Source organism: Eublepharis macularius, chromosome 5, assembly GCF_028583425.1.
Source record: "Eublepharis macularius isolate TG4126 chromosome 5, MPM_Emac_v1.0, whole genome shotgun sequence".
NCBI classification, from domain to species: Eukaryota; Metazoa; Chordata; class Lepidosauria; order Squamata; family Eublepharidae; genus Eublepharis; species Eublepharis macularius.
The window spans coordinates 126564548-126625495 of record NC_072794.1 but is presented as its reverse complement, the minus strand read 5'-3'; the positions used below and the strand labels follow the sequence as shown (position 1 = coordinate 126625495).

Here is a 60948-nt window from a genome sequence, read left to right as displayed (position 1 = left end):
CCTCCCTCACACACACAAGGGTTAGCTAACATATAAAAGTGATGGGACAGACAGCCCTATATGCAATTTAAGACTGATGACATAATTATAAATTCAATATTTAGACCATATAATATTGTATGGGTATAAATAAAAATAATATTTGAGGTGGTATATAGGGCAAAAAGTCATGTGGTTGGTGGTAATTGTGAAAATGGCTCTCCATGAGCTACAGAGTTAGCCACTTCTCTTGGTATTCTAGCAATTTTCTGTAAGGCAGTAAAAGGGTAAGTTTTAAAATATCTGAGGATTAATAATTCTGAGCAATATCTCCTCACCTCCGCTTTCTGCATTCTCCAGCCATCGCATTTGTCCTGCTTGAATTCATTGTTGATGTCCTTATCCTAGTCTTCCTTCTTTCATTGCTGAATATTTGGATGTTGTGAAAATCTCCAGCTCATTATGTGTTTAGGAAATTAGAAAAACAAAGTGTGCATCCTCAAGTGAGTCACTAGCTGAATTGGCTCAAGCTGCTCTTATTTTACATGTGCAAGGACTGGTTACGGGAACAGGTTTATATTAGGCTGATGGTCCAAGCCCTGTATAAGGAGCAGGCCCTGTTCTACCATATACAAAGTAAAACTTTGGTTCAGGCTTCATGCCTGCAAGAGATCTTTCTAGGCCTGTTTGCTGAGAGAGGCACAGCCACTGTTAAATTAGCTGCACCTGCATTCCTTTCGTTTCCTGAGAAAGTGGCCTTGAGAAGCCCAGTGCCTAGCACTGCTCTCAGCTCTAGCCATACTCCCTAAACCTTTTCACTGAGGGAATGTCCAATTAAGTGATGAGCCCTGATTGGTTCCTTTCAGTGGGCTGATTCCCACCCCTACCCCCACCCCTCACCCCCCACTTTGAAGAAGCCTCACTGTTTCTTCGCAGTTTCTCTCTTTACACCATTGTACACTTGACCAGCTATGCTACCTTGTAATCACTGCCAACTACTAGCTATGGGAGAACTTCTAGCTCCATGCCATCTCCAGGATGCCTAGAGTGAGCTGGCATGGATGGACTTTGGTAAGAACAACCTGCCTTGGAACCAACTCAGAGAATGTTTAGACGGCTAGCCAGCGAGTAGTATTTTAGCTAGATAGAACATAGATAGAATAGCAAGCTGTTATTTGTTTTTTGCTTTGCCTGAATGCTTTTATCAGCGGTTTCTGCCTAGCAAATGCTCCTATGTTCTTCTAATGAATTACTTTATATTTAACAGCCTGTCTCCAGTGTTGCTTGCTAAGGAGGTACACACAAAAAAGAACCCAGAAGCAAGGGTGCTTTGAAATAATGACCAGAGCTCTTAGAGGCTCCTAGGGGTCCTGTGTGGTCTGGAGAACCAGCAGGGATGGGGGTTGAGAGGCTCTGGGTCAATACACCCTGAAAGTCCTAGGTATTCCATACACACATTACTGTGATAAGTTTCACATTAGCAAGGCCCTCAAAAACTAGCTGCAGTTGGGAGGTTCTTCCTATGCTTTAACATATTCAACTTAATTAGAAACCAGGCTCAGGATTTTGGAAGTTATGTATGAACATGTTCTATATGGAGTCAGACTATTGGCCCTGTACAATCTGGGACTGGTGTGGCCTTCTAAGTCCTCAGGTAAATGAGACTCTTTGTTTAAGCTTGCAGAGCATGCTGTACTTGAGTGACAGGTCTTCTACTTTGTGTGTCAGATTTGCACAAGTTACACTGCCACCATTAAGCAAGCAGAGCCAGTTTGGTGTAGTGGTTAGGAGTGCAGGACTCTAATCTGGAGAATCAGATTTGATTCCCCACTCTTCCACTTAAAGCCAGCTGGGTGACCTTGGTCAGTCCCAGCTTCTAGGAGCTCTCTCAGCCCCACCCACCTCACAGGGTGTTTTGTTGTGGGGATAATAATGACATACTTTGTAAACCACTCTGAGTGGGTGTTAAGTTGTCCTGAAGGGTGGTATGTAAATCGAATGTTACTGTTATGTTTTGTTATTATTTTAACACAATTTATGGTCAAGTCACAAAATTGCTTTCAAGATTGAGGTGAGTGGGAAGAGAAAGCTGGTACAACAGTCAATTGTGTGTTTCACAATAAGATGTTGAGTATCACCACATCACGAATGTTTAGAGTGGCATTATATGTTGGGATCTGGATATAGTGGAGCACTTTTCTATATAATTATTCAATCTTAAATTACAAGGGTGTCTATCTCTATTTTTCCTAGTTAGGTTTCAGAGCTTCCAATGAAATATCAAGTTTGAATCCAACATGAAAGTGTTACCTATCACAAAGGTGGAGTAAGGCAGAATTTCACCTGTGTGGGGTATGGGACAGCACTGTAAATAGTGTTACTGTACCGGTTTCTCTGCTCTAGAGTTCTGGAGGCAGCTTACAGCAATTTTTTAAAAAAATGGTATAAAAGAGCTAAATAACTAAAAACAAAAACTATCAGACCAACTCACACATAGGCCTGGATCCTGAAAAAGTGTTTCTATGGGCACAAGCATTTCTACTCACGGAGTGCCATTTTTCCACTTCCCCTCTCCAGCAGCAGTCTTAAATGCCCCCTGAAATCCTGTTCCCTGGTGTCCCCTCTCCCCCAGGAACAGGATTCTGCTCCAAGAGCATAAATGCTTGTGCCCATGGAATTTTTTGTCAGGGTCCAATGATAAGAGTGCAGTGGAGAAAAACAAGCTATGTGCTATCAAAAATCTGGTTAAACCAGTTTCCCCCGGCATTAAATCACAGTAATGTAAGCACAAGCCAAATGGGATGGGATTAAGTGCTTGCCCCAAATAGGCACTTCTCTCACTGCTTTCAAAGGAATGCACACACAGCAAGGCCTCCTAAGACCATGGCAAGCAGTTTTTCACATATCCTGTTCTCATGCCATCTATGGTTTTAATTTAAATATAGAAACCTAGCATATTGAATTGTGTCCTGAAATAGTTTGGTATCCAGTGGAGCTTTTTAAGCTTGCAAGGGTTGTACCCTCAGAAGCCTTTAGGGCCCTAACACACACGCATGCACACACGTATTGATGAAGTTTGCACCTACATGTGTTCTCTATGCAGGTGCACTTTTTGAATAGGGCAAACTGGTCTCTGTGTTCTTCTGTTGCCTCTCTGTTGCTATTTTACTGTTTGAAGAGAAGAGGTGGAAAATAAATGTAGTTTCACATATATTACATTATTATAGTAATCTCTACAAGAATATTATGGAGTAAATCAGCATTATTGCCACTGTAATGAAGAGCTGAGATTAGGAAATAGTTGTGTAGGTGTTAGAACACCAGACTAAGATTGGGGAGACCCAGATTCAAATTCTACCTCAGCCATGAAGCTGATTTGAGGCCACTATGTCAGCCCAACCTACTTCACAGTGTTGTGGGGTAATCAGAGAGAAGATCATGTGTGCAGCACTGAGTATCTCAAAAGAAGGCTAACACATACATCTAATAAAAGAATAATGGCTTCCATAACCCTATCTAGTGAATGCATAGCTAAGTTAAGAACTGAAGCAGAAGTTTCCCAGCTGACTGTTAACTCAGTATTATATACCAGCTACTATGCAGCATGTTTTGTAGGAATGGCTTAAAGAAACAGCAGCTGGCTCCAAAGGGGCAACCTTCACAACTAGGGGGGGAAAGACAGCATATTTTGGAAGCATAGACTGAAAATAAGGCCCAAGCATTGTGCAAATTGATCCTCACACCAGACTGTCCTGATATTCTGCCAGGCCCAGGCAACCACCACCATTGTTTTGTCTTACAGTGGGCTCAGCTTTGAAAGATACTCGCGGGACTATTCCTTTTTAAAAACATACCTTCAGCCATTCTCAAATGCTCCTTTTGAAATAAAAGGTGGTCTGTTTGTTATCAGTTCAGCCATCACATCAATAGAATAGAAATTTAAGGGCAAGAAGCAGCCAGCTTCAAAGCAGTTTCCTGCACCCCGTTAAGAGTTTCTTCTTGGGGAATGAGGGTCTCTCCCCCCCCCCCGCCCCGGCGGAGAGTACTTACAGAAGTTAAGGCTTTGTAGGTGGATGGGATTAGGAAATTAATATTAATCACACAGATCCTGTTAACATGAGAGCGAAAATTAGGTGAACTGAACTTAGGGTTGGTACTTTTCCCTTCTACCAGCACCCTCTCCCTTTAAGTGCAGTGTGTGTGGCAGTTACTCAACAGGTGCAACTGTAAAGATGGGAAAGTTTCCCTGTTAAACAAATAAATGTCTGCTTCCTGTGCAGGGAATTAAAAGGCCCACAAGCCGTGGCAAAAATAAAGGCAGCCATTTTAGACCAGTACAGTTTATATGAGAATTTTACGACCAAGAAAGTGAGCAACGCGTAAGGCGTCGTACTACTCCTTGCGGATCCAAAGCGCGCGTGCGTGGAGCGCGCACATTCAGCCGAACCCCCTCAAGTGCTTATTGTCCTAGCCTCGCTGTGTGGCTTTTCTGCGCACGCGTGATTCCACCGCCCCCCCCCCGTCGTGCTCGCGAGTCTCGCGAGAAGCCGGGATTTATTCCTACGTGCTGTGCCGTGCTGCTCATGGCGGCGCTGGAGCGGGGGCGCTGAGCTGTTGGGGTAAGTGGGGTCTCTGAGAGAACACCGCAGCCTCCTGTGTCCGCCGTCTGCGGCTCTGAGGACGTTAGATAAAGGGGTTGTGGTGGCTTGGGTTGTCTCCTGTCAGTGTGCTAGTGGCCAACGGTCTAGTGCGGGTAGGACCCCTCCCCCACTCGCACGCACGCCGCGTCCCTGCTCTTGACAGACGGGCATGAAAAAGAACGGGGGAGAACATTGCTGCGTACGGAGGACTGTGTCGAGTTTCTCGTTCTTTACCTCTCGCTTGCCCTTAGTATGGAGAGAGCGCGAGCGCACTGGTGGGCCTGAACCCCCGCAGCACTACGTTTCCCAGTGTGCACTGCGCGAGTCGCCTTTGCGCAGGGGCCGCTGGGGAATTGAGTGTAGGGGTGCGGCTCTTTCGATGGGAGCAGAGGGGGAAAGCACTACAGTTCCCGATGCGCCGCTTGCAACGTGTTGTGCCCTTGGGGCTTTGGGGGGATGGAGTCTTGATGTCTCATCCGGCGTGTGAGTAAAGGCAGTGATGTAACTACCTCTCCCAGCATGCAATGTGAGTGTGTGGGGAGGGGAAGAGGAGGTCAGTCTTCCTTTGTGTGAGGGGGAGCAGCCGCCATTTTCCTTCTTCTCTCCCCCCCAGCTTGGGGAGGGGGGCAAACAGTGGACACGCCCCAGGCGCCAGAGGGTGGTAACTCCCCGTTTGCGCAACCGGCAATAGGGACGCCTAATGCTGGATGTCTCTCCCTCCGTCAGCAGCTTTAGGGCCAGGAACTGAGTTTCCACATCTTTTTTTATACAGATGGGGACCCCTAGCCTTGTCGCCCCTCCATAGCAAGAGCCACCATCTTGCAGCCTAGGGACCATGTGCTGTGCCTGCCCTCCACTCTGTTGAGTCTGATGCTGCGGTATGGGGTGGGACAGCCAGCCATGTTTCCTTTCTCTTGTCTTTTGGTGAAAACGACAATACAGTCCATTCTCGTGACACGACTCTGAAAGCTAACCTTGCAATAGGTTTCTTCTAATCACTTGCTGAGATCTGGAAGTTGAAAAACAATTGTATCTGCATTTTTGAATTGCAGCGCAAATGCTTTAGCTTCTTTAAAAAAACATTTAAACAATTTAAAGCGACTATTTTTGTAAAACATTTTTCTTACATTAGTTAATAATGTCTGAATACAATCTGGGCCTTAAATAGTTATAAGAATAAAGCACTATTCACTCTGTTGTTTATGAGTTTATGGTTCTGGCTTGGTCCAAGCTTATGACTGTACTCACTTGTTTACTAACCATTCAATCCTAAGAAGAGTTACTCCAGTCCAAGACCATTGACTCCTATGGGCTTAGACTGAAGTAAATCTGCTTAGAATTGCACTGTAAAGAGCTACTGCTATATTTTCAAACCAGGATTTAAGTATTTGTTACCATCCTGTTTCCATAGTGTGGTGTTCATAATTATTATTTTGAGGTTGCATGTAGATTGTTATAATTTGGAGGGTAAAGTTTACCTGGTACCAAATATCATGTGTGGAAGTGTTTCTTAAATGCTTGCCTACAAAGTTGTTCTGAAATTTTAGTCAGTGACTCTGAAACATAGTTGCAAAAAATCTTGTTAAAGTTATAGTGCTATACAACTGCAGCATATTAAATTAGCTTTGCAGAGCTGTAACTCGAGAAAGCTTATATATACCCTACCGCAAATTTTGTTAGTTTTATAGGTGCTACTGGACTCTTGCTCTGTTCTGCTACAGGCATACTAACACAGCTACTCATCTTGATATAAAAAACAATTATTTGCATGTGAGGAGAAAATAGGAAAAAATAAGTTGTTAAATCTCTTCTTACTGTCGTTGACTTGAGATAATCCTTTGTGAATTCATGTATTATAGCAGAGACTGCTGCATTGAAGGTTTGGCAGCTGCACTGGGTGTTTACCATTGGTTAGGAGTATTTATAGCAGCTGAGCTGAAAAGTAAGGAATCTGAAGCACAGACATACACACTGATTTCATTGAAGTTCTAGCTAAGACTTCTGGTGAAACAAATTACTTTTCACAATAAGATATATAAAATATTTAATTTAATTTAGGCTGCAATCTTGTGTTCATTTTTTAGGAATATTTGAATTTTGGAATATTTTCACAGTAAACGTATATAGGATTGGGTTGTTAGTCCCTTTTGGATTCAGTAGAGCAGGTACTTTTTGTTGAAAAACTGCATGTTTCATTTGTGCTATATTTACACAAGGATGTTTACAAACAAAGAATAAATGCATTTAAGACATGTCTTGATCAAACTGCTAGGGTGTGTTCTTACAGAAATACTCAAGCAGTGTTTTTCTCTAGATTTTATTAACTAGAAGGGAAATTGGGCAGCCTTCATTTTTCTTAATTAAATAATTTGGGTGGTTCTTAAAGCATTTAACTATATTATGCCATTGCCATTTTTTGCCAACAATAATATAAGGAAATAATATAAGGAAACCTTTTCCCAAATAAAAGACTTATGAAGAGTTGTGAGCTTAGGTAGACTATAATAGTATAACAGTTACCTTACAAAAACTAAAATAATTCTTCCTCATTCATTCCTGTTTCCCAGCTCTCACTACTGGTCAGCCCATCCTCTTCATCCCAGCTGTAAGGTGCCCACCTTTCCTTGTGATTTAGCTATTGCTTAACACAGTCATTTCTATACTATGCGTCCACTGAGGATTAGATGTTGTAAGAACTCTTGGAGTCAGGATCCTCTGTGTTTTATTACATTCTAACCTTGCATGCCTTAAAAAAAGGATGCAACTCATTAATTAATGAGAAAGTGTCAAGAAAAGAGATGAATTTAATGCCATTGAAAACCCAAATCAACCACCACCACCCCTGGCCTATGGAATACAGTGCCTTTTTGAAGTTTTGGAGTACATAGGGTTTGAGGGGAAACAATCAAATATTAAAAATGTAAATCATATATTTCACTCCTGCACTGTCAGGTTGGAAAATTTATGGAAACTAAAATACTCATGTATCACCTCTTAAATCTTTGAGCAGTGGTATTTAGTTTTAGTTTGCAAATTGTAGGAATTGCCATGGAGGAGCCAGTTGTGGCCAGTTTGTTACTTTGTGTATCCTGCATAATTATGTTGATTATTCATATTATGCAATGAATTTTATTTATTTATTTAGAACATTTTTATTCTTCTCTCCAGGAAGGTGCCTGAGGGGGCTGGTAAAATAAAAATAATGAAATTAAAACATTAAATGTTATTAATTAAAATCCAGCAATAAGGAATCCAGCCCAATATAAAAACACAGGTCATAAAAACAGACCACCGAGAACTTAAAGTAACAGCGTCCAGACCAAAATAGTGTTAAAAATCATCCCCTTAATTAAAAGCCTGGGTGAACAGAAATGCTTTGCTCTGGTACCTAAAAGAAAGCAATGTAGGTGCCAGGCAAGCCTCAAGGGGAAAGGCATTTCTCAAGCAAGGTGCCACTACTGAAAAAGCATTGTCTTGGTCTGTAACCTGTCTCATCTCTGAAGGTGGAGGCATGGAGAGCAGGACTTGTGAGGCAGATCTTAACTGATGGGCTGGACAATATGGGAGGAGGTGATCTTTTATAACCCTGGCTGCAAGCCATTTAGGGCTTTAAAGGTTAAGAACCAGCATTTTGAATTGTGCCTGGAAACAAATGAGTAACCAGTACATATCTTTCAGCACTGGAATGATAACGATCCCTATATCTTGCTCCTGACAATAGTCTGGCTGCAGCATTTTGTACAAGCTGAATTATAGCTTGTCACTATCAAAATGTTGAGATCAGCTGCTTTTCAGGAAAGCATCATTGATAGGAAATTTCTTTTGGGATGGAATAAATATGCTTTTGAATATCCATAGTGGTAGTTGTGATCTTACTTGGAACACGTTCACGAATCATTTGAAATTAGGCAGAGTACTGACCATTAGTTAACTGTTGCTGTTGGTTTTGATAAATTAGCTAGATCTTACACTGAGTATAACAATTTAAATTTGCAGCGGTAGAGACTGAGCACTGATGTTTGTTTAGTGACTATGGAATATACTGCTTCTAATTGGCATGTATTCAATGAACAGCTAGAAAGAATTTTTTAAAGCATTAGTAATGTCTCTACAGCCTGTTGTGAGAGGTTAATGCTTCTGCTCAGAATTGGATTGAGGATTTCCTCTGTAAAATGTCCATAGTACACCTGTAAACTTGTGGCATAGTAAACTTACCTTGTTTCTCTTTCTCCAGTATGAAGTGTAACAGAACAGAATTTACCACCTGAAACTGCTGCTTCAAGTTCAGATCAGGAAAGGAACATACCACATCGTAACAACAAAACAAGACCAAAGAAGAGCAAACTTTACACTGAAGACACAACACTTGATCTGAAACAAGAAGTTTGTGCCTACTCAACAGCTTCAAAAGAGCACGTCCCAACGCTGCTAGTAGTCTTTGTTTTCTTCAGTGCTGTGCTGAAACTGCCCAGCACCAGTTATTCCTTATTAGCTTGATAGATCACTTTTCTCTTGCTATCTCTTTTTTTAACAATAGCAATCTTCAAACTTTGAAACGTGTGCTGAAACGAAGAATCGGCGAATACTACTGAAAGTGCAATATTAGAATATCACTGCGAGGTTGGTGCATGTACTCTGTTTAATAACAACATATTGTCTTTAATCATCCTGTTTGATGCAACAGTTAATTATTTTGTTCAAATCACAACTACTGTTGGTCAGAATGTCAAAATAGATCTAACATATGGTTGTGGTGCTCCTCTTAAATTATTTCAGCATTACTGTTGGTTATATTTGTTGAACTAACAGAATGCAATCTTGTAGCTGTTCTTCAAAGCTTTCTGCTGCTATTTTCCAGTTTCTCACTTTTGAAACCAATTTACTCTAATTCTGTAAATCTGATCTCCAACTTTCTTCATATCCTTCTCCCAATTACTGATATCCGTCAGTGAGTCTCCATTTCATATGCTGGTAGGTTAAATGGAAATTACCTGATGTTGTAAGGATAGCAAAATTGATAGTAACCATGGGTTCCATTAGCAGCCAGCTTCTTTCTCCATTTCAGAACCCCTCTGAAGTTTATAAAGCTAATAAATGCTTCCTTAACTAGCACATCAATCCCTTCTTGTCTAAAATATTAGGAGGCTGCCAGCATGGCAGCTTTTTTGATGACGCTGGATAAGTGGCAGATTTACATTGACAAGGTTGTCTTGTTTGATTTTGTTATATGCAGCATTATAAAATTAAGTTGAAACAGGCGTAAAAATATGGCAAGCACCTGGAAAGAATTTGTTGAATTTTCCATGCCGTCTTCTCCCCCTACTGCATACGTTAGTGCCAACCTGGGCAATGCATCTCCAGTCGGACTGAATTTATCACCTTATGGCCAATCAGTAAGTTCTTTTGCCATACTAGCAATATTCTTAAGGGTAAAGCCAAACTAGCTCAGATGGTGTGATGCAACAACCTCCTTTGAGCAAAAAATATGTGGCCAGTTTGCCAATTACTAGCAGAAATACCTGCTCATTTGGGGGCCTCTTATCACCTGAGGCATCTGGAAACCTTACCAGAGTGTGGTGAGGAAGCTAAAACTCTAATATTGATAGTTTCAGTTTGAAAGTCATTTCACACTCTTCCCCCTCATTCCCAATCATTCTCTTCATTGGTCATTGTACCAGGCCTAGTTCTTATACCAGGGCAATTGGTTACCTCTCCAGCTGTTTTAAAAATAAAACCCAATACATAGAGAATTTTGAAATTCTGCAGTCTCTCTATAGAAAACATGCTCTCATAATTTGAGTTGTCTGCCTTTGAGAGTATTTTAAGATAATCTCCTGTTTAAAAGAGGCAGAGTGCATGTCTGCCAACCTTTTTTGTTTTTTTGTGTGTGGAAACTCCACTGTTAGCTAGGAAATATAATTAATAAGTAGTTAATTGAGACTTTATCACCACTGTGCTTTAGTATCATAGAAATGGTCCAGATAGTACAGTTCAGAAAATTAACTATGATTACTAGTTTAATACTATGTTAAACTGATACAGAATTCTTTCACTTTAATAGTGTGTTTGTTCTCATGCTTGGTGTATTTGAGTAGGGAATGACTTAAAATTTTCTGAAGCCTTGTCTAAATAAATAACAAATGAATACTGTAGTCATGATCATATAAAAAATGAGTCAGGTTTCTAAAGATCATATTTGAGCATAGTTGAGGATGTCTGAAACAGGAATTTTAAGTGTAGCCTGGGGAGGAGCTGCCCCTGTGTTCTAGAGTACATACTCTACATGCACAGGTTCCCAGGTTTAATCCCTAGTATAGTCAGTTAAAGATGCTGGGTAGCAGGATTTTGTCTCCCAACCTTGGAAAACCACTGCCACTACAAATTAACTACAGTGTAAATGAACCAATAGTTTGACTCCATAAAAGGCAGTGTCCCATGTTTAAAATTAGTAACATTCTAGGGTTTAAGACTTTAAAAACTCATCTTCCTTGCCGTAAAAAACTGAAAATTGCACATGAACAGGAACTGTTTCCTGCGTTATGGATTTGGCATGGGACAATAGTTAACCAGCAACTGTCTGTAAATATAAGAGTGACATAATATGTTCTATAGAACTTGCACATTAAATGGTCAGCCTGCAATATTTTTCTGTTAAGTTATACTCTGTGCAGTAGCATTTGCATAATATATTTAACAAAGCTGTGGTAGAGCTGAGGCCTTCTGTAAACTTGCTGAAGTGATACTAAATTGAATTTACGGACCAAATTTTGAAGCGGTCATGCGTTGAATTAAGGTGGAATGCTGTGTTCTCCAAGTCATGGGAAGGAGAAGGTAGGACTTGCTATCTTACAAAGTCTTTAAATGTTGTGAAAGATAGGTTAGCTATCTTAACATCCAACTCATGAAACATTGTATGAATGTGCTCTATAGAGGATTTGTTGAATATGCCATGAGCATAAATCCTTGAGCCTCTTACTCAAAGCCTGAGCTATGCAAAACAGAACCTGTATAACATGTAGTAGTTTTTCTGGCTCTCATTTAAGTACCAATTATTGTTCCCTTCAAACATAAGGGTTCTATTCTCCCTTTAAAGTGCGAAAGGAGAGAGATATATTTGGGCATGTTCTTTGTTCTAGTACAAGAACATGAATAATGTGATAACAATTGGCATTGTCTACTGTGTGTATTTTTCTCCAGTGACACATCTTCCTTATGATTACTTTTGTGCAAGAGCTGGTTCAGGTTCTGGTATTATGAGCTACCTGAAGCATTGTTGGAGAGAAATTAATGGCTTAGAAATAGTGTTTATTCATAAAATTTATGCTGTAATCTTATGAAGCTCAAAATTTGGATTGACTACTTTTGACTTCCAGCTAAGTCTCTTGAAACATGGCATTTGATAGTTAACTTGGATGTACTTTTAAAGATGTGCTAACTATTGACTAGTTATACTGTGTACTATGTTATCACAGCTGTATGAGATGGAGAACCATTATACTGTGTCATCAGATCCTCTCCCCCCTCCTGCAGCTCCCCTTCCTTCTCATCCTTTACCTTTCTCTTCATCTTCTACTTCATCTGGGTCTAAAAAACAGAAGAGGACCCCCCTTTATCAAAGATCTGTAAGTCAGGGTGGCAGTTAACAGACATGTCATCACAGCATGGTGATCTTAGCTGTTAACTCTTGTATGCTTATGTTCTCACTTTTAATGTCACTGTTGTTAAATCTCCTCAACAGGTTAACTGACAAAATGCCACCTGAACCGTCTGGATTCTCAGATTGTGCTTTCCTGTATCTGTTTCAGAAACTAAATGTTTCACAGTGTCTGTGTTTGGAGGAGTTGTAACTTCATTTTATGCCTTATGAAATGTTGGTTGCATTCATTTTGTCCACTTATAGGTGTGAACAAGCAAAACCTAAATTTTAATTTGCAAAAACTGAGAGTACAGATCTAAGAGAGAAGCTTCACTTGATACACAATATGACATAATTTGTGACAAGTCAGATTAAAAGTTGTATGCATCCTCTCCAGAGGGATTGTTGCATCTCTAATGCTGCCACATTTGTAATGTGTGTGTTTGGGATGAATTGGGGGTTGGGGGAGTTTTTGTTTTTCTAAATGTCATATTGTCACCTTAGTACCAGTCTTACTTAATTAAAAAGCCTCCATAGACTTTCCAAGTCCATACTTACATATGCTTTTAATTACTTATCCTTTTGAGCTCATCTAGAGTTACTCCCAAGTTGTTATAATATTGCACGGTTTTGTCTTCAAAATCTGCCTTAGGAATTTCATATTCATCATTGTTCTTGAAGGATAGGTCAAGAATTTACAATGGCTAATGAGACTGCTTTTATTACCAGATTTCAATGCAGTTAAGTGATCTGTTTAGTCATAAAACTTGACCTTTTTTAAAGTGGGAGTTTTGTACCCTCTGTAGTTGTTCAGAGTTGCAGAAAGTTGCACAAAATAGTTTTTCTTAAACAGATACACAGGAAGCTGCGGCATGAGTGTAATACATAGTCTCAGAATGCATGACTTTGTCATTGCTTTGTTTTAAACATGCATGGTGTTTTCACTGGTTCCTAATAACACATTAGGAGGAGTGCTGTAATACTAACTTCGCTGGATTTAATTTCTTAACCAAATTGTTGTAAAAGTATCATATGATTAAATATTTGAAAGCTTTTAAAATTTTACCTATGTTTTAAAAAGAAGCTTAGAATAGTGATAAGCATTGGCCATTTATCTCTAATCTTTCCTCTCCATTTTATGGAATTAACCGATCTATTTGCAGATGCTGAAGGAACAGTTAAGATGAATGAGTATGTCAGGTGATGATACCTGATGGCTCTGATGCTTTGCGTATATTTAAGGATAGGATAGGGACTAACCCAGTTAAGGAAGTCATTTTTAGACTAAGCGTGTACATATTGTTTTGGCTTTGCTTTTTTGTTGACCTCCGTTGGCAGGCTGTATTCAAGGCTAATTTTGAGTGCAGTTTTGATTTTATGCTACATATATAGCAATTTGAGTTACCTGTGTGTAGTTTGTTAAAGCTGAGTTATGCAGCTGTTGACAGGTATATAAACCTTATGATTCAGTAACTGTTAGCCACCTACTTTTTTGTCTGATAGTCTTTAAACATTGACATTCACTCAGTACTTGTTCTATTATATTGAGTAAGTATAGCATAGAAATGGGGATTGCTCTTGGAAGAGTTAACAAGTTTCCCTTTGATTTCAGATGAGCTTTGATCCAAACCTTCTCCATAACAATGGACACAACGGGTACCCCAATGGTACTTCTGCAGGACTGCGTGAAACTGGGGTTATTGAAAAACTGCTGACCTCCTATGGATTCATTCAGTGTTCAGAACGGCAAGCAAGACTGTTCTTCCACTGTTCACAGTACAATGGCAACCTACAAGAGCTTAAAGTAGGAGGTAATTAAGTGACTGGTAGAATTCTCAGAGTTTGTAATTGTGAACTATCTTAACTTGCATTACAAAGCTTAATATCTCTTGTAGCTATAAACACATCTGCAATTATTCAGTAAACTGTTTACCTTGCTATAGTGCTGACATGTTGTGAGGGGCGTACTAGAAAATGCTTTGCAAACTGTGATCCCTCAGTGTTCGTTGGGGTTCCTCTTTGAAATGATAGCAGACAAGGTTCCCAGAAAGATTGTTAATAGTGTAGTAGTTTGAAACAGAAAATCAGTGATGGTAGACATTGTGCAGCTTCAGAACCTGCAGGTGTGTTTTAATGCCTGCAACATGCAGGGTTTCCTTAACTGAAAAGTCGATACAGAAAAAGTCTCCCAGTTGTAGAAAGGTTTGGGTTTAAATGATTTACAGAAGGAGCTGAGGTGAGCATGAAATATCCTGAAATTACAGATCATTCATGGATGGGGAGTTATTTCAAGCAGTTATTTATTTTGATCCAAGATCAAACTAGGTGTTAGTGATTGAGACTCAATGCTTAAAAAGAGCCCTACTGTATCGGACCAATGGTCCATCTAGTCCAGCATTTTCTCTCACACAGTGGTCAACCAGTTACTCCAGACAGACAGCCACAGGCCATGGGCTTCCTCTAATGTTACCTCCTAGCATTAGTATTCAGAGATCTACTGCCTCTGAACGTGGAGGTTCCTTTTTGTCACGATGGCTAGTAGCCACTGATAGACTTCTCCACGAATCTTTCTAATCCCCTTTTAAAGCTGCATATGCCTGGGGCCATCACTGTATCCTATAGCAGTGAATTCCACATACTGATTGATTATTATATAAAGAAGTATTTCCTTTTGTCCATCCTGAATCTACTGCCCATCAGCTTTATAAGTTGTAATTTGTTTATAGGCAGATTTTTATGGAACCTTACAAGCATTTTTATAGACAGGTTTTCATGGAACCTTACAAGCATTTTTGAAACTTAGCTATTTATTTTGGTCATCAGGAGTGCTGTTTAAGGAAAGGAAAAATGCTGTTTTTGTGTCATGCCCATTATATGTAAACAGAACTGAAAACCATAACAGTGATTATTGTGGCTTTAATTGCTTTACAGATGATGTTGAATTTGAAGTCTCTTCTGATCGGCGAACTGGAAAACCCATTGCTATTAAACTGGTGAAGATAAAAACAGAAACATTACCTGAAGAGCGAATAAATGGACAAGTTAGTGGATGTGACGTTTTAGTTTTTCTTACATGCATGCCATATGCATCTGCTGTGGTCAGACAGACAAGGATATAGTTGAGTGTAGCATGCCTCTCCGTAGTTACGTACACTTTTCTCAAATTTAATTTTTTTCTTGTTTTGGCAATACATAAAATTTGGGTTTTACCTAACCAAGCACAATTCTTACAGTTCACATAAGTACTGTAAGGTTTAAATTTTGCAGCATGGCATACTATTGTGGGTTACCAGTAAAGTGCATCCCTGAGTATATACTAGAAGATAACTAACAGTCTGTGATGCATAATGCTGCCTTTGGAAATAATTAGCAATGGATTTTTTTTTGACTGGTAGGTTGTGTGTGCTGTTCCTCACAACTTAGAGAGTAAGTCTCCAGCTGCCCCGGGTCAGAGTCCAACAGGGAGTGTATGCTACGAACGTAATGGGGTAAAACTTATGTATTTACTTAAACTTTTTGATTGATCCTCCAATGTAACTTAAGCTAAAATACTTGTCAGTGTAGGTAGCTAAAACTGAACTTGCTTTCTGGAAGTTTAAATGTAAATTGTTAATCTTGTATTCATTAAACAAAAGTTCATTAGTAGAGATCTGACATGTCTTGACTATATAATTCTGAAGTATTTTCAGAACTTCAGACTAAAGCTAAATTATCTAAAATACTGAACTAGAAAAGTTAATGTTCACTAGAGATCACTAATTTAAGTTTCATAAAATTGTACACATTATTTCAAATAACATTTTCCCAGTTCCCAGAGTTTAAAATAATCTATCTTTTCTCTTAAAGGAGCTAGCAAAAATATTAATCCTAAATCAAATTTTATTTCACAGGAGGTGTTCTACTTAACTTACACCCCAGAAGATGTTGAAGGAAATGTTCAGCTGGAAACTGGAGATAAAATAAACTTTATTATTGATACAAATAAACAGTAAGTAACAATAAACAGTAACAGTAATTTTATATTGTCTTAAGTATTAAGTTTTCAAGAAACTGGCATTTCTAGTTTTAGAGGGAACTCGCTATAAACATTCACAGTCCTCTTAATCATTAATTTTGCTAAAGGTGCTATGATTTGGAACACTTATTAAAGTTCATATCCCATTTGTATACTTAAAAAAATGAATAGTGGATCTTGGTTTAAGCGGATTCCTTCCTGAAATAACCAATCAATTAACAGGAGAAGATTTGTATTTTGTTTATATAAAACATGTACTCTTCAAGAAATGTTCTCTGTAGAAAAGATATCGAGAAATTCTTGTGGTGTCAGTTCACCTTTTTTTTCCTCTTATAGTACTGGTGCTGTAAGTGCTCGTAACATTATGCTTTTGAAAAAGAAACAAGCCCGGTGTCAAGGAGTAGTTTGTGCCATGAAGGTAACTAACTCTCTGCACCTTTCACTTTCTTCCCCTGGTAGTTAACAAGTTTATTGCTTTAGAAGGAACAGTGCACAAGTCTGCCAAAGAGTATTTTGGTTAACAAAACCCTGCCTACCAATCCTGACATACATAAAATGATTTACACTGTCTTCTTAAAACACTGTTGGGGGGTTGTCCACTTTGACTGCTAGCCTCCTAAAACTCTTTGTTCTAGCTAGGATCTGTTAGGTGGGCTGTTTTAAGATAATGTGCTAAATATATTGTTTTTCTCTTAGGAAGCCTTTGGATTCATTGAAAGGGGTGATGTTGTAAAGGAGATATTCTTTCACTATAGTGAATTTAAAGGTGACCTAGAAGCCTTACAGCCTGGTGATGATGTGGAGTTCACAATCAGAGAGAGAAATGTAAGGCCAAATTCCTTAACATCTAAATTCTAATTAATGGCTTTGGAAGCAGCATTTTTGTCCATGAATGACATATTGCTTCTGCATAGCTGACCATTTGACTTTTCTCCTAGAGTAAAGAAGTTGCAACTGAAGTAAGACTTTTGCCTCAAGGAACTGTTATTTTTGAAGATATCAGCATTGAACACTTTGAGGGAACAGTAACCAAAGTAATTCCAAAAGTACCCAACAAAAATCAGGTAATCATGATGCTCATTAAATTTACAGCTTTTCTCACCTAGTATAGTTTCATTTTAAATACTGTGACAAATGGTATTGAGTAAAGGGAAAAGAATTTGTATAGGAAAGAGAAAGCTTGCTTCTACTTGGACTGCACCCTTTTCCATTGCAGGGGCAATCCTGTACTGCAAATTGCTTCTTTAGTGCAGTTTCTGCTCTAATCTCAGCTCTCTCTCTTTTTAAATACTGTAATCAGAATGACCCACTGCCTGGACGTATAAAGGTTGACTTTGTGATTCCTAAAGAACTTCCTTTTGGAGATAAAGATACAAAATCAAAGGTGACCCTGTTAGAAGGTGACCATGTCAGATTTAACATTTCAACGGATCGGCGTGATAAGTTGGAACGAGCCACTAATATTGAAGTTCTTCCCAATACTTTCCAGTTTACTAATGAGGCTAGAGAAATGGTAAGCATTAAGTGTTCTCTGCAGAGGCATGGGAATGGCATATGACATCTATGTGCGGTATTATAGTCACATCGTTTATGAATTGCTTGACTTGCAGCTAAGCCTAGGTGGTCAGATTTCTAAAGTGATGAATGAGGCAGTGGGAATTATTTTGAATGTTTAGCACACTGCACTTCCCTTGGCTGTGGGAAGAATCTTACTACCATGAAGCAATGCTGCATCTTCAGAAGAAAATATGGCAAGTTAAAACTTAAAGAAATTAGTTGTGGCCTTGGTTGTAGCCTTGGTTGTATAATGGAATTGTATGGTAAGTCAGTTTCTAATCTAATAGCTTACAGTGAGAGTCTTTTGGAAATGTGTACTGAGGGGGAATATAGTGCCCATGTCCTTTGACCTGTATGGAGATTCTGTTGCTGTGAAAAAACACCAATGCTGAAATCATCCTAGTGCCTTGGGAGGAGCACATGATACATCTAATTAGATTTGTAAAGATCTAGTCTGAAGAATGCTGTTGTGTTGAGGTATGGTTCACAGTGTAAGGGGATGACTAAACCTATTAGTTCCTTGAAAATTGTAGGACTAAATCCTGAAAATCTAGCCAAATTGTCTTGTCTTCTAAATGGAGAGAGGCTTTCTTGACAGCCAGCCATAAATACTGTATATATGTGATGGATTTTCTAAGAACTTTTCAGTAGTTGAAATAACCCATGTTTTATGTCCATAGGGTGTGATTGCAGCAATGAGAGATGGTTTTGGTTTCATTAAATGTGTTGACAGAGATGCCCGCATGTTCTTTCACTTCAGTGAAATTCTAGATGGCAATCAGCTCCACATTTCAGATGAAGTAGAGTTCACAGTGGTTCCTGTAAGCAAAATATTGACCCCCCCCCCTAGAGTTTAGACACCATTTTTATATTACTTTGCTTAACATTTTTGCTCTCTTGTTTAGGACATGCTGTCTGCTCAAAGAAATCATGCTATAAGAATTAAAAAACTTCCAAAGGGTACTGTTTCATTTCATACCCAGTCAGATCATCGTTTTGTGGGCACTATAGAAAAAGAAGCCACTTCTGCCAAATCCACTAGTCCAAACAAAGGCAAAGAGAAGGTAATAACTGAATGGGGGCCTTTTCTTTCCTTAAGGTAATTAGTAATTTTCTTGATGCATCAGAGAAGCCACCCCATCTATATGGATAAATGTATTGCTTACTGAAGAGGTTCAACATATGATACATCTTGTTTTGCATCTTGTAAGCATAGAGCACTAGGATTGGAACAGTTACAGATTTCCAAAAAAGTATCCTAGGTAGTATGTTGGATGTGAAGTATGAAAATAGTAACATTAGTGTTGGGCAAGAAAAAGGGGGGAGGGGGCTGATGGCTAATTCATGCAGTTTCACCTCAGGCAAGGTCAGAGTACACACGGTTACTTGCTGATGCTTTGGCAACTGGGTGCATAATCATGCACCAATTCAAACTTAAGGTCCTAAAATATTGTATCCCTCATGTCATAGTACACCAAACCATCAGCTTCTATGAGACTTGGGCAACTTTGTCCGTAGTAGAGATGTGCACAAAAAAATATCTGGGTGATCTGGATCTGGGTTTCAGGGATACCAAAAATAATATGATATCCCTGACATCCCGGTCAGATTCCATGATCTGGGTCAGAAAATCCTGAATTTATCCAGCTGTCATTTCCTGGGAAAGGGGGGGAATGTCTTTGGGGCTTTGGGGGGGGATTTTTAAGCAAACCACCAAATTTGTAGGTAACCTGTGCTAGAGACCCCCCAAATTTCAGGAGGATTGGATCCCTGGGGTCAAATTCTGTGGTTCCCTGAACAAGCTACCCCCAGCCACTCTCAGTTGTTTCCTATGGGGGGAACATGTCTGAGGCTTTTAAACTCTGCAGTTTGTCCCCCCTGCTTGCTTCGGATTCTCTGGTTCAACATTAAAACTCGCAAGCTTGACCAACAAAGCCCAACACAACCAAACTGCAGCAAACAAGCAATGTTGAACCAGAGCATCCCAATGTCAAACTAAAGCATCGCAACCAAGGGGGAGACTTGTCGAGCCGCAAAGTTTAAAAGGCAGCTTAAAGGGCTGTTTTGGAGCTCGAGTGGGGGAGAGGCGGGATGCCTGTTGCCTTCTTCCTGGACCTCTAGCCTCACACTGCTCTCCTGCAGTGGCATGGTGCTTGGCTCCATTCACACTGCTGCCTCTGCCTTCTCACTCCGAGCTGCTTGATGTTGCTGTGGCTACCTATGGACAGATCATTCAGCCCAGCGAAGTCCAGCTGCCCAGATCAGATCCAGGGTTCAACCTAGGGGACCGGCATAGCAGGATTATGCTGAATCATCATAAATCTGGCTACCTTGCCACTTCCAGAACTGAGATCGCACACCCCAGTCCATAGTGGCTTTTAAAAGATACTCACTCTTGTTGCACCTTTAAGAGCTGGCATGTAAATAAAATGAAAAAGGATGAGGTACTATCTTAAGAGCAGATTGTGTATGAATGCTTTTAAGTGTTGCTGCTGTATATATACAAGTAGAGTAGAGTCATCAGGGAGTCCTTGTTTAGAAGTCACTCAGAAGCACCAAGTAAAGACTAGTGAAAGGGTCTCCTCCTCTTCTGTATGGGAATGCAACTTCAAAAGCTAGTGAAAAATGAAGTATCTATGATTTTCCTTTGCTGGGTAGCAGGTTTTGGGTTGACTATTTAATACAATGTAGATCTATAGCTTATGCAACTGAACATCTGTAAGGCATGTTTTTCATTCCAGAAAACCACTTACTGAATGGAGAAATGAACACTTCGGTAGATTTTTTAAGAACAGATTTCAGTTACTCTCTTGAAATAAAATGCCAAACTCCTCTCAAAATCCTCTTTTAATTAACATTAACCAAATTCCCCAATGTTACTATAGGTGCTAGGTAATCCATATTTAGAAACACGTCATGAGGAGTTTGATTCATTATTATACTTCCTGTATTACCATAAGCTCAAGGATATTATGTTTATTTGAAGCACCTATAGTGATTATACAACTATTGCAGTATATCATACATCATGTGTAAACCGATGGACAAAAATTAATTTCCTTGCTAACTATATTTGCACTTCCAGCTTCTGTTCCAGTTTTATAAACCACTAGACCAAGCTTCACTTTTTGTGTTTCTTTTAGGAAGCTGAAGAGGGAATAATCGCCTATGATGACTGTGGTGTGAAGCTGACCATTCCCTATCAGGCCAAGGATGTGGAAGGATCTACTTCTCCTCAGATAGGAGATAAGGCAATATAGCTATTCATAGTATTCAGCATATCGCAGCTTGTTTTAGAAGTACTCGCATTAATCATAGAATCTGCTTAATGGAAAAATGAGATCTCTACTGAATCTATGAAGAATTACTGTGTCTCTGCCTCATTGCCCTAAGTGTTTGGGCACACTGTATAGTAAGAACTTTTAGGGGTGTAAGGAGGTTTGGAAATATTGGGAGTTGGATGACAAATAACTAGAGGCATTCAAAAGAGATTAGTACTGCCAAAGTTAACGTTAAACTACTTCCAAAGCTGCATATAATCTCTAATCCTACCCCAAGGTCCCCCTAGTTTAATCACTGTAACATGTATTCTTTCCATGCAGGTTGAGTTTACTGTCTGTGAAGTGAAGAGAACTGGGTTACAGACAGCCACATCTGTCAGAATGCTTGGTAGGAACTATAGTTCAAAAAGGCTTTTGGGATATGTGGCAACTCTAAAGGATAACTTTGGATTTATTGAAACAGCCAATCACGATAAGGAGATCTTCTTCCATTACAGGCAAGTGATTGATTTTTAAGAGCTGGACTACACATTACACCAGCCATAAAGATGTCAGCTTGAAATAGTTTCTAAGTCAATGCTACTGATTACTGGAATCCTGCACTAGTGTTTGAGGCTCACAGTAACTGCTGGCAATAATTTGAAAATCCTTCTTTACAGTGGAGGGAAATCTAAGTGATGAGCTGTTCTACAAGTGGTGTGAAAAGGTCATCACAGAACCTGTTTCAGTCCTCTGATTCAAGTATGAACTCAAAACTGTGACACAACCACTCCCCCCAAGTGGTGGAATATCTGGAAGGAGTATGAAACATTCAAGAGAGGGATAGTATCCAGAGAAAAGTGGAGTCTTCCTATCCTTGTTAACTTATTTCTCTTTATTAAAGAATGTCATTGGATTCCCATAGTATTTATGGGGATGGCTACTCCTGCAGTTGCCTGTCATTGCAGCCTGATGTGAGAAAAGCTCTTATCCAGTAGCATTTCTCTGAGTGTTTAAGGGGGTTCCTTTTCTAATGTTAGTGTTGGCCTGTTGTTGCAGCAGCTACATCTTTGCATGCAGTGATTCTTGTATTTTGCTGTGGAACAGATGGCTTTGATGGGGCAGAAGGTAGAACACGTTTAGATCTTGAGTAATGGTGATGCAAACTGGTATAACATTGCTGATACATAAGGCTGCTCTTATGCTGATGCATAAGGCTGCTCTTACCTGCGGATTTTTGCTTATACAACACTTAGGATTAGAATAAAACAAGCAGGGGACCCACAAAGACTTGCTGGGGTGCATCTCATTTTCCCAATGTAGCCTTCTCTCCACACTATTTTCTGCATCCCCATAGCTTCTCTTTATTTATTTCCTTTTCTTTCTCTCCTACCCACTGACCAATATGTCTTTGCCTACCCTATCAGTCTTCAGTATTCTTTCCCACCCATGTAAGTCTTTCTCAGTAGCTCCTCTATCCCCCATTCTTTAACTGACAAACCTAGGCTTGGATAGCCTAGCAGTGTTGTGAATGGAGTCTTGCAAGACCTCAATGGGCATTCATCTCTTAAGGGTACAGATGCTGCTGAATTTATTTTGGAATTTTAACTCCCTTTTTAAAGATTTCAGTTTTTTACCTATAAACCTCAGCTAAGCAGAGAGGGGATTTCTCTCTTGGTGGCCCCATTGTTTAGATTTGATCCATGATCAAGGGCACAGTTAAGAATTAAATACGAGGCTATTGCATAAACTTAGTGTTAATAGTGGAAGTCACCGTTGGGTGCAATTGCAGCATATGTCAGGCTGAATGTGATTCTGAGATAAAGATACTTGTGTAAAAGTTCTTTGTAGCTGGAATAGTGATGCTGTTATGGTGTACACCTTAATAGTGACAAATACATAATACATCTTCTGGATGAAGATCTCTGGATCAGATTAATGAATTACATGTGGCACTTCTCTCCAAATACATTTTAATAGGCTACGCCATTTCCTTATACAGATTTCAGAAGTAATTATCAACCATGACACTATTTAGAAGCTGCTTTTCTTTGGACATATAGTACCTTAAACATTTTTTTAACACTGACTAGGCTCTAAGTTGTGCAAATAGTTACTATAAATTGTCTGTTCTTGTTAGCTGTCTAACACAAGAAAAGAGTTCTTGCAGAAAATGCATTTGCTACATGTAGATGTGTGGGTGCTTTATATGATTAAACCAGTTTAATAGATCATTAAATAAAGCTGGTTGCATTCTGTTCTGATGTGAACCTTGAAAAAGATTGTCAGGACTAGTCTATTTATATTGGAAGTTAATTTGCTAAACTGTTAATGGCTTAATGGTTTATCTTTGTTGCTTTACTGTTTACATTCATGTATCCTGAAGATTTTTGTTTTCTGTGTGCAGTGAATTCTGTGGGGATATCGATAGCCTGGAACTTGGAGATATGGTGGAATACAGTTTATCAAAAGGCAAAGGAAACAAAGTCAGTGCAGAAAAAGTGAACAAGACACATACAGGTAAAGTATTAAGTTTTTCTTTTAAGCCAGAAACTGATATTCAAAGGATGCAGTAGTGATAACAATTGAAGGATTTGAGTCCAGTAGCACCTTGGAGACCAACAAGATTTTCAGGGTTATGACCTTTTGAGAGATGTCTGAAGAGGGGACTCTGACTTTTGAAAGTTCATACCTGAAAATCTTGTTCGTCTCTAAGGTGCCACTCAAATTCTGCTGGTAACCATTGAGTGGATGCTGTTTTGTAGTTTGTAATTTACACTATATAATGTACTAAGAAAGTGATACTCAAAATTATTCATCTGAAAGACAGAGAGACTAGAGGTACCTTTTGAGATACTGTAAAGAACCATAGCCAAATAGACTCAGACAAAACATTTTTTTTAATATCTAACATAAAAAACTACAGAAGACTACAAAAGTATAAAGGGGAGGGGAAAGAAAAAAAAGGGGGAAGGGAGAACTGGGAAGAGGGAAAACCAACATACAAACAACAAACACTACACTACATGTCTTGTATTCCCTTCATACTGCAATTTTTCTTAAAAGTTAACTTTCTAATATGCTGTCAGATTGGTAGGTCTTATACAATACAGATTATATTCAGGATCAGAACTTCTCCCCCCCCCCCCTTGCATCTCGGTCTTAATTCTCTCTGCGCAGCTGGAGCAGCTGCGCCCGCTCTTTCCTCCCCCCCCCCACTTTCCCCTTCAGACTTCGAACTTTCTTCCTGCTGAAACTCCTGATGGTTGAACAAAAAGTCTGTCAGCTGCGCGTCCGATGTAATCTTGTAAGTTTGATCTTTATATCTGAACCAGACGCCTTCTGGAAACAGCCACTTATATTTTATATCACATTTCCTCAAGAAAGCCGCAAGTCCTTTATATTTGAGTCTTCTTTTACGAGCCAAAAATGGAACATCCTTCAATATTTTAACCTTATTGCCCAAATAGTCCAAGTCCACATTATACGAATTGTCCAAGATGGTGTCCCGAGTCTTCTTAGATGAAAAGTCAATAATAATCTCGCGAGGCAGCTGCCGCTTCATTGCATACTTTGAAGATGTCCTCCAGACTTCCAAAATATCGTTTTTTATCTCTTCTTTAGTTGCCTTTGCGAATGGCGCCAAAAGTCCGGACACCAAATCTTTTAAATTTTCACTTTGCTCTTCTTTTACATTTTGAAGACGCAATACCGTTTGGGCACGGTCCACTTGTAATCCTATTATTCGATTCTCCAAAAGCTTCACTTCCTTACTTGTTGCTTTCATGAGTACTGCGTTCTCGTGCGCAGACTGCTCTGCTCCGGTCGCTGTTTCTTTAATGGCTTTCACCTCGCTCTCCACTGAATCAACCTTTTGCCCCATTTCATTCAGTTTCGCTACAAAGGGCTGCACAGCATCGAAAACTGCTCGTCTCACCAGCTCTTCCAAAGTTTCCCCCTTCCCCTGTAACATCGCCATCACCGATTTACTCATTGCTGGGCTCTGCTTTCTCGTCGCCATCTTAGGGGAGGGGGGGGGGCGCCAACTAAGTTCCGAAACTCGGTGCAGGGGAAGAAGTCTGCGCCTTTTTAGCTTCAATTCCCACTGATCCTTCGCATACACTTAAAAATCAGAAGGGATTCGCTTACTTACAGGTCTTCACCTTAAATCTGCTTATTGCCGTTCTCCATGGCCCGGCAGCACACGCGGTGCTGCACAAGCTCAGACAAAACATTTCAATGTGTCACATGAATCACACTGCCTGAATTGCAGTATGAATAGAAAGCGGTTGTTGGCAACATATTTGACTTTCCCTTAATAGTATTAAAATCCTAATGTACGAAACTACATACTTAGGATGAGACAATCATGGAATAGAAAACAAAGAGTAGTAGTCTGTTTTTTAAAATTCCGGTCTGTTGACCCTGTCTGTCTGTCAGTGTAATAAGCTGGGAACAGAAAGTGTGTGGTAATAGATTTTTGTCCCAAAAATAACATGTTTGGTTTGTATGTAACTAGTGTTTCAAGATGGGATAGTGTAACTAAATAAAAACTGAAGGCTGTTGGTGCAAATCTTAGTTTCAGGTTGATAGCTGTGTTAATCGGCAGTAGAATAGCAAAATTCAAGCCCAGTAGCATCTAAAGACCAGCAAGATTTTCAGGGTATAAGCTTTTGAGAATCAAAGCTCCATTCATCATATACAAGTAGGAATACAAAACCTTAAACCTTTATATCCCAGCCTGAAGAGTAGGAGGATGTTGCAGGGAAGGACATGAGGAGGAAAAAGGTACAGTGCAGCTTGATTAAGTGGGAATGGTGTTGCAAAGAAGGGTGTCAGGATGCAGAGGTACAATGCAGTTTGATTTAAGCAGAACGTATCTACAGTGAGATGAGAATGTATGGGGGGGCAGGTTTCAGCAATCTCATGTTGTAATCTCCCCTTGAAACTTCTTTGTTAAAGGAGTGCCATAATCACCACTTTCAGGGCAGCCAGGGAATATTCTGGAAGGTTAAAATGTTCTCCCACTGCTTTTTGAGTGTTGTGATGTTCAACGGCAGAATTATGTTCATGTATTCTTTTGTGTAGGGACTGATGTGTTTTGTCCAATGTAGACAGTAGAGGAATATATAACTTTGGAAGATGAACAAATGAATGAACCTGAGATGGTATAATTGGTGTTGTTAGGTCCAGAGTTGGCATCTTGGTTGATTGCAGGCCCTGGTCCTAGAGTCTGTGTCCCTGCTAGGAAGCACTTCGTTGTGACTGAGGAAAAGCTTAAGTTTAGAGGGATGTCTGGGCAAGAAAAGGTTTACCTCCCAGTGCTTGTGAGAGAGGAGTATCATTGTCCAGCATAGGTTGCAGGTCATGATGCAAATCTTTAGACACAACACAGATGTATTTAGATTATGAATTACAAATTGATAGAATTGAATTCAGAAAGTTCTTATTTAACAGATTGTACTTTGAGATCCCATCCATCTTCTTAAAGTTCGTAATCACCTACATACTGTCTTCCTGATTATTGTTAGTATAGAGACTTGCTATGAAATATTCCAAGAAGCTCCTCAGTCAAAATGTGTTTTTACTAGGATTCGTCATGCGCTTAAATCCTCACCATCTTGGGGTATCTAAGTAAATACAAAAAAACCACATGTACATTTATCTGGTTATAATATATGCTTTCTAGAAAAAATAAAAAAATGTTATTTTTACATTTTGGTGCAGAGAAGTACAGTTATTGGAAACTAAACTATGCTTCTCCACCAAACAGTGGAACTTCACATGATTTAGACTAACATTCTGTAGTATTAGTCAGGCAGACTTCTAGCTGGGTAGAGCTTGTGTAAAGTGGCACAGCATGCCTGCTCATCAAGTTTGCATGCCCTACCTCTGGCTCTTTTGGCAGCCTACAAGTTTGATACAATGTTTGTAATAGGTTGTATGTGAAATCTAGTGTGCTGAGACCTGATCCTTGCAGTCCTTTCCTGGCATTATCGTGGGATGATAAACTGTAGATTGAATCTCTGTATGAGTAGGTCCTGTGCCACAATGATTGCCTGGCAGAACAAAAATTCCATTTGGGCAGATATCCAGTTCCTTCACAGCATATATGGTCTGCCATTTATGGCCTCATCTAAACTGCCCTTCTATGTCTTTTACATTTAAAATCTTTATTAATAGGGAAACAGTTCACCTTTGTAGGAGTTGATTTTCTCTTAGCTTCAGAAACTCTGGGATAAATGTAAATAGTATGTAGATTCCAGGATCATATAGTTCCTCATTCATAATACAGCATTATATTTCATTCCTGTGAATCTTTGCAATTTGAGAGTCAACTGGAATATGTAGGTTTTCAGACTAGGTATCAAATACCTTAACAGAAAATTCTTAACATCTTGAAGGAATTATGCTATTACTTCACATATAAATCAACCTCTTTAAAAGTATTTGAATAGAAATTAGGAGAAATGTGTAGTCTGGGTGGGTAGGAAAAGAATTACTTACAAAAGAATATGCTCTTGAATGATATTCAAAAGGAGGAATTTACATAAACTTAAATCTGGAAATGACTGTGGTTTGACATGTAAGTTCAGTATCTCTTACTGCAATTCCCATTCTTTCTATACTACCTTCCCTTCCTCTGATTGCGCCACTTTCACACACCTGTGAACTTCTTGCATGAGTTGCAAAATAGCCTGTTTGTGGGGAAATCTGATGATTTTTTCCCTCTCCATCTTGCATTCTGCAACATTCCTGAGTTTCAGCAGCTTTTGGATGGAGTAGGAGAGATGACAGAAAATCCTTCCACATCTTGCTTCATCTTTCTGACTCTGTGGGATCCAACCTGTTTTAGTAATTATAACTTCTTCATACAAGTTTCCTGATTAGAGTTTGTAATGTCTGTTATTTAATTTTGTAGTGAATGGCATCACGGATGAAGCTGATCCAACTGTTTACACGGGTAAAGTAATTCGCCCTCTCAGGAGTGTAGATCCCACTCAGACTGAATACCAGGGAATGATTGAAGTCATGGAAGAAGGTAAGCGATGTTTAATTGTTTCAGTAGTATATTAGTTCATTTAATCATATGGGGTGATAACCTTATTGATTTTCCTAGCTAGAAATATTGGCTGAAATGAGCCTTGCGTTTTGGTAAAAAAATGCCCAGTCATGTCAGAAAGTACACAATTTATACAAAAGTTGTTAATTCTGAACACTTAATGACAGCACATGGTTGCCTTCTATTTCTTTCTCTAAGGGGAAATGAAAGGTGATGTCTATCCCTTTGGAATTGTTGGTATGGCAAACAAAGGTGACTGTCTGCAAAAAGGAGAGACTGTAAAGTTCCAGCTTTGTGTCCTTGGCCAGAATGGACAAACAATGGCGTGTAATATTACACCTTTCCGCAGAGCCACCGTGGAATGTGTGAAAGATCAGGTCAGTAGTTGGCTTCTTAAGACACATCATACTTAAATTATTAATGTTCTGCTGGTGTAATTCAAATGTTATACCTGAAAGAACTCAGTCAAATAGAATACAGTATTTTCAAAGGGCCAGGGTCAAAGTTGTGTGAGAGAGCATTTTTTTTTCCAATGTATGATTTGGCTTTGAGGCGATATTTCCAAATGCAGAATTAAAAAAAGAGAGCAAATATTGCTTGAGACTTACTTCTATGTTTTTGTTACTACCAGACTTTTTAATGACAAAATATTCTGCATGTGAGAATGTATTGGAGCTTGCACTGAAAGGAAAGCTTTCAGTTTAATGCTGAAATGTATTAAGGAGAACCTTCTAGCATGCCTCAAGAAACTGTCCACGTAGTAAAATGGCCACAGCAGCTGTGTTTAAGTCTATACAGATGTGTATCCACGAGTCCTAAACTACCATACTATAAAACTCAGGCAATAACTAAAGTCTTAAGTAGTACAGAAATTAAGCTGTCAAAAATAAAATGCATTTTGCTAAATAGTGCCCTGTCTACAAATGGTGTGGTACAGGGTATAATATAAATCTTAACGGCATTATCCATTCGGATGTATGTGATCACTTAAGAGAGAAGTTAGCTGCTTGTTCACCAAATGTTCTGCCTCAGAGCCACATACATGATCATTCAGACTCCCAGATGGGAAGAGAGCAGGTATTGTATACAAATTTTCTCAAAATATTGGCAGAATAACATTGGGAATGGGCATAGAGTCAATTCTGATGTTTCAAGCCTATGATATGTGAGAAATAAACATAATGAACTATGCAAAGCTATTTGGTCCAGCACCTCTAATTTGCCATTTTGGTCAGAAAATACAAAAGTTCATGGAGAGATGCAAAATAGTGGTGAAAGATAACTTAACCTGGACTGCAGGTGATTCTTCTGTCCTTGCCGTTGTTGTTGCAGTTAATGTCTCTCTCTGTGTGTGCACGTGTGCACTCATCTGTCCGTCCAGTTATGGGCCTTATTGTTTCTGCCTTAAGGTTGCCTTCAAGTGTAGGTATGGATGTACATATGAAGCTGATATAGTTGACCTCTTTTCCATCTAGCTTAGCACAATTAACTCTGACTTTCAACTGCTTTTCTCCCAATGTCTATCACATGAGACTATGTAATCGGAAATAACAGGAATTGGATACAACATTATGTATGTAGTATTGGTATTAAGGTTTCCCTGCACAGTATTTGACCTCTTAAGGAAGAGAATTAGCTTCCAGTAAGGCTGAATATTGTCATTCTGCCATTTACATGCCTGTAAATATGAGGTAATTAGCTGTTTGCTGTCATATATATGGTATGAAGTTTTTGCTTATTTATGTGTGGTGTATCTGTTTATTTAGGGGTCCGCAGAACTTGTACTGTTTGGGTGTAAAAGAAAAAGTTGAAATTCTTGTGCGTGTAAGAATGAAACCTCCACTCAAATTTCTTTTGAGTCCCTGCACAACATATAGCTAATGTTAAGAAATTTTAGAGTTCTATATTGTATGCTATTACCTGTTCCTTTCAGCACTTCCTATGAAAAACTTTAGTATCATAAATTGTACATTCTTCTTGCAGTTTGGTTTCATAAACTATGAAGTAGGTGACAGCAAAAAGCTCTTCTTTCATGTGAAAGAAGTTCAGGATGGTGTGGAACTGCAAGCTGGTGATGAAGTTGAGTTTTCAGTCATCCTCAATCAACGCACAGGAAAATGCAGTGCCTGTAATGTGTGGCGTGTTAGGTAAGAAATTGATACTACTTTCATTATTTGCTTTTATCCCCCTGTAGAAAAAACATGATTTACTGCAAAAGCAACATGCAGTCTGACTTCATAGGCAAGAGTCTTTGAGATGCCTTAACTGAAATCTGGCACAGAGACTCTGAACCCATTATTGGAAAAGACACATTACAGATGCTGATTTTCTACACTTTGCACCCCTGCTCTATCAAGCTAATTACAACATGTATTATAGCTAGCTTCCTGACACTCTTAATTTACAAACCCCCTCCCACCTTATAAAGACTCCTTCCTTTCTCCACTTCTCTTATATGACAAAAGGAGCTTTGACTCTTGAAGGCTCATACCTTAGAAATCTAATTGGTCTTTGAAGTGCTATTGTGCCCAGATCTTACTCTTTGACTGCAGACCAACACAGCTATGCACCTGAAAATATATATGAGGCATTGTAGGGATAATGATACTGACTTTGTTCAGTGCTCTGAGTGGTGCATTAATCAGTCTAGAAGAGCAGTATATAAGTGTTATTATTATTATTATTACTCCCATTTTCTGCATAAGAAATACAGACGTGCGCTCCTGGTTTTCTCAGTACATATCTTTCCTTTCTTTTACTAATGGCAAAAATGGTTATGAACTGTTTATTACACTCAAACCAGCATTGCTGTATTAAACTGTTCTAGTAACCTGAGCAAGTGCATTGATTTGGAGGCTTAAGATGCTGCTGCTTCATATATGTTACAGCCATTTAGATTAATTGTATCCTGTGTCTATACTCTAACATAGCCTTAACTTTTCATGTTCAGACCTACAAGCTTTTAGGGTAAAGTCCATTTGATAACAGAAAATCCCTTGCATTATTTTCAGCATATCACACTTCCTTACTGACTAGATTCCTTCTTGTGCACTGCTCATTGTTACCTTTGTTTATGTTCCTTGCAAATTGTAGTAGATGGTGTTAAGAATTGTAGGAATTTCTCTTGCATTTAAATGTTGAATTACGTATTTGCTTGTTCTCCCAATAATTTGATGAGTTTCTGTTAACAGTGAAGGCGCCAAGGCTGTAGCAGCCCCACGTCCTGATAGACTTGTTAATCGTTTAAAGAGCATTAATTTGGATGATGCCAGTGCTCCTCGTCTAACTGTTCTTCGTCAGCCAAGGGGACCGGATAATTCAAAGGTATGTTACAAGAGCTATGCTCAATGTGTGCCGTATCATTTGAGTGACATTTTTCTTAAACATTGTGAGTTTTGCTTCTGTGGCTCATATAAGCAGAAGCCTGCTGCTTGCGAGAACTCTCATAAAATGTTAGCCAATAGGCCTTAAGCAACAGGATCTGAGAGAAAGACCAAAGCAGTGTGCCTTGGATGATATACAGACTAATTCAATTGAGGAAAGATTAAAAGGAAAGATCAGTGAGTTTGAGATGGTAGTATGACAATATAATTACTGTGTAATCCACCCTGAGTCTCAGTGGGAATATCAGACTGTAAATACCATAAATAAATATAAATAAATGGATATATTGGAGAGGCAGTTGAAGATACGGGTCGGGAAGAGATCTTCAATAGAGGTTTAGCTGGGTGTGAACACCATAACCCATGAGATTTGATGTAATCTAGTGAGTGAGTATAAAGAAAACGGGATCAAGAACCAGACTCTGAGGGAAATGCAGGTGGAGGATGACTATTAGAGTCCATCAAAGAGTTGGAAGACGTTGTCAGTATGATGGGAGTAAATGGTGTGCTTTAGGAGTTGGGAGGAAAAAGGAAGTGACTTGCCAAAAGATTGGAGATTTGTAGAATAAGGGAGATGATACTGCTGTTCATGCATAATAAGGAAGGAGGTAGGGAGAGACAGCAGAGGAGTCTGTACTTAGATGGAATCACATCAGGGTGCATGTAGCAGTATTAGACTATAGGGTTTTTTTATTTCCTCATAAAATGTACTCTGTAGCACATAATATTGTAATTCTCCACGCAGATCTCAGCTTTGCAGTCTTTATTTGTGATTTCTAGTTCTGAATTTATGCTCATGAAATTGTTTCCAATTTACAGGGATTTGTTGCAGAGAGAAAGATTCGTCAAGCTGGTGTTATCGACTAACTGGTCAGAAAGCAAATAACGACATATGAGCAAGTGGTGGGGTCTGGTGAAGGGTATTGAATATCCCTGTATTCATCCCTTCCAAATAGGAAGGAGCTATTACACCAGTTTTAACACCTTCCTCATGTTATGTTTAAAAATAAATTTATGAAACAGTTTTAAAATATGCACAGTTGCATCCTGGAGAACCTAAGGTGGCGCCTTATAGTATCACATTTTAGAAGCTTTTTGAATGGTGCATTTAACGCAACTGGTAACTGCAACTCTATTTTGCCTCTTTAAGTAAACATTATAGAAAGTTCTACTCTGGTAGACCTTATGAAATTCTGCACTGAAAAGATATATATTGTTTTTTTCCCTTCATTTACTTCTGCCAAGGTGTTACTATGCCTTAGGTTTCAGTTTGCTTTACCCTCTCCAAGAAAGGGGAGGATAATTTCCTGTTTATTCTTCTCTAGTTTTGAGGACCATATGAGGATGAATATAGTAATTCTTCATATAAAATCCTGTATGAGCACTCAAACAAGTTCCTTAAGTTAATGGCCAAATGTTAAAATGTTTTTTATGTCTCACATAGCAAGTCCATATAGCAAGCGGAGTTCTTCGATATCTCACTGAAAGTATCTTCCAGAGTAGACATAGTTTTTGTTACCTGCAATTAGTACATGCAGTGCAGAATTTCATAAGGATGAGGTGTGCCATCAGTGTGGTAACTTAATATTTAAAACAATGCACAAATTTGCTGCTGCTTAAAACACTGCAGCTTCTAAACCCAGTTTATTTTACTGATTAAAAAAATTTAAAAAGTTGTGCCTGAAGTGAATACTTTTTTTTTTTTTTTTTTGCAGCCAGCACCCATTGTACTGTAAAAGAATACTTAGGCTTTCCATAGCTGTATTGAGACTTTCATCAAGGTGAAATAGTTGATGTCTGTGTGCTTTTTTTTTTTTTTTACCCTCTCCCTCCAGGCCCTTTCTCTCTTCCCCTCACCCTCAGCCACACTTTATCAAGCAAGCAAACTGAATGATTGGTCTAAGTATTACTTTAACCAAAAAGATCAGGAGTTATTTTCTTTGAATAGAGGGCAGTACTGTGTTTTTTTTCCCCATGTTACCTCTATTCTCAATTTAGGGTTTTTCTTCTCTGGGAGATGCATTATCTTTGTAAAACAAACATTGCTTTCTCCAATTTTTTCTGTTAATGGCAAAGAATGGAAATAGAATAAAGTTTTACTGATTTTGAAAAATTGCCTTGATCTTGTAACTCTTTATTAAGCATATCCTAGTCTAAAAACTTCACAGGGCTAGCTAATTTCTGTATTCTCAGAAACCGCTCTGTTCCCCAGACATGCTTGTCCAGGGACTGAGTTCACCACGCTCTCAACATAATCAGCCTCAAAATATTTAAGTAATCAGCAGTAAGAGAGCATGTGAACTTAAAATATATGAAGTTGAAAGTTGAGGATGACTGCTGAGAAACGATCCCTTCCCAATTCAAGAAGTAGAACAGCAATGGTGCTCCCTGGAAAACACAGAGGGCAATATTTAAATGGATGCATTGTTTTTTCTTACAAATGAAATGGAATGCTTTTATATGAAACCTTCATTTAAAATTTGGTTGGCTCACTGGGAACAGGTAAAATGTGAGGGCCTGATCAGAATTAAAGATACAGACAACAGTCACATTGGCATGGGTCCAGCTGAGGAGTTCCAAAGACTTAAGTGCACTTGTTTTTATTAAGGTTTGCCACAGTGATTTCGTCTAAGTTCCTCCCCCCTTGCCCACTGAGCCCCATGAAATTTTGTTCTCGGGGGACTATCAAAATGGGGCAAAAAAAGGGTCTTGCAATAGGAGGAAGAAATTGGCAAAAAAATCCAGCCTATAATCAGAAAACAAATGCCCTTAAAGTGGAATGGCATGATTGGATACAGGTTGCTAGGTGCACCTAGGCAATGCTTTTAGAAGACTTTTCAGAAAGTACTTGCATAGCTGAACAAGCAAACCATTTTCCAGCCATACAAAGCAGCATTTGAAACCTTCAAAACCTCTTGCTGGGTGTGGAGTTGTCCTTTGTGTATGTGTGTATAGCTTTCTAGATTGCAGCTTTGTTAATCTAGTTGGAAAGATATAAACAATATGGAGAAGTACTGTGCATCTCTCTTGAAAGCTGTTGATAGGGCAGGAGATTATCCCACACGTATAGCAAGTTCCAAATAATGGAAGGTCCATAACTTAATCTAGGTTCTTATGACTATAAAGCACCTTGATTTTACATGGGGAATTTTAAAAATTGTCAGTAACCTGTATTTTTTCATTGCTTTTCTGTATCCTCTACTTTATTTGGAATTTATAGACTGTTGGAGCACCTTATATAGTGTAGCTAAGTCCTGAAATAAATTACTTAAGTTGTAAGTAACATAATGTAAGACCTGCAGTAAGAGACATTAGAAAAAGGAAAACTTATTTCTGTAGGAAAGAGCGGGCACTATAGACCTTTCCGCAATAGCGCAAGAAGCCACTGTATATAAAGGAACAGTTCTGTTCTGCAAGCCAACAGCAGGAAGCAATTTGGGCTGGGCTGCATGTGATAAATGTTCGGTCAATGTATGTATTAAAATTTTGATATGTAAAAGATGGCTGTTAATATATTTACACAAATGATACATGCCTGAAACATGCCCTTTGCAGATTCCCTTTGCAGAAACTCTGCAATGGGCAGCAAAATACTGTGTGTCTTGTAGCCATGACAATATTAACTCTTAGGTCATTATTTCACTTAAGAAATAAGGAAAGAGGAAGAGGGCATGGGGTTATGCCACAACCATTTTTTTACTAAGAATTTTCCAGAAGTGGTTGTTCTGTTAATAGTTCAGCTAATACACACTGTTGACTCCTTGCTAAAGCCTGGAACCTGTTCAATGCAGCTGTCCTCAAGGTAAAATATAAATTTCAAAACTAGATCTATTGGACAACCTATCTTGTCCATACCTGTTAACTTGGAATGTAACTTCATATTTGTAAGAAAGTAACTGAATAATCAAACTTTTAGTTAATAAATGGTGATAATTAAAAAATAGTATTTTAAGCCACTGAGATTCTACAAGGGAGAAAGATGGGTAACAATTGTATTAAATAAAAGCAAAGGCCACTGCAAAGCACAAAACTTCTCCCTGAACATCCCTTATCTACAACCCCTATCGGATTTGCAGTCAAACAATTCAAGCAGCAGAAAGCCATTTTGTCCAAAGGTAAACGCTACTGTTGTGTTTATTTTCCCTCATGGAGTACTGGTGCTGCCCTCAAGCTTTATCAAGAAAGTGTAGTTTCCATAGCTCAAGAGGTAGAGCACGTGCTTGGGATTGTAGATCACCGGCTCCTCCATCCCCTAGCATCTCTTATCTTAAAAATGGTGTTTAACAGGACTAGAAAAAATTCCTAAGAGCCTCGAAAATAAGTCCAGTAGAATCTTAAAACAGCTGGAGACAGCCTATCAAAGAGCACAGCAGTGGGCAAGATGGACCCAATGATCTATCACAAATGAAGTAAATGTATGATTGCCTTATGCGTAGCTATTAGGATCTGAGTCCAGTGGCACCTTAAGAGCTCCCTTTTTTCAGACAGCTGACTCGAAAGCTCACCCTGAAATTCTTGTTGGTCTCTAAGGCGCCGTTGGACTCAACTGCTGTTCTATTGCAGACAAACACGGCTATTAGTGGGCGGCTAACCCACTAAAATTATGCGTAACTAATAAAAGTCTACCACCAAGTAAGTGAAAGGAGCGCTTACCGCTCCTAGGCACGACAATAGTACCCGGACTGCCCTTCGCCCCACCCGCCTAGCCACGGTTCAGCCACTTCCGGCGCTGGATTTTGACGCGAGTAGTACAGCGGGCCGGAAGGGTCGACTTCGAGAACTCTGTTCCGGCGGCGGCCGTGGAGGTGAGAGACCGTTCCTCGTTAACATGCCGGGAGCTGGGAGGGCTGGGATCCGGGCGTGGCGCTCCTCCCTTGGCGAGCGAGGGTGGCGGCGCCTCCTCTGCCTTTCCGCGCTCTGGCGATGGGCGACGTAGTACTTGGGGGGGTTGGCGAGGATCGGCCGCGCCCACCCGCCCGCTCGGCCTCGGGCAGCCACCCCTTCCCCGTGGTGGGCTCCTCGCGGCTGTAGGCAAACGGGCACTGCCGGGGCAGCCAGATCTGTGCCGGGCACTTCCTGCCAACTCGCAGGAGATCTCTTCCTTTCAGGGTGTGTGGTGCTGGTGCCAAGGTACGTGCCTTTGGTAGCAGGGAGGTCCGTGGTAAGCGTGCTCCCTCTTCATAATTAACAGAAAGGGGGGAGGTTTATAATTTGTTCAGCGCCTTATCTAGCTTATTGTTTGCTTATTTTTTATTATCTGCCTTGAATCTTGGTTGTGAGATCGCTTAAAAATACTTTTAATGTTTTAAACTCTTCTTGGTCCTCCCAGGAAAGTGGCACAGTAAAGTACCAGGTTCTGCCTAGATTTGCCACACTAGTTGTAGCACCAATATTTTGAAGCCAAATGTTACAGTAACTCTAAGCTACTTTGTTATTCTTGTAAGAGCTTTGTGTGGTCTACGAGTGACTCCCTCATATTAGTCTCATAACATTTCTATGAACTTGTTTTGGCTAAGGGAAGTTACTTGCCAAGATCTCCTAGAAAGCTTAATGGTAGAGATTTGAACCCAAGTCATCTTGAGCAGAGTCTAATGTCTAGAAACTTATTCTGCATGGTTGAGCCCCTAGTGGGTGCACTGAGTCCTGATTCTTGATCATATGTGAGTTTGTAGGTCACCTTTGATGTGTGTTTTGTTTTGCTTAATTTATAGCTTGCTGTAGGATGAGGCTGTCAGAAGTGTTTCACATTTAGGGTCACTTCTGGAGCCCTATTCAGAAGTTTCAGTGAATGCATGTTCAGTCTGTGTACAGTGCTCATTTGGTCTTGAGTACATTTGGTCTTGAGTAATTCTTACATTGCACTTAATGCGCCTACAGCTGACTGAATGATACAGACCCCACATTCATTCAGACACCGTTTCCTAGTTTTATTTGTTGAGTAACTGCACATTGGCTCTTTCTTACAAATGGGTGTACAGACGTACAGGCAGGATGTCCAAGCATTCACTGTAACATGTAAACGGGGCTTTTATGTATCGTCTTTAGAGATGATATTCTTTCTCTAGTTATGGTTTGAAGTTTTGTATGGGTTTAAAAGGCTGATAGTTTTGTAGCTCTTGCTTTTGCTAAACTGTGTTTATACAATAGGTTCCCGAGAAAGGCAATGACCGAGTACAAACTGGTGGTCGTGGGAGCTGGTGGTGTCGGGAAAAGTGCCCTGACCATCCAACTTATCCAGAATCACTTTGTGGATGAATATGATCCAACCATTGAGGTAAGCAGACCCCTGCAGACCCTTTCCTTCTCAATGCCATGTTGAGTATGGGTGTGCCAACCATTTTTTTTCTGTTTTACTTCTCTCACACAATTGGTAGATAAAGCATGTTGTGAATGTTTGAAATCAAGTTGCTCTAATGCTAGAGTTCACTAACAAATTTTAGAGAAGTGGTCTTAAAACTGGTAAATTCATGGATCTTTATTGCATCAAAAGAATCTTCTTCAGAAAGTTTTTACCTTTTATCTGACTAATCCAGTGCCACAAGGGCTTGCACTTTATGCATTTGTTAAAAGAACTAGGAAAACAGTTGACAACCTTATACATTTATGTGGCAAAGCATTTTCAGATTATACTGCTACAGGTAGCAATGAGAGTTGCTGGCTTTAATGTTCTGTGTAGGGTGACAACTGCCCTGCACTTGAGAAACTAGCTGGTACAGGAAACTGATTCAGATTAGAAAAACTTTGCATGCTTTTCTGTGTGCAAGGGTAGTGTTTTACCCCAGCCCTGAGTTCATTCATTCAGAAGTGTAGCAGAAGTACATATCTCTAGCATGCAGCAATATTGTCCAAGAAGAGCTGTGCCACTTGATCCACAGGTGGAATTTGTCCTTAGCATTAGAACATCCTAGTTGCTGTCTGCTTTAATGCAACCTGTTATCTTGGCCATGTGGCCCCCACTTTTCTGAAACATTAATGGTAGCTAAGTAGCAGATACAGAATGAAGACTGGTTCATGAATATTGTTTCAATATTTCTTACCTAGCAGGTAAATATGTTTGTTGATGTCTTTATCTTTATAAATTATACTTGGATTGAAAAGTTCTTTGGAGGCAGAAGGTTTGGGACAGAGGTGGTGAGAAAAAAGGGTGAGAGATACGAAGTTTTGCAAAGCTGGAACACTTGCTGATTTTATCAGATTCTACTTTTGGTTTTAGAAATCTTACCATACTTTTGTCTTCAGACTTCTGCAATGAAAGGAACTAGGAAGGGTACTTAGAATGAAAGTTTAGTTACATGGGCTCCAAATATATTCCAGAGTTCATACAGTTACTCAGAATCATATGCTTATTGCATTACGTAACAGTCTACCTGTCCGTTGTGCTTCACAGAACAAATTTGAACACGTTGCCAACCCCCACATTCTTAGAATGGAAACTTTATTTGTTCCTACAGTGGATGATTTGTACCAAATCTCAGCTAATCTCCTTCCTTGTGTGGCAAGATTTTATACAGTATTCCAGTTTATGGACCAATATCTGCGCAGGCTGTAGGAAAGTACATGGAGTCTGCTGTTAGAAAGAATTCATTGTTAAGAGAACACTAGAAAGTACAATATGGATTTGAGATGCTGCCAGTTCTTGAGATGGTGTTTACGCTCAAGGTGTCAATGAAATGTGTTGGGAGCAAGATTCTGTTTAGTTTCAAAACTGCTCTTGTATTTTCTATAGGATTCCTATCGGAAGCAGGTGGTTATCGATGGGGAGACCTGTTTGCTGGACATCTTGGATACGGCTGGGCAAGAGGAGTATAGTGCCATGAGGGACCAGTATATGAGAACTGGTGAAGGCTTTCTTTGTGTGTTTGCCATTAACAACAGCAAATCGTTTGCAGACATCAATCTTTACAGGTAATCCCTGCTCAGAGGAGACAACATGGTGGGAAAGACACAGGCACATGTAAGTGCCAGGCCTTCAATTAGACTGCTAGACTATTTCATTCAATATTATTCTAAGTTGTGTGTTAACATCATCATCATCATAACAACATTCAATTTATATACCGCCCTTCAGGACAACGTAATGCCCATTCAGAGCAGTTTACAAAGTATATTATTATCCCCACAACGAAACACTCTGTGAGGTGGGTGTGGCTGAGAGAGTTCCTAGAAGCGGTGACTGATCTAAGGTCACCCACCTGGCTTCAAGTCGAAGAATAGGAAATCAAACCAGGTCCTCCAGATTAGAGTCCTGCCGTTCTTAACCACTACACCAAACTGGCTGTAGTGTGTGATCAAAATCTGCAAAAAATAAGTAGGAAGTGCCCTGTAATAGTAGATAAGAGATTGGAGAGGGACTTGCTTGGGAAAGTAAAATAGGCTTGAGGGCAGCTGAATCTTTATTCATCTGGTTTATATAGTATCATGTCTGATTGGAGCATGAAGAATGTTCATTGTTTCACTCTCAACATGTTACTTGGTTCATGTTGTTATGATGCTTAACAATCTCTTCCTCCAGAGAGCAGATTAAGAGAGTAAAAGATTCAGAAGATGTACCAATGGTATTAGTGGGAAACAAATGTGACTTACCAACACGGACAGTAGACACCAAGCAAGCTCATGAAATAGCCAAGAGCTATGGGATCCCCTTCATTGAAACATCTGCCAAAACAAGACAGGTAACAGATCTGTTCTACACTTTCTCAGGGAAACTCCTGGTTTAACCCATCTACATTAACAAACTGATCAAAAAGCCATCACTGTGTGGACAGTTGTTGGAATCTGCTGATAATACCTGTGGACTGTTGCTTAATTAGTTTCGGCAAGCTCCCACACTATCGAGAGCAAGATCAAACAGTTTCTTTCAAAGTGAGGCAGGATAGTGGGTCTTGCTTCCTATGTTGTTGGGACTATTTCCTTGCAATATAGACTGCCAGAATAACTTTTCCTCTCCTGAACTGGCCTCACCCTGTGCTGAGTCCAAGGATGCTTGTGAAGCAGGGAGTTCACTTCTTACTTGGCAAGCTCTGCTTGGGCTGATGATGGGACGTCTACTTCTCTTGAGGCAGTTCAGGAGAATTTCCCAGTTATGCTCATCTTAAATTTAACAGCTGCAGGGCAAAGGCTTGCACCTGCATTCTTCTTTCATGCTTCCAGGGGCCCATGCCATCATGAGGAAATTGCTCAAACACCTCCTTATTGGGAGGAACTCCTGCACATCTTTTCTCCCTGTTTTGAGGGGAGGGGGTTACCTCTTTTTAAGGAGGGGAAAAGGGAAGATTTCCTCTAGACAATGCTGAAACCTCTCCCATGTTTGTATGGGGCAGTCTACTGTGCTACTAGAAAGAATGATCAGTGCTTAGTCCAAAAATGGTTTTAAGCCCCTTCATTCATTCTTTGTGGGGCTTTTTGGGAATTTTACCAATTGGGCAAAAGCTTGAATGGTCAAGCTTTGTCCAACAACTGCTGAATTGTCTTTTTCACTGTGACAAGGATACTGCCATGTCTATATTTCTCATGAATTTATTATTTATTTTATTCGATTTATACCCCATCCTCCCCACAGATGGGCTCAGGGCGGCTATCAATTTTCTACATGGTAGGGAAAAGTAAAGTAGTTCATAATACAAATAAGACGGATGTGTAAAGAATCCATGCCTCTGACCTCAGTGTCTAACTTGTCTAGGGTGTTGAAGATGCCTTTTACACACTGGTGAGGGAAATTCGCCAATATCGGATGAAAAGATTGAGCAGCAGTGACGACGGGAATCAAGGCTGCATGGGGCTGTCGTGCCTTGTGATGTGATCAGGTGGGATGGGACTCATTGCTAACCTGTGTCTGCCAGCGCCTTTTAACTGAGGGTTAGTTCTTAGTTCCTGAGATAACGAGTCTAGCAAAACAGGTAAAGTGCAGGGAGGTCTGGAAGCTCTAGATGATCTGGAGCAAGTGCTGAATTTGGTTGACATCAGAATGGTAGGATGTTGCAGTACAGAAGAGGAAGGTGGGAGACTTCAGTAGTTAGGAGGAATTGCAGGTATTCACCTGCAAAATCAAAGTACCAGATAGGTTTGTGTAAGGCTCAGATCCTTAAAAGAGCTTGGTAACAGTCTCTGAGGACTCATTCCGTGATAGGTGCCATTTCATAATGTTACAGATTAACTGAAGAACATTTCTGATAACGAGGATACTAAAATGTCTTCAGGCTGTTGGGCTCCTAGAGGTTTCTGGCTGGTCTGTTTCCATTCCATGGGCACTGGGTGTTGATACTGCCTTGGGTTCCCATTGGGGGAAAGGCAGGATATAAAGATATATATGCAGTTTTCCTCCTTATGTTGAGTCATTTAGAAACACAGAGCCCTCTGATGCCCTCTTAATATTTTTTTTATTTAGTTATGCTTAAAGAGTTACAAATCCAATAAAAATGTGTAAAGATATCAAATAAGTTTCCTGTTATATATATTGAAGATGGCTTTCATACAATGATATCAAATAAGTTTTCTTTCAAATGAGTGTTTCCATCTTTAGATTTTGAATAAGATTAATAGCTATCAACTATTTTTTTAAAAAATCCTATAAAGATCTGACAGTACTATTGAAAATTCTTTTGTACTTTAATATATGATTGTATTTCTTTTCTAATGATATTCAGATGGTTAATATAGATAGTATTTAGAATTAGATTCTTTTATAATAATGATAAAATATGTGTTGCTATAATGTCAGATCTTTAGTGGATTGATTATCGATAGTAATAAAAAATAAACAACAACAATGATGATTTGTAACCCTTATTGGAACCCTTATAAACCTTGCTAGAATAATCCCTTCTTCCCTCCCCCTCTTCTAACTCTATACCCTCTTCTTTCCCTGTTACTGATATCTAGGTTGATTGATTAATAATAAGTATTTTTATTTACTGATTAATAAACTATAAAATAGATTAAATTCAGTTGCATGTGAAAACAGTTCTCTACAGCCTAAGAGTAACACACTATAGACTATTGGTATTTCTTATACCAAACTTGAAGAACTGTAGAAAATAACTGGGGGGTCCTAACTGTGAGCTCCCCCCCCCCCAATACCTCTATTCTTGTATAAGATTTAAATATTATACAGTCGTAACATTTTTGCAGATTATTATGATTTTGATTTGGTCTCAGCTTGGATTTTGACATCTTGTTTTGTTTGTCCTTAGCTTGCTAGTTGTCTCGCTGAGGCCTTGCTTCCCTTGTATGGTGATACGGAATCAGTCATTTTTCTTTTCTGTGAGGTTCTTCACTGATCATGAGAGTCTCGGTGCCAAGGGTCCTGCAAGAGTAGCCTTCCAGATTCCTGGTCTGGAGCTTGGTGGGTGGGGTCTCTCGTATTTTAACTTGAAGTTTTGTGTAGTGAGTCCATTTATATTTGAACTTTTCCCAGTGCTTCTGTCGTAGATCTAAGTTCTCTTCTTTTTTAAAAAAACCATGGATGGCAGCTCTGTAAGTATTAGAATATGTGAACCTTTGTAAGGGATTGAGCCTTTATTTCTTGCTATTTCCAGGAATTTACTCCTTGCCTTCCAGTCTGGAAGTGTAGCTAGAATGTCTCTGGGTTTTTTAGTTTTTAGATTTATGGAGACAAAATTAACGGTATACCTGTTTATTTCAGCTGCCTGGCGAAAACTCAGTTCTGGACGTTGAACCTTAATTCTGCTTTGGTGCATTCTGTGATGATGTCCGGCCAGTATCCTGGTGCCAGTTGCCCAGTGCTAAATTTTTCTGTCATCACCTGATGAGAACATCTCTAACCATCTACCTCTTTGCTCAGTTGAGCAAGCAAAGAAAGTTTGCTCTGTAAGATGGTGGGATCCCCCCCCACCACCTTTTTTTCACGGGTAGGTTCAACTGGAAGAACTGGTTATGTGTGAATCAGTAGAGATGAAATACTATGAAAAATAGTCTCACTCCAGCTTCCTTCCAGAGAGTGACGAGATCAGACTGTGTTCTGAAAAGCCATTACTTAACACAGTGTTGTTGGTAATGCTGCATATAACTCTTCTCCTTCCTGTGCACCATTTTCAAAGAGGGAAGTACTTGCAACATGCCCTATGTCGTGTTACATAAAATGTTTCTACAGCACACCTACTTACTGCACCTACCCTGGCCTCTCCAGTTCTTTGCTTTTATGTAGTTAAAAAAGAGAGATCTTTGCTAACCAAGTGCCTATTTGCAAAGGCAAGCCAGAGCTCAGTCTTACCTGGTAAGTTACAATGTTTGTTTCTGGCTGGCCCATCCTGACCATAGAAGCTGCTTACCCACAGGCAAGGGACTGGTCAATCTGTTGTGATTAACAGTGTGACTCTGGGGCCTCAGAAGAGGTCCTTTTCCTAGAACTGCTGAGAACTTTTTAACTGGACTTTGCCAAAGATGAAAAGTGAACTCTTTTGGTATGCACTATGACACTGAGCTGTGGCCTCTCCCCAGCCATGTCATGCACTAGGACTTTTCCACACCATTAACAAAGGCACTTTGATCTGAAAGAGCCAGAGGGGGTGACTGGCTGAGCTGATTGCCCTTCTCTGGTATTGAATGCATTCCATTTAGCTTTTGTACTGTGCTTGAAGCCATTGGTGCTTCACATCAAGACCAGCTATTAGCCATGAATACTATTACAGCTGGCAGCTATCCCAGTGCCAATCATGGTTGTATGTGGAACATGTATTGAGGAGCAGGTTACCTTAGCTTTGTGTGCATTTCTAGTTTTAATTAATTTTTTTTTCTTCTGTTTACACTGTCTAGCATGGCTCTCTAATACTTATTTCTTCATGTATCTGGGGAACATTTGGTTAATATTAGTATGCTTTTGAGAGCCGTTTCCAGGTCACTGCTGTTCAATAACTCAAAAGAGCTTGGGCAGAACAGGGAAGAAAATTGATTCAGTAGTCACCTGACTTAATGTTGCTTGGAACAAGAAGTTAACTAGCTGTTTGTTGCACTTTCAGAACTAGGAGCTGGATGCTTTACTAGCCCATGTGGCAACTGGCCACGATTCTGTGTCCATGTGTGCAAGAACTAGCCTTTTCTTCATGTATTGTGGACTAATATTTGAAACGTAAGATTTTAGGTTGATTTTCTCATGTCTGTAAATCACTCTCTCATGGCTCAACTTGCAGTGGAATGTGTCGTGATGAAGTGCAGTACCATGAAAGCGCTGTTGGGTGTGTGTTCTGTGATGGCTGCTGCTTGTGTGCCAAGTTGCTGCTTCTGGTTGCTCTGATTGCACGATAGTTATGCACAAAGCCGGGGGTTAGACTGCAGTGGAAATAAGTTCTAGATATTAAACCTTTCACTGGTGATTCTGTTACATGGTCAATTTACTGCATGTGCTGAAGACTTAAGAGCACATGACTGTGTAATCATAAAGCTCAAATGATATTGGACAAGTGTTTCCTAAAAATAGCTTTGCTGTTGCCTAATATGGCAGCGATGTATCATTTCTAACAAATACATGCCTGAATGTCAGCTTCAAACTGCATTATGTGAAGAAATGTAGGGTTTCTTACTGTTCATGTATATGCCTTACATATGGATTACTTTAAGCCATAACAAGTCAAGGCCAGGCCTTAAGGTGCTGCACAGGGAAGTGGGGGGGGGGGGTACGTGTTGAGAGGTGGATGTTTCTGAGCAATAAACTTCTGTGAACTGGATAAAGCTCCTGCTTTGTGTATTTTCCTCAGGACGGTAGTGTTCTCTCTCCCCCCTCCGCCCCCGCCCAGTCAGGGTTCTTGTGCCTAGAGCCGCTGTGTGGCAGATAAATTCAGCAAATGCATTGGTGACGAAGGGTATGGTTGTTGATGTTCTGCCTCTTGGGCAGTCGTTCGAGGCACAGAAGTGCTGCCAGAGGAATTCTGGAAGCACCACAAAAAATGTTGAACTTCGAGGCACCTGCAGGCATAGGAAATCTCCCCTAGCATTTGTTGTTTTTAAAGGTTGTGACTTCAGGAGCCTAAATATTAAGTGTCATATTTGGCTCTGGCTTCTGTATGTTAGCAAAAGCAAATGCATCAGAGAAGCCCATATTAAAATATTAGCCAGTATCACATGTGTTAGACGCAGTCACTGCATCCAGTTATGGAGGTTACTCCTCTACTTTTACTGCAGGTGAAACATTCTGGCTTGAATAGGAGATGCTTCTGAGCATGAGAACCTTTCTTTTCCTTTTCATAACTCTTCTTGTACAGATGAAACCAAGTCTTGAAAGCCCTTACATGCTGCAGCATAGTAAACATGATCTCAGAAGGCTTGAATATGGACTTGGCTTGAATATGGATATCCATGCGGTGCAGTCCACGAAACTCAGAAGAAATCTTGTTGTGAGATTTTTTTCCCTGTCTCTGCAATCCTGGCATTAAATTGTGTGTGGAGGGTGCTAGAATGGCTCTTCCTAGCAGGAAAAGATACGCTTGAGCATAATCTCCAAAGGATGCCTCTTGTGTACTTAAGAAATAATCCGTCAGTAATCTGTGTACTTTCTCAGGACCCTTGGGCTACCACTTCCTAAAGTACATTTAGTCTTTGGGACTAGTTCTGGATGCAGAACACAGCCTGAAAAGATTACAGAGTTCTATAGATGCCCCAACCTTTTTGAGTCTTTGGCCACCTTTGGAATTCTGACACATGGAGTGGTGAGTGCAATGGCTTCCATGGGAGGCAGAGCCAACCACATGAAGTCGAGGGAGGTTATGTATATCTCGTAACAGTAATTCTTCAACATTTCACACAGAAACTCTGTTTAATAGGATGTCTTTTAAAAATGAACATATTGTTTAAACATATTTTCTTGCATATACACAGTTTACCCATCAGTCATACAGTGAAGATCTTTGTGCTGGGGGGACAAATTCTGCCAAAGCAAATTTTAAAAAAAATATGTGCAGCCAGTCAGATATCCGGTGGCACCACCTGCTTTCTAAGAACACTTGGCACCCAGGAAAGATGTCAGTGGGTGCCATGGGAACCACATTGTAAACCCCTGCCTTGGGGAAATAGCTATCTTTTTACTTTGCTTCATAACTGGGTATAATAAGGCTTGCATGTAGAAAACCTCTAATTCAAACTCTGATTTGTTATATGGATCTTTCATTTTTGTCTTTATTTGAGAAGATTTCTGAGTTGATGCTACTTGTAAGACTGTACCAGTAATACTGTTGCAAGTGTCTTCTGTACAGATTGTTCTTAATATATTGTTAAGCTGGCTCCCTGACTACTGAGTAACACTGCTAATCTTAGCATATTGTCTGCACTGCTGCAAGAGACTTACTTAACCAGAAGACAACGGAGTGATGATCTCATGTTAAACAATATCCAGTGAGACGCAAGCTACTGGTACTTGAATTCCCGCAAACCTAGTTCAGTTGTTGCGAATGAGGTTGAATGCTTGTGAAAGAAAGCTCCAGCATACTGATTGAGAGTGGCAGAAAGGGCCTCTTGCTGGCTAATGAGTGTGAGGGTTGGGGTGTTTCAATGTAATTTTTAAGTTTTTGTTGTTTTGTGCATGTAAAAGCCCCATTGCAATGCCATTCTGTACTTCTGTCCACTGGTCAAGGGGTAAAACTTATATGTACAAGCAAATTGAAAGATGGTCTGTGTTTCTGGTTCCAAATCAGTCAGGCTGTGAAAGTGATGGCATGCAATTCTGTGGCAGCTGATAGCAGGGAGGATCCTAGCATTATGGGATCCTAGTCTGTGTCTGCCTGTTTAGAAAACTGAATACAGCAATTAACCTCTAGCCACTCCTCTTGCCCCCCTCCACAGGCATGCTGCGATTGTGCCCTTGCCATGCAGCAAACTGATTTCCAGGCCCCTGAAAGGAAAAATAAAGCTAATAAGGCTGTATTTCTGTTCTGTGGGTAGAAGAGACATTTTTTTGCTGAGGTTGCATAGTACTTGCTGTACTTGGGCTGCCAGTCATCTCCAAAGGTAGACACATCAAAGGATTAATATCAATTCAATTGTAATGTAATCCATTTCTCATAATTTTTGTAATGTTTCAATGTTTGTAAAAAAAATCCTAAAACATTTCTCTGTGTCTTTTTTGGGGGGAGTGCAATACACGCTGCTTAATTATACTAGAGATTGCATATGCTTCCTGTGTCTTATTTCTGTCCCGGGAGGCTGTTAAAAATGAGCCTGAATCCATTGGAATCTATAATAAGGCTAGGGTCTGGTCTAATCTGAAGCCTGCATTAATTATTCAAGCTAAAGCTAGTTGGTGTTACTACCTGAAGTCAATGACCTAGGTGAACTCTTGGTGCTTACCCATTCCACCTCTCCTTTGCTTTGTACAAACCACTTGGAATGGGGAAAACGTTTCCAACTCTTTGCTAGTCTCTTTTTTTAAAATGATACTTGCGCATGATGGAGCTGAAATAGGGCTTCTCAGTTTTATAAGTGGTTCCATGAGCCAGGGACCTACAGAAATTTTAGTTAGTTTTCAGGTGGTTAGAAGAAAGCATGTTACAGAGGCACTTAAAATTTTGCCATTGAAGAGAGATGGGTGAATAGGTGTCTAGTTTTTATTTTATTTTTTAGGAATGGGGGTGGGGGATGAGGAGGGTCTATATCCATGGTGGATTTCAACACTTCTTTCCCAGGTTAACTAATTTTTCATGTTGGAGCTTGGCTGAGAGAGAAATAATTCAGGCACCGGAGAAATGAGTGGCAAGGGACAAGATCCTCTCACCAGCATGTTTTGTCTGAAAACACATGTGCCTGTGTTTTTCACAGCAGAATAGGGGGCTCCTTTTTATCTTATTGGGGAACGCTTGTATTGAGTAACGTCCATAATTGCTTTTACATGAAAGTAAATGTGCACTTGGGATCCTAAGGCAGAGATCCTTCTGGTCTACAAATTTAGTAAGGTGAGGATAGGGGAGAGTCACAGCTGAGTAGCCCTATCCTCTACCATCTAGTACAAGCAAATCATTTTGCCATGGCTGCCTCCTGCAAGTAGTGGATCAGTAGCGGTCTTCTTGGATAGCTCTGGCACTCTGGACCCTAGTCTGGGTTCAGGCCAGGCTGTGGTACAGACAAGGTGGATGTTATGGTGGCTGGGAAAACGAAGATCTTGAAAGACATTGTGCTTTCCACTTTTGATGGGTTTGGCTGACCCTTGCAGACTTGGTTAAGAGAGCCTAGGGGTTATATTGGGTCCAGCACTGCTGCTAGTGAAGCAACTAAGTGGAACTGCAAACTTCCAACATAGAGTAGCATGGTAGATGGCTCTCTACCTTGGCACACAGCCAGTCTGGCTGCCTGGCTTCATGCCATTGTAACATTAAATACAGTCTACATTGATCTCTCTTCAAAGACATCTCTGTCTCAAGCTGGTGCAGATTGTCATTGTTTGATTTATTATCGGGAACTAGGCGGAGTGTGCATATTACTCATATTCTGCAACCACTCCATTGGCTACCCATCAGTTACCAGGCTCAATTCAGGGTTCTAAGTATTGCATATAATGCCCTTCATGACCTTGGCCCCTCATATCTACAGGGCTGCCTCTCCCCCTGTGCTCCACCACAGTAGCTTTGCTCATCTGAGCAGGTAATCCATGGGAAAGAGGGGGGGGGGCAGCACCAAGACAAAATGAAAAGGCAAATGGTGCAAAGGGAAGAGTCTTTACTTTTGCAACAGTTTAGATGATCTTCCAAATTCCTTTTAAAGTGTTTGCACTGTATACATTATAAAGGGAATAATACTAAAAGACTCTTCCCTATGCACCATTTGCTTTCTTCATCTGAGCAGGGCCTTCTGTAGATACCATCCTGCAGTCGATCAAAATCAACAGCTGCTTGCACACATCTATTCTCTGTAGTGGCCCCACCTTATGAAATGGTCTGTCTAAAGAGGTCAGGAAAGCTCCCACTCTCCTAGCTTTCCACAAAGTATGCAAGACTGAATTGTTCAGGAGTGCTTTTTCACTCAGGCAATTGGACTGTGCTGTAAGGAAATGGTGCAGAGAGAGGGTTTGGACCCGGGACTATGCTATGTTTCTGGGTACTGTCTGTGGATGTAGATGTGACATTACTGGGTAGTCCACATTTAATAGGTCATATTAGAGTCTTAGGTTTTGTTCCAGCAATGTTTAATTGCTGTATTCCTGTGTTTGAATTGTATGCTTCTTTTAAAATTTGTTGTTTATTGATTATCCCAGCTATTGTTTGTATAGACTTGCACTAAGTAAACTGCCTTGGGCCTCAAGGATAAAGGTAGACCATAAATAAAGTAAATCAAAACTTGCACCCCTTATTGTCTAAGGAGTACAAAGCAACATGCACTCTCGTATCTACTAGGTATCAGTCAGGCCTTAGAGCTGGCTGGAAATGGGGAAGGGTTTCTGGTGTGGGTAGAAGATAGGCTGTATCAGCTCATCCTTTGTCTCCCTGTACTTCCCACTTTTGAGAAGACGGGTTTCACTGTGCTCCATCCATCTTCAATCTGTGAATTATTTTCAGCACGATTTCAGAAACTGCCCAGGGTTTAGTTATAATCATGGACAACAAGTTCTAACTTGGAAAAAAGTAACTATGGTGTCTGATCTGCTTCCACAGAAGCAGAAGATTGTCACAGAAACAACATTGCTGGAGAGGAGACAGCTTAAAAACCTGGTTTTCTGGATGAGCAGTGCTATGGCTTGTTGAGTCTTTTGATTTCAGAATGTTCCACCGTCCCTGGCGAGGTGCTTAGGGCACTGCTCTGGATCTCCAGGCTTCCCTTGGCATCTTCTTTACAAATGTTTATCCAGGATGCTTGGCACCTCCCTGTCCCTGTGGGGTTGATGAACCCCTTGCCCTGTTCACGTTACAGTGAACATATGTACATCATGTGCGTGCATATATCTGCTTATAAGAAAGAGCCAATGCACATTCACTTTACAAATGGAACTAGAAAAACGTATCTGGATAAATACGTGGTTTCAATCACATGCATTGAATATAATGCTTTCCATGGTCAAAGATTCAAGGGAGTTTGCCGTGTTAGTCTGTAGCAGCAAAATCAAAAAGAGTTCAGCAGCACTGCAGCACAAGCCCTCGACAACCACAATCCTCCCCGCCAGATGCATCTGACAAAGAGAACCGTGGTCCTCGAAAGCCCACGCCAGGTGCCCCTGGACTCCCCCTGACCCTGCCTCTGTAAAGGAAATCAGTTACCTGTGATAACCAGAGTGCCAGGTAACTGATTTCCTTTACAGAGGCGGGGTCAGGGGGAGTCCAGTGGCACCTGGCGTGGGCTTTCGAGGACCACGGTTCTTTGTCAGATGCATCTGGCGGGGAGGGCTGTGGTTATCGAGGGCTTGTGCTGCAGTGCTGCTGAACTCTTTTTGATTTTGCTGCTACAGACTAACACGGCAAACTCCCTTGAATCTTTACACAAGCAAACTGATCCCCACACCAAAAGGAGCTGTCTGCATCTCCATATCAAAGGAGTTGTTTACATCCCCCCTCTCCTCCTTCCCCCCTTTCCCCCCCTCTCCTCCTCTATATTTGGCCAGTTTCCTTCTGCCCTCCATGCATCTGACGAAGAGAACTGTGATTCTCTAAAGCTTATGCTACAATAAAATTGGTTAGTCTTAAAGGTGCTACTGGACTCTTTTTGATTGGATATAATGTAAGAATTACATAATGCATGTATAAAGAAAATTTAAGTGTATACGCTTCATGGATTGTGAACAGAGCTGCCAGAGCGTGTTGAGAGCATAAATGTGCTAGAGAATGGAATGTGCTGCAAAATAGAGCTAAACATCAACACCTGTTTTTTGAAAGCTCAGCCAGCTCTTGTCTTTCATTGTTGGTGATGCTTGATCACTGCTCAAATAAAATCTTTTTGAAGAAGAAACACTGAAGAGGCTAATGCTGTGCTAGGAGTGTTTACTAGCCTTTGTGGAAGAGCTATGGGTTGACAGAACATTCACAGAGTGACAAAATTCTGACTGAACGAGACTTGGGTGCTTGTGGCAACAATGGGGCATCTAAGTAGGCAAAGAGATTGCAGTGACAGGAATGACCATGTGTTGCCTCTTTCCATTCTGCATGCAGGTATAGCATGTAAATGTTCTTAATCCTGCAGAGGGAATTGCCCATGTTTATTTCTTTCTATATACTCTAGCTGGATAGCATCTTACAAGGTCACACAGAAGAAATTTGATCTCTTGGTTATTTGATATGCCCACACAGAAGCATAAATTAGACGAGGGCAGCTGTTCAAAGGAGGTGCAGCAGAACATCTTGGATGGGTGACAGTTGCATAGTGGGGGCTATTTTCAGAGGATGCATTAACATTGGCTTTGAATGATGTACTCCAATGTTTCTCAAACTCCTGATATTTAGAAGCACACTTCACCCATCACGTAAAAAGCTAGATTAAGACCTACCTAATCCTTGAAAGAACCTGTTTCCTGTATCTCTGTATGAGTCACTGTTCTGTCCAAGGGCACAACATTCTGCCTCAGGAGTGATTCTGAGGTAAGGCTGAACTGCCCCAGCAGCTACTGACTGAAAGAAAATGAAATGAGCAGTCTTTCTGGCTGTGTCATTTGGCACCACTGGAAACTTAAATTGTTTAAACTTTTTTTTCTTGTGAAGTACTGGTGTGATTTGATGAAGAATGTTATCCTTAGTGGAAACAAAGTCACAGGAAGTTTCACAGGTAGTTGGAGTCAAGGGATCATTCATCAATCAATCATATCTTTATTGCTTCAGCACAGCCATAGCATATATACCACCCTTCATTCATCATTCATAAACAGAATAATGTCAAGAGGGGGGAGGGGGAGCATAGTGATGGGAAAACAAATCATTTTCCACCATTCCAAACTGCTGTTGCATTGGCTCCGAACTGCTTGTGTATTCCAGTGTTAGCTTTTCACACAGCATAGCCTATTTCATCAGTTGCATGAGTACATTGTATAGGTAGGTAGGTAAATTTACTAAAAAGGACATTGGCCAGACAACGTTAAAATTATTCAAAACACAAGCAAGACCCAGATTCACTGCTCAGACTGAGATGCTTTCTAACCCGCACTTGCTCTTATTTTTCTAGCGGCCAGGCAAAAAGTGCCACTTTATAGGATACAGAGGCATCCGCGTCAGTTAACATGTAGACTAATTTATCAGAATCAGAGAAGGGGTGTATGTTGTTTAGGGTCTTCATTAGGAATTTCTTTCTGGCTTCCGCATACAAAGGACAAGCCAGAACATAGTGAAGAAGATCCTCTCTTGATCTACTGCATAAACGCACTGCTCCTTTGGTTTCTTGGAATACCAGCCTAAAAGAAACTCAGTTGGCATTGTTTGGAATCTCAGTGATGTAGATGCCATTCTAAGGTTGTGCACAGTTATATCAATCAGGTAAGACCATATCGTCAGCATACAATAAAACTGAAACTTTCTGGTGTCCTATAGCCAGGTGAATTGTATGGGTGGTTGCAATAACTATACAGGGGATGAATGCAGCCAGGCTGATGTGTACTTCATGCAAGAATTTCTTTAAAAGCATTAATGTATCCCATGTTCTATCCCAAGGGAAATTAAATTTCTTTGCAAGTTAAGTATAAGATTTATTTTAATAACAACAACATTTGATTTATATACCACCCTTCAAATTAACACGCACTCAGAGTGGTTTACAAAGTGTGTTGTTATTATCCTCACAACAATCACCCTGTGAGGTGGATGGGGCTGAGAGCAATCTGAGAGAGCTGTGACTGACCCAAGCTGGCTTCCAGCAAAGGAGTGAAGACTCAAACCCAGTTCTTCAGATTAGAGTCCTGCCACTCTTAATCACTACACCAAACTGGCTCTCTGGGTCAAAGGGCATGGCTTCTAAATCTTTCTTTAGAAATCAACTGTTCTGAAACATCCTGGTGATACCCAGAATATTTGGATAAAGATAACTATTCACATAGTGCAAGATTGACATAAGCTGCTATTTTTATTTATTTACATTATTTATAGTCCACCATTCTCACTGAGGCTCAAGGCAGGTTACACAGAGTAAATCAATATGATCAACAGCTGGAACATTCAATAAAAAATGTATGCAATAAGCAATACAATAGGAATTTGAAATAAGCAGAAATCTGATACAGAGCTGAAACAATGTAGAAACAAAACAAATAAATTGACATGACCTATTAAAATATGTGGAGAAACTATCTAGTAGAAACATACAGCAAAAGACAGAGCACAGAACTATAGTCAACATTCCCTATCCCTTTACCAACAAATCTGTCTGAACCAGTTCCTTATTTGTATATGCAGGACAGAAAATGTATAACACAAGTGAAATTCCGCTAATGGATCTCTGAGTATTTAGAGGAAAAACAATTATTCATAGATATTGGAAATTTTCTAACTTCTGCTTAATTTAGCCATTTTAATTTCCAATTTAAAACGAATTCGCGTTTTGAATTTAATATTTTTCTCATCATTTTAATAATTTAGACTTGTTGGCATTTTTTGTTTTGGACAACCTTCAAATATGCAGACTTCATAAGATACCAACTATCAAAACACTATTTTATATGTATCAAATGGCATTTTAAAAGATGCCATTGTAATCTATCAAATACTATTTAATATATTAAAAGCTGTTGAATACCAAGTATCAAATATTGATATAGCATTATTTTCCAAGCTTTTTTCTAGTTAGCCATGAGTTATTAGGGGCCTCCTTAATGAGAAGATCAGCGAAAACACAGCTTGCTTGCTACTGCTGAACTTCCTGTGAAAGTTGTTCCCTGAACAGGGTTGCCAACGCTAGTTTGGGAAAATTCTGGATATTTGGGGGCAGAGCCTTTGGAGTTTGGAGAGAGGACGGAACTCATTGGGGTCTAATGCCATAGAATTCACACTCCAAAGCAGCCGTTTTCTCCATGGGAATCGATCTGTGAAGCTCTTTCCCCCCTGCACCATATTCCCAAACGGAATATTTGGGGAATAAGTTCCAAGCAGCATGAATGTAGGACCCAATTCTGAAAAAAAAATCATCTTGTATAGTTTACACCTTAGACAAATGTGTTCATTAAATACCTATTTGGGGGAAGGGGTATGAAGTTGATGTAACTTAAGTAACATTCTTCCTTCTCTCATGTCTTCTAATTGTGGAGGAGGTAAAAAAGTATCCTTGAAGATGCTATGCAAAGAGTCTTATGTGGCTGCTACAATATCTACCTGTGTGCATAAATGCTTTTGTCTGTGTACTGTAAAAGAGCAGGTTCCCTTCTGGTGCTCTCTCAGACTACAACTTAGAAGTCTTTCACATTCCTGGCTGTCTTCTTGTTTTTGCCAGAGAATGTGTGCATTGTGTGAACAGCCCTGGTCCAAGCAGGAGTGCATAAGCTTGACTCTGTGTGCTGCCAGCAGACAGAATTACTTCATCAACCACAGCTTCCAGCATCTTGATGGAACCTACGCAATGAAGAGTCACAAGAAACAGTTTGGTTAAGAAATTACACTTTTAAAGGAAAAGCAGTTATTATGTGCGGAAACAAACCTCATCCAAAGATGAAAAGTGGGATTCCATTACTGGGAGAGAGCCAGAACATAGCAAAAGTGTTCCGTAGTACTTAGGGTTGCCAACCTCCAAGTGGGACATGGCAGTTTCCCAGAATTACAACTCATCTCCAGGTGACAGAAATCAGTTTCCCTAGAGAAAATGGTTGCTTTGGAAGGTGGACTTGATGGCATTATACCCTACGGAAGGTCTCTCCCTCCCCAAGCCCTGCCCTCTCCAGGATCCCCCCCCCCCGCAAAAAATCTCTACTAGCAGTTGGCCACCCCAAAAAACAGTATCCTTGCATCAACATGCTCCATGCAAGTTTTTCCTGTTTTTCCTGCTCCCGAAGCTTGAGGTTGTGAATTTGTTCTTTTACATTAAAAAAAGGCTCATGAGCTGGAAAGAGTACTGAGATGACCTGTGTAGCCTGAAGGTCACTCTTGGTTTCAGATGCAAATTTAATTCCGTTGACATTCAAGAAAGAAAGACTAGAAGCAAATGCAATTTTTATAGGCAGAGATGGAGCAGGCTGTGTGCTGGATTTGAAAGCTGGAATTTCCCAACAAGGAACCCCCAGGGCCCTAGCCTAAAGGCTTGCTTGAAAGAACAGAAGCCCCTCTCTGCATTTACAGAACCTTGGTACAATTTATTACCCATCAAGCCAAATACAGCAGACCGGACACTAACTCAATAAATGAGGCATAGGACTGTAAAAACAAGCTGTTTGTTAAACACTCCCAGGCCATGCTATGCAGTTGGTGTGTGTGTGTGGGAGGGGGGGGGCTGTGTTTGGTTTGCTTGGAAATTATGCAGGCACTAGAGTTGCCAACCTATAGGTGGTGGCTGGAGGTCTCCTCGAATTGGAACTGACCACCAGGCCACAGACATCAGTTCCCCTGGAGAAAATGGCTGTTTTGGAGAGTGGACTATGGCATTATACTTCGCTGAAGTCCCTCTCCTCCGCAAACCCTCCCCTCCCCCACATCTCCAGGAATTTCCCTGTCTAGAGCTAGAGTTGCTGGTCTCCCCGTGAGGACGGGGCACCCCCTGCTGCCCGCCTCCCCCCACCACCACTTACCTTGCCAGCGGGAGTGGGGGGATACACAGGAATGGGCATCCCAGTGTGTGCTCCCTGTACCGCACAACAGCATCATTCCCAGGAGTGACATTGTTGCACAGGCCCCGGGAGTGCTCGCAGACTTTACACCGGGCCGTTTTGGCCCAATTGGCTCAGCATGAAGCCAGGGAGCATTCCCAAGACCTGCATAAAATGTCATTCCCAGAAGTGACCAGTCACTCACCAAGCAAACAGAAGTAGCTCTCTGCTTCTCTCCAATGCTATTGTAATCCACTTTGTATCTTTCCCTTTAAAGCTAACATAGCAGCTTCTCTCTTTCTCTTCCATGTGAAGAAGGAGGCACGTGGAAATTGTTGTTTAAGATCTTGGAAGATATGGATTTTGGAGACAATTTTATAAAATGGACTAAGTCAATTTATACATCCCAGATGGCGCGGATAGTCATTAATGGAGAGTTAACCAAACCATGTGGAATACAAAGAGGTACAAGACAAGGTTGCCCATTGTCACCCTTGTTATTTATACTGGTACTTGAAGTTCTGAACAGGGGCATAAGACAAGATGAAAGAATATGAAGTTTAAAGGTGAAACAGGAGAATTATAAGTTAAGAGCCTTTGTGGATGATTTGGTGTTGGTTTTGGAAAACCCTTTAAAGGATCCGACTGAACCCTTAATTACAAGACTGAAAGAATTTGGTGTAGTGGTGGGTTTTAAGGTTAATAAACAGAAGACAAAAATGTTAACTAAAAATATGAAAATACAGGACCAAATGAAACCGGAGAACAAAACAGGGTTTAAAATTGAGAAAAGGGTAAAATACTTGGGTATTACTCTGTCAAATATGAATTGTATATTATTCCAAAATAATTATATTAAGATTTGGAATGAAATTAAAAGGGGTATGTTAAGATGGGATAAGATTCAATTATCGTTGTTGGGAAGAATAGCTACAATTAAAATGAATGTTTCACCTAGAAGGACGCGACGCCCGACTTACCGGGCGGAGGCTTTGCGGCCGGCGGCGCAGAGGGAGGAACGGCTGCTGGTCCCGGCTTCCTCCTCCTCGGCGTGCTCTTTGGTCCGGGCGGCCAATGGGTTTGAATCTTGGCCGCCCAATCGGAGCAGCCGGGGAGCGGCTGCTGGGGGGCGGGGCCAACTGCCGGACCTGGAGGACAGGGTTCTCCCTCTGGTCCGGCAGTCAGGTATTTAAGCAGATCCGGCCCCGCTCCCCGGCAGTCTGCGCCTGGACGCGAATCCCACCCTCTACTCCCTGTTTTTTCCGTTGTTTGTCACAACTTTGCGGGTAGCATTGGATCGGATCCCTATCTCGGGAACCAGGGCCACGGCTTTGGTACCCTGTTAAGGGGATTCCCATATGGAATCTTGGGAGTGAGGTGAGGGGCAGACCCGTCTGGGGGTTGCCAAGGTGCTCACTCCCAGGTGGCAGGGGAATCAGGCAGGGGTATACACCCATCTGATCCCCCGTTAATGTCACTCCTTGGTGCCCCCCCCTTCAGTGGGGGTCCTGAAGGGGGGGAGGTCTCAGTAGCTGGCAGGCGGGCCAGCCTTTGCTCGGGATCCGATCCATATGCTTGCCAATGCTCCTTGTATGTTCTGTTCTTAATAAAGTTGTGGCCGTTTTACCTCCAGCTCTTGTGTGGTTCTGAGTTCTTCAGTGTGCTGTCCCCCCCGCCGGGCCTCAGCATAGGCCGCAATGTTATTCCTATTTCAGACAATTCCAGTATTGACAACTGAGGCACCATTTAAGCAGTGGCAGAAGGATATATCAAGATTTATATGGCAAGGCAAAAAGCCAAGGGTTAAATTTAAGATTCTACAGGATGCAAAAGAAAGAGGAGGTTTGGGCCTCCCAGATTTGAGATTATATTTTGCGCCTAACTGTTTGGTTTGAATGAAGGAATGGATACTGTTAAAAATTAGACGATTACTGGACCTGGAAGGGCATGATCTAAAATTTGGGTGGCATGGGTAGCTATGGTATGACAAAGTTAAGGCCAATGCAGAGTTTAATAATCATTATGTAGGGTGTGCCATTTTGAGAATATGGAATAAATACAAACCTAGGTTGTGTTCAAAAATACCTCTGAGAGATCTCTGTCTTTTGGTGCTACATCTCTGAAGATGCCAGTCACAGCTGCTGGCGAAACGTCAGGAACTACAATGCCAAGACCACGGCTATACAGCCCGGAAAATCCACAATAACCATCATTCTCTGGCCGTGAAAGCCTTCGACAATAAATCTGTAGTTTAGTTTAAGGGTTTCTTTTTCTTTTTTCTTTTGTCTATGTATTGTTAGTGTGTTGCTTTTTAGAATGATTTTTTATCCTTTGTTTGTTATCTATAGTTTTTATGTTATTGTTTATAGCTTAAATAAAGAAAAAGTATAAATTAAAAAAAAGGAGCCACATGCACGTATGTGTACATCTTTGCTCAGGATGGGAAACCAATAGCACCAGCACCCTTTCCCATTCATCTCTCCTCCTTCCCTTTGTGCACACATGCCTGCACATGCATTGCTCCCTTGTTCTGGAGTGTGCTATTGACTCTTTTAACCTGCATCACAGCTGCTATTTGTCCTGTTTCAGGGAAAACAGATGTTAAAAAGTTAAATAGGTCCCAGAAATGGAAAATCTGTACCCTCTCATGTTCTATTTAACAGGTGCAACTAGGGTTAAAAGGCCCCCAGTGGCGGCAGGGATCTCCTACTCCCAGCTTCCACCCCCCTGCCACCTCTCATCTGGCCAGTAAGGAGGGGGAGGCAGGGGAACAGAGCTAGAAACTCCAGAGCATGCTCCTGCCCCCTCCAGAACACTCCCACATAGCACTGAGAGCCAAGCTACAAGTGACGCCTGACACAGGTTGGACACTTGTCAGCTTCCCTCAAGTTTTGATGGGAAATGTAGGCATCCTGGTCTTGCAGCTGTAATGGAGAGCCAAGCTGTAAAACCAGGACACCTACATTTCCCATCAAAACTTGAGGTCAGCTGACAAGCGTCCAACCTGTGTAAGGCGTCACTTGTAGCTTGGCTCAGAGAGTTATGTCATTCCCTCATGTGGTTTTACACAGAAGGGATCAATGGCATAGTGTGAGTTGCCAGCACCCAGGGCAACTCCCGGCAGGAAGTGGTCACCTGGCACCCCATGCACGCATGCTCCTGGGACTGTGTGATGACGTCACTTCCGGGAAATGACATCATCAAGCAGGGCATGGCCGCCCCTAGGAGAGCTCCCATGTATTGGGCCACTCACCTCCCCATCCCTTACCTGGCAGTCCTCTGGCGCAGCTGCCTGTGCTGCCGCCACCAGCTTGGCACGTGTCTTGGCCAGCAGCTGCTGCAGGACTGCCAGCTCGGTGCACAACGAGCCAGCTGCCCCACCAATGCAGGAGGCAGCCAGGGTGGTGCAGGTGGCCTCCTGTGGACACTGTGCAGGCTCTCCTTGGCCAAGCACCCCACCCCCTAATAATTATGCCCCACTCCCAGGAGTGCTCCCATGATCCAAGTCCACTCATCTCCCTGCCCCTTACGTGGGAGCCCTACGGTGCAGCTGCCCACGCAGCCAGCTTGGTGCGCTCCTCAGCCAGCAGCCACTGCAGGAGGGCCAGCTTGGTGCTCAGAGAACCAGCTGCCCCATTGGCTCAGCAGGCGGCCACGGCAGCCTCCCGCAGATGCAGTGCAGGCTCTCCTTGGCGTGACTCCCCCCAAAAATTATGCGCCTGGGGCAACCGCCCCTTGGCCCCCCCATGCTACGCCACTGGAAGAGACAGGTTCTTCTGGGGGCCAATTCAGTAAAAAATCTGCCTCAAACTCTAAATTTGGGGTCAATTTTTACTGACATCCCCTAGAGCAACCCATCACTTCTGTGTCATGCCCAGAATGGTGTAATTCCTAGCGGTATGTGGGAGTATTCTGTAGTGCAGTCCAGACAAGTTTCCAGCCCCATTCCCACCACCACCACCCTGCCGGCCAGGAGAGAGGTGGCAGGGGGCAGAGGTTGGGTGTGGGGGAGGCCTCACCAGCATGCCACCAATGACTCCCCCCCCCCATCCTCTGCTTTCAGCCCCGGGGGACCTGGCAATCCAAGCAGCTTGCTAGTTGATATTTTAAAAATTACACCACACTCACTCTCCACTGTTGTTTTGCTTGTAGCATTGATATTCTAACCTGCTTTGGAGCCTTTGCCAAAGGCTTGGCATAAATATTATAAATATACAGCTGTCATTTAGAATATTTATATTGCAACAAATATTTGCCAGATACTCCCAACTGCATTCACAGACTGCTAGATATTGCTCTATAGCAACCATTTATTTCCTAGATTGTGGTATCTGCACAGGAAAATCCCATTAGAACTGATCGTTCAACATCCAGTAAACTGTTATTGGTCAATAGGTCAGGCGACTTCCTCTCCTGAGGTCAAGAAAAAGAAGTATCTTCATTATTCATGCTGTTTAAGTTTGTACTTTGTAGTGTCAAGATGTAGGTGTTAGATTTCTTTGTTTTGTAGCAACCCCATGCACCTTTTTCCTTTAGAAGTAAACTTTCTTAAAAGCAACTAAAGTATTTGACTCTCTATTGATTCAAGATCCATTGCAACTCTGAATTTAAACTATTTTTAACGCTTTTCCCAACACTGCTGATCTGAGAATGATAACACATTTTGAAGTGGCAAGAAACTCTGTTAGGAAGGATGCAGCAGAAACACCTGTAGAATAGATCCAGGCAGCGGTGTAGCGTGGGTTAAGTGAGCGCCAGGCAAGTCAAGTATCGGGGCTTTTTTTTTGGTC

General features: G+C 40.8%; 2 protein-coding genes across 11 annotated transcripts; both read left to right on the top strand.

Annotated features, from left to right (window-relative positions):
- Positions 1-4508: 4508 nt before the first annotated feature.
- On the top strand, positions 4509-33648 carry CSDE1 (cold shock domain containing E1). Of its 7 annotated transcripts, none has more exons than XM_054979519.1 (22): positions 4509-4598; positions 8854-9239; positions 9853-10012; positions 12215-12241; positions 13868-14066; positions 15187-15296; positions 15651-15743; positions 16146-16243; positions 16607-16688; positions 16967-17095; positions 17209-17334; positions 17571-17783; positions 18508-18648; positions 18733-18891; positions 20971-21078; positions 21430-21605; positions 23495-23607; positions 28010-28129; positions 28349-28527; positions 30134-30297; positions 31342-31474; positions 32353-33648. In XM_054979519.1, the coding sequence occupies exons 3-22, from the start codon at positions 9887-9889 to the stop codon at positions 32398-32400; spliced, it is 2544 nt and encodes an 847-aa protein (XP_054835494.1). In that variant the 5' UTR covers positions 4509-4598; positions 8854-9239; positions 9853-9886; the 3' UTR covers positions 32401-33648. The 7 variants fall into 7 exon arrangements, with proteins under 7 accessions (XP_054835494.1, XP_054835492.1, XP_054835498.1 ...); XM_054979517.1 differs by having other exon boundaries at positions 12092-12241; XM_054979523.1 differs by lacking the exon at positions 9853-10012.
- Positions 33649-36285: 2637 nt separating this feature from the next.
- On the top strand, positions 36286-47638 carry NRAS (NRAS proto-oncogene, GTPase). 4 transcript variants are annotated; one of them, XR_008597047.1, is made up of 7 exons: positions 36286-36338; positions 37681-37807; positions 39260-39438; positions 40046-40205; positions 41213-41336; positions 43175-43400; positions 45747-47638. XR_008597047.1 is itself a non-coding variant. In XM_054979903.1 (6 exons), exons 2-5 carry the CDS (start codon positions 37697-37699, stop codon positions 41330-41332), a joined length of 570 nt encoding a protein of 189 aa, XP_054835878.1. In that variant the 5' UTR covers positions 36286-36338; positions 37681-37696; the 3' UTR covers positions 41333-41336; positions 43175-47638. The 4 variants fall into 4 exon arrangements, 3 of the variants coding, with proteins under 3 accessions (XP_054835878.1, XP_054835879.1, XP_054835880.1); XM_054979903.1 differs by having other exon boundaries at positions 43175-47638; XM_054979904.1 differs by lacking the exons at positions 43175-43400; positions 45747-47638 and adding an exon at positions 42723-42872.
- Positions 47639-60948: the final 13310 nt, after the last annotated feature.

Bases quoted from the DNA above. Each gene is read 5' to 3' on its own strand.
- CSDE1 (XM_054979517.1), top strand. From the start codon at position 9,887: ATGGCAAGCACCTGGAAAGAATTTGTTGAATTTTCCATGCCGTCTTCT. The intron at 21,079-21,429 runs GCAATATAGCTA...CTTTCCATGCAG, and splicing joins CTCCTCAGATAGGAGATAAG to GTTGAGTTTACTGTCTGTGA. The intron at 28,528-30,133 runs GTCAGTAGTTGG...TTCTTCTTGCAG, and splicing joins TGGAATGTGTGAAAGATCAG to TTTGGTTTCATAAACTATGA.
- NRAS (XM_054979903.1), top strand. From the start codon at position 37,697: ATGACCGAGTACAAACTGGTGGTCGTGGGAGCTGGTGGTGTCGGGAAA. The intron at 37,808-39,259 runs GTAAGCAGACCC...TATTTTCTATAG, and splicing joins AATATGATCCAACCATTGAG to GATTCCTATCGGAAGCAGGT. The intron at 40,206-41,212 runs GTAACAGATCTG...TAACTTGTCTAG, and splicing joins CATCTGCCAAAACAAGACAG to GGTGTTGAAGATGCCTTTTA.